This window comes from Carassius carassius, chromosome 22 (genome assembly GCF_963082965.1).
Source record: "Carassius carassius chromosome 22, fCarCar2.1, whole genome shotgun sequence".
NCBI classification, from domain to species: Eukaryota; Metazoa; Chordata; class Actinopteri; order Cypriniformes; family Cyprinidae; genus Carassius; species Carassius carassius.
Genome location: NC_081776.1, coordinates 26,767,562 through 26,839,650, shown reverse-complemented (window position 1 = coordinate 26,839,650; position 72,089 = coordinate 26,767,562). Strand labels below are relative to the sequence as shown.

General features: G+C 38.1%; 2 protein-coding genes and 2 long non-coding RNA genes across 4 annotated transcripts; all 4 read left to right on the top strand.

Moving 5' to 3' along the window:
• The first annotated feature begins 4,459 nt into the window (after window positions 1-4,459).
• Window positions 4,460-5,821, top strand: LOC132099264 (complement C1q-like protein 2). Its single transcript, XM_059505701.1, has 3 exons — window positions 4,460-4,529; window positions 5,319-5,456; window positions 5,535-5,821. Exons 1-3 carry the CDS (start codon window positions 4,460-4,462, stop codon window positions 5,819-5,821), a joined length of 495 nt encoding a protein of 164 aa, XP_059361684.1.
• A 25,807-nt stretch (window positions 5,822-31,628) lies between these two features.
• LOC132098487 (uncharacterized) lies at window positions 31,629-34,365 on the top strand. The gene is made up of 3 exons (XR_009422937.1): window positions 31,629-31,896; window positions 33,389-33,551; window positions 34,344-34,365. It is a non-coding gene; the product is annotated as an uncharacterized LOC132098487 (long non-coding RNA).
• A 1,224-nt stretch (window positions 34,366-35,589) lies between these two features.
• On the top strand, window positions 35,590-38,117 carry LOC132099181 (uncharacterized). The gene is made up of 3 exons (XM_059505628.1): window positions 35,590-36,498; window positions 36,623-36,754; window positions 36,940-38,117. Exons 1-3 carry the CDS (start codon window positions 35,622-35,624, stop codon window positions 37,245-37,247), a joined length of 1,317 nt encoding a protein of 438 aa, XP_059361611.1. The 5' UTR covers window positions 35,590-35,621; the 3' UTR covers window positions 37,248-38,117.
• Window positions 38,118-40,939: 2,822 nt separating this feature from the next.
• On the top strand, window positions 40,940-41,484 carry LOC132099182 (uncharacterized). The gene is made up of 2 exons (XR_009423051.1): window positions 40,940-41,179; window positions 41,247-41,484. It is a non-coding gene; the product is annotated as an uncharacterized LOC132099182 (long non-coding RNA).
• Window positions 41,485-72,089: the final 30,605 nt, after the last annotated feature.

Here is a 72,089-nt window from a genome sequence, read left to right as displayed (position 1 = left end):
AATAATAAACAATGTATCATTACCTATCATGAAGTTGTATTGGCCAAAAATGTTTGGCAAAAGAAACATATAGAGTGAGTGAGTATATATATATATATATATATATATATATATATATATATATATATAGGATGCGCAATATATCGGGAGACATGGTTTTTACCACTTAAGTTTTGTATATCGTTTTTTTGCTTTGTAAAAAGCCTTTCTTTAAAGTGAATTTCGTTTTGTATAAATTGTATCTTAATTTTAACAAATGTTTTCATCAACCAAATCGCATGTATTTAATAACTAATCAAATATCGCATCAGCAGACCACCGCATCATTCATAGACCGCAAAACAATCAGCGGATTTGTGATGCGGTTGACAAGAGGATGAAATAATACCCCATCCGTGCATCAATATCAACAACAATATTGAACACTACACAAATAGTTTTTTTTTTTTACTTTAGGCTATTCATTTTCCATAGCAACACATAGCAACACATACATTGAACTATTCACATTATACCACTATTATTAGCCGACCTGACATGTCCACCTCCTCGGCAACTTTCCTCCACGCAGCAGACTTCCTATTCGTATCTCTATAACCCTCATCCGAGAGATCATAAAGAATTCTACATTCTGAAACAGCCAGAATCAGCCTTTCCAACCTTTCCGCCATTTTTGTTCTACTCGGTTCCGAGGCTTCCGACACTTTTCACCGTTGTGTACGACGTCCACTGGGGGCGTATTGCGTATTACGGAGCTGATTTCAACTGCCAGTGTGAAGGCGGCGTTAGACCTTCGTATGGTTCGTTCGTGAACAAATCTATTAGGTGAACGAATCGTTCTCGTTTACGTAATCCACTGACCACAGACAGTAAAAGACTAATTTCTCATTCAATGAAGTTCCTCCCACAGCAGCGCGCGAGCGCGGCGCTATTAGCAGTGCATGTGGAGCTCGTGAACAGCTCTGTGAACTGTTTCATCCTGTCAAAAAGAGTTACTCAAGATGTGACGGAGCATGTGACTTGTTGAATGTAGTGAACGAATACGATCTTCTCATAGGTGAAAGAGTTGAATGAACTGATTCATCTCGTTCGTGAAAATGAGAGTATACAGGGTCAGTGAGCCAAGCATGTAAATCTTGATCAGCAATCAGCAGATACAAAGCGCAGCATTGGTGCACATACGCTTGTTTTCATATTTGGAATACAGAACATAACTCCACGTTTAATCCCCGATAAAACCTTGTGCTTTGTTAATCTGTACAATTTATTTAAGACTATTTATTTAATGCGATCATGCACACGCTTTAATAAAGGCAAATCAGTTTTTGTCACAAGTAAAAACGTTCGTTGACTTAAGACATAACACATAAGACACTTTTTTTCGCCAACTGCTGGCGTATTTGTGTAATATGAAGAAATGGTCATCAAACGAATCAGTGAATGAATCATTTCGGTGAATGAACTGAAAATCAACAAATCTCTTGAAAGAATCCATTTCCACCACTAAATTTCATGCAACATAAATGGATTTTTACAAATTTTGTTTTTAGTGACCCACCCCGCAATAAAGTGCCAATTTCTTAACCCGCCCCCAACCCGACTCGCGGGTTATGAAACGACCCGCGCATCACTAGTGTGCAGGCCAATCGGGATGGTGTGTGTATGATATAAAAAGAAAAGGTCTCGCGGACGCAGTGGTATGACGTTAACACCGACTGGTCTGCGGCTGCGCGCAGTGCAATGTGCCATTCACCATCACAACACGGCATGCACGGTCGCGACTTGCGCGAAAGATGACAGCAGTACCGCCGCTCCCTATACTCAGTCTGCGTAGCGCACCAAATCCCAGAGGGGGCACCATCCCAGTTGCTCAACAAAAAAAAACATGCACCATTCTCCCATCCGCGCTCGCACCTCATGTTTGCAGCTGAACGTTCATAATTGATGGATGGACATCTATGCCCGGGTAAAGGACATCAGCCATCCGGCACAGCGAAAAAAAAAAAAAAGGCATTAAGTTGGCTTGACGTTGGATGTTCGGGAGTCTCAAATTTAGGGACCGTCTCTAAAGTTACATGCGATATTGGTACACTTTTCTAACGTCAGTAGCATTTGAGAATGAATTACAGTCATAAAAACAACTGTAATTGTTCATCTAGGTGTCAGCTATAATGCACAATTGAATTGAATGTTTGATATTTATTAAAATAAACTAAATCATATGTAAATTATGCTACTTTTTCACATGGGCTCAAACGCAAATTTGAAGCTCAATAGCATTTGAGGAGAAAGACTTGCAGTCATAAAACAATTGTAATGTGTTCATTTAGGTGTCAGCTACAATGCACACCTTACACATTAATATATATGAAAATAAATTATAAATCATTTTGGTAAAACGAGGCCCGTTTATCACTTTCAGGCACATTCCTGTGAATTTTTATTTTTTTTTCAGGTTCCCTTACGAAAATTACCCATTGTTTTAACAATAACACTACAAATCATTGTTCTTGTAGCCTTGGTAACTGCAAATATATACACATATATAAAATTAAGATTCTTTTTAAAAATCACATACACTTTAAAAATAAGCAGTATCGATATCGGAATAATTAAAATTAACAAAAAGTATCGGTATTGTATCGCATGGAAAAAAATGTGGTATCACCCATCCCTACTGCTGAATTTGGTGTTCCATTGAAAATGCCTTTATATGTTCGCCGTGCACGCCTATTAACTCGAGGTTATTAGCTGTAGGTTGATTAAACTAACTTGGCACAGGTGTTTTGGAACCGAGTTTTGTTTGTTGTGTTTTGAAAATGGTAAAAAAAATTCTTGTGATCTTTGTGAAGAACATTAATATATTGTAGCAGGGCGGGAAGAGATTAATATAGGACCCTAGGAATACTAAAACCCTAAGGTTATCAATGCGGACTACGCCACCCTTTTAAAGTGAGGGGAACTAACAAATTAACAGATTTTTTAGACACACAGGTTCGTTACCAGGTAGGGCAGAGACTAGAAGGTATTAATGCACACATTTATTAGGTTTACAATTTTCAGAACACAAGACTAAAAATACAGCTCAATAGAGCTAAACAACTAAGACTCAATACAATACACACAAAACAAAATTACTAAAACTTACACGTGGCCAGGTAGGCTAGCTGTAAAGTGATTTATTCTTAACACCACACACACACACGAGGCAAGTGATCACAAGGGCCAATCCAATCTCAGTGCTCCAAACACCACTAAGGCTCTAGTACAGCCAGCCTCCTGACACCGGGCCTAACACACAGAACACCAATTATATAAAACATACACAATGCTTAAAAGCAACGAACAATTATCACATATAGCAAGCAAACAAAGCAACAAAACAGCAACGCAGTCTTAATGTCGCTCCAAAGGAAAGGCTCGTCCCAACCACCATAAGATGGAGCACTCCCAACAGACATTGTTCATCCTGCTAAAAACAAACTATTAAAAACTTACTTAAAATCAAGTCACTTATTTGGAAAATAAATGAATCATACATACCGACAATTGGTCAGAAAGACAAGTTAAATGGTTGATCACAGAATGAATCTTAGCAGTTTACTCAATGACTTGACAATCATATTCAGGTGAATAAACCAGGTGGAGGGTAATGACAGCCAACACACCATCGTGAAGTTGCGAACAAGATCCAATTCCAACTACAATAAGTAAATAACATCATTTGATATGCACAAGTTCACGTCACATTTACCAAACAACTAAAAACATACCTTTTAGGCGGAAGCCCACACGCCCCAAAGGGCGGAGCTAGCAGTGAGGCATACCAGGTGGCCTACTCCCAGCCCTTATATTACACATACCTGGTTCTGATTGGCTGTCATTTTAAATGCAGGGGAGGGAACTTAAACAATCTGCCACATATGATATATTAATATATATATATTATATGATATATTAATGATATATTAAAGATTTGGTTGGCTGTATGAACTGCTGTGATAAAATTAGGGATTTTTGTACACAGTGTTTTGAAAACAAATTATGCTTTTGGTTTATGATTTGTATGAAATTAAGGAGAATTTACTATCTATTTAGGACAATTACAAAGTGTACTGATCACTGTGTTAACTGTTTTAAGAGCTGTTACCTGAGTTTGAAGAAATGTACCAAATTGATTGAGAAAAACTAATATCTTTTATTTCAGTTGATTTAAAGGTTGTGGCTGGCATTCAGCTGTAGTTCCGGTGTTTCTCTTTTCTCAGGTGATTGTGCTTGTTAACAGCAGGTGTTCATCACTAATGCTCAATCAGCACTTCATTAATCACTTAATTATCTCATTAACTTTAACCCTGCTTCAGTGTTACTCTAACACTCTGTAGATGGGGACAATATATATGTACAAAAATGTTGTAGCACTTTCACCAAACATATAAGTCTCTTTGAAGTACTAGAGAATATGACAACCCTGTACCAAAGGATGGAATCTATGGAGAATGAAATGAAACAACTAAAAACAAAGAACAAAGGTAACATAACAGGATCCTGTATGTGACCGTGTCAGTTTAAAATGATCCGTAATAATTTGTATAGTTCTAAATATATTTATAACCCCATATTGCTCTGCTGAATGGTTCTAAAATAAAGTTCAACTGCATATCACTACTTGACATCGGTTAAGAATGTGAATCCATATTTCTTCAGCTTACATTAACTGTCCACATATGCACTAAATGTTTCTTATTTTAGAACAAACAGAAGAACTCCAGATTTTGAATGAAACCATAGTTGAGACCTTAAGCAAAATGGATAAACTGATGAAGCAGAAACAAGGTAACAAATTAGTTTTTAAACCCACTTTAAAAATTAAGGCTTTTACAACTTTAATAAACAAATCCTGACCCATTTAACTTGACAAATATTTACAATGTTGAATTTAACGATGTATAGCGCCACAATATTGCAGTTTGTACAGTGCAAGTTACACTCAGTCTAGTAACTTCTATTCAGCATGAATGCTTTAAACTTCTCAAATGTGAGGGTAAAGGCCTTCTTATTCTATTCTAATGCTGTTTTTTTTTTAACTAATCATCCAAAATCCTGAAAACCATACATTTAAGTATTACATTTCAATACTAGAATGCACTTCTGCAAAATGAAGATGTAGATAAATTTTTTTCAAAAGAAATAAAAGCAGCTTAAAGAGACTTTTTTTTTTTTTTCTAACCCAAAACCTTTTAACTAAGTTTATCTTCCTAATGTTAATGTGAGATCATTTGTATTTTATCCATTTAATTCCTTTTATGTTTGTGTTTTAGCTCCTAAAGTGGCTTTCTCCGCCTCTCTGTTGAGCTCTTTCGGACCTCAATGCGTTGGACCCTTTCATAAAGGTCTACACACCCTGATTTATGAAAATGTCTTCCTTAATACTGGAGATGCCTATGATCCAAACACCGGTGAATCCATTCATAAAGTTTGAATGTATCTGTGGGTTTTTCTATAATGCTCTTGAATTTAACCACTGTCCATTACAGGAATCTTTACAGCACCTGTGAGGGGAGTGTATGCTTTCAGGGTCTTCTCCAAGGCCTTTGGAAGTCCAGAGAGAGATGTTACTGCAGGCCTGTTCAAAAATGACCAACACATCATTTCTACACATGGAGTCCAAGCAAGTGGTTTTATGAGCTCTTCAAATGGAGTCTCGCTGCTGCTAGAAGAAGGGGATAAAATGAAGGTGAATCTCTATCCTGGACAATGGATTTTTGATGATGGAGAACATCATCACAGCACATTCAGTGGACATCTGCTTTTCCCCATGTGAGCTTGCAAACCAAATAAAAAATTATAATAATTGTATTTGATGTACTGTATAGCAAGTGGCTGTCAGATTCCCATAATAAAATTAATGCAAATATTCTTAATATCATGGCTTTGTCAGTATTATCATTAGTTCATAATGCATGTAAAATTAAAATGCACAGAATGCAACATTACAGCTGATGGTAAAGATTACACATGAGTAGTGACTGTCCTTTTAACCGATAATCAGGAAGTTTTTGTTTGCATAATCACAAACATTACCAATGATGTTTGGCCTACTATTAGGCCTAGTCATAATAAATTAATATCAGAGGTCTGGTGCAATTCCCAATTATAGCAATAGCCTAGTTATGATAATAGGCCTACTGATGATAATAAAAACCACAATAAAGCATGTAACCTCATATAATTGACTGCAATGAACCAGCTTTGGGGGGGGGGGCAGCTTCCAAAAGGTTGAGAACCCCTGCATTAGCAGAATGCTAGCGTGTTATGGGCAACAATAACTTAACCTGTAAGAAATCGAAAGGACATAAGTACTCGTTCATTCAACTTTCGACCTATAACCCATGTTGAACTTGCAAAACCTACAATCAGATCTGAGATTTCTCAAAGGCAATTGGGTGAAAGGGACAAATTTAGCCATCTAGCCCCATAGACTCCCATTCATTTTGCACTCATGGCGATTGCCCCTAGTGGAACTCTGGTGGTACTGCAACCAAAATTAGGTGCTCTGGTGATGTGACGTCATAAGGCTGCACGCACTCCCACGTCTGTGTTTGGGCTGAAGAAAGGTGTGTGTTTTTTTTTTGTTTTTTTTAATAGTTTAAAGTGCGAAGCAGAAAACAAGGACTGAATCTCAAAATCCAGTCATGAAAATGAAACTTAAATTTTAATATGGACAGTCATGGAATTTGTCAAAGTTAGCATAAATGAATCAAATCAAATCTCCATATGGACCAGTATCTGTAAATGTTAAGCCGCAAAAGTTGTTTGAAATATGAATCCGTGTTCTGCGCGTCTCTGTGTGAATTAATGAATGGCAGAGACGTGCGGGTTTGTTTACTACATAGACTGAAGCGCATGACTCTTGCATTCATTTCAGCATCTGAGCTTCAGAGTTCTCTCTCCATCAAGCGATCTGAACTTTTCAGTTCATCTCAATGGACGCACAGCGCACCTGTATTTGATGCTCTGTAAACTCTGTGTGAAGGCACACGACTCATCGTCGCTTTACTGATAGCGCTGTTTCTCACACATGCAAAGAGAGAGAGAGCGAGAGTCTTACCACGCTGAATCGACACGCTATATGTAAACTTTTCTTGGTTGTCTTCTCCTGTCAAAATAATGTAGTTCATTTAGAATTATTCATATTCATTTTTGATCAAGCAGAAGACATACCGGTTTCTCCGGTAGTGGTCGGAGCTAATGCGCAAATGGCAATTTCATTGGCTGGCGCTGATCTCTTACCGTCCCTGCTTTGATTTCAGCAAATCAGTTTGACCGAACGCAGACAACGTGATTAATATTCATGAACCCATCAGCTCATCAATTCATAGTGCATTGTATATACATTAGTATGATAGTAGAATTAGTAGTAGTATTATCTTTTAATAATAATTAATATGATCTATTACTATTTTTTTACAGAAAACCCTCAATGACCAAAAATATCTTAAGCATCACCACCAGTCTTAAGTTCAGTTAAAATGACAAATATGCATTCATTAGGCCTAAAAGTAAATTTTTACATAAAGGCATTGTGCTAGAAATATTACATTATTTAGTAAAATGTATGTGATACTGCTACTACTGTTGAAAAAAATTATAAAACTTTATTTTTTAAAGAAATAAATAACAATATTTCTTCCATGTTTTAATTTTAATAGCAAATCCCCTTTATTTACCAAAAATAAAATGTGTTTAAATTTCATAAATTAAAAGACAAATTAAATTTGGGTAAAACTGTTTTTCATAATTATATAACTTGTAGAAAAACTTTAAACACGATTGTAAATAAGTATAAATAATGGCATTGGTTTTATTTTTAGTGCTAAAAAGTATTTTTGTTTAATTGGCATATTTTTGTGTTTTGCTTTGGTACCGAAATTGGTACCGAGAACCGTGGATTTTCACTGGTATCGGTACCGGATACTGAAATTTTGGTACCGTGACAACACTACTACACATCAATCAATACTAAATATACATCTTAATACAAATGTAAACCAATTTGTGTCCTTTTATTAACCCTTAAACAGGCAAGAGTGGAAAATAAGCAAAAAAATTTTCATGTCATTTTTTTTTTATATCATCTAAGCTTAAGTAAAACATATACAAAATAATTTTCTAAATATTTGATATATTTTGGATTTTATGAGTTGTGACTCCCAGTTCACGTTGCCTGATTAGGTTATAAAAAAGGACCAAGTCATTAATCTGTTAACTGTTACTGGCCTACTTGCCACTGCATGCTTACAACAATTATATCCTATACTTTACCTGATGTAATTTTGACAAATTATATATCATTCAAAAGCTTACGAACTCAAGATTCAGCCTGTGAAAACCATTTTGAAATCGGTCCTTGCTTTACCATAAAATTGGTACTCTGTTACCCTCCATTTTTTTAATAGGCATTAAAGTGCACTATCCAAACTTAAATTGTTGTAATTTATGAACACTTTGGAATATAAACCTAAGGTTGGTCTCTTTTTAAAGAAGATTTTGGCAAAAGTGGATTTTTTTTTCAAAATATTGAAGTATCAAAAAGTTATAGAAGTTTAAATGTACTGTAAATAATATGCACTATATCAATTTTATTTTATTTATTATAAATATTTTACATAACAGGTTTTCTTCTAAAATTGGTATAAAATTAAAGCCTTGTGTCTAAATAAGTTATGTTACAAATTTGAAGTTGATTTGAAAAAAAATTGAGGTTCCTGTGAGATTTTTATTAGGGTGTCATACCACACACAGCCACTTGGAGTCATCAAAACTATTTTAAATTTTGCTTAATGATTTTTTCTCTATGATTTCTCTGTGAATTTTACTTCTATCTCAAAATAACCACCAAATATGAAATCCTGAGACTCAGACCTTTTCAATGATATGTTTGTTGCCAAGATTATAAAAAGTTTTGGTTCTAGAAGACCGTAATGCATTTTGTAATATACAGTAGGTGGCCATCCGCGGTGGTAACTGTAATTCAGTCTCGTGTTAAAATCATTCGCGAAACTACTGCCAGGTGGCGCAAAGGGACGGATTGCGAAATGAATGTAACTGTAAAATGAGATAAAAGAAGGAAGTAAAACAACAATAACATTATGATATAACATTGTAACATTTCAAAAAAAAAAAACATTTTTTTTTACAATTTGTTAATTTTTAAAATGTAGCATAGTCTTAGGCTACAGTCTACTAAGCAAAAATTAAAAGAAGACCTTAACACAAAGGATCATATGCATGCTATTTTTATTAAACAGTAAATAAATGTAAGGCCTATATATATATATATATATAAGCTTAATGTTTTAATTTCATTTTCATTTCGGTTCATTCTTGGTTTAAAAAAATCTTCAGGTTCCATATGCAGAGCGAAATGGGAACGGTCCAGCATTTAGCAATAATTAGTATTAACTCTGTTATTATTCTTGATTTTTCAAACTACCATCATTTTTTAGTTATGCCTTATGTGTGACCAAAAATTAAGTATTATTTGTTTCAGCTGTTTGAGCGTGCTGGTGCCTCGTGCACATATTCACTGGAAACAGCAGTCGTTCACCAGACATTCGGTGTGAGCACTTTGACATATTGTTAATTATGATTTTTTTTTTTCATCGATACTGAAATGCACACAGCCTATTTACCTCATGAATAATAGTTAAGCCTCAAATGGGCAACATCACAAATATGGAAACGTTTGATTTCTCCCGATTGAGAAAGCCAAACCTTACCTTATGCTTAGCTTTAAATTATTATTTTTTTTGTTTTTTTTATTACTAAGCCTATATTATTATATACATATATATTATATATATTATTATTATAATATATTATTATAATTATATATTTTTAATTATTGTTTTGTTCTGATAAATTTGTTAAATTTAAAGGATTTGTTGTAAAATATTTCCTTATAGCCTATTTTTTTCCTCTCACAAACTCTGATTTATTTTTTAGCGTGTTTAAAAAAAACATGCAGCAAACGAAAATAGGTGATTGATCCGTTAAAATGAAACCTATACACGACTCATATTTTTTTTCTTCTGACAAACTTAATTTAATTTTTAGCGTGTTTAAAAAATAAAAAATAAAGAAAACATTCAGCAAATGAAAATAGGCAATTAATCCGTTAAAATGTGTTACTCTTGGTTAACAGTAATTATAATTATTTTACTTCAGAACAGAGCCTGGGACTAATCTAGGTTATCCATGGTTTTTTTTTTTTCATTGCATCTGAAAATGACTTTGTTCATTACATTCACTTCACGCGATCTGGCGCAGATCAGCCTCCCGCAAAACTCAGCTGTGGACGATTTAAAAATGTTTGAAATAAAGCAGTGGTTCTCAACCCGAAGCCCGTGAAGAATTCAAATGCGGCCCGAACCACATGCTGAATAAAAAAAAATTTTTTTTAAATAATTTTCTTAAATTTTATTATTTACATCAATTAAAAAAACAAATTATGCTACTAATGAAATATAAGCTATATCCTAATGTTTTTATGTGATTTTTTTTCTTCATATATTATTTTCAGACATGAGCACTGGCATAAGCATTTAACGAACACATACAAGCGCGCACTTTGGCAGAATTCAATTCAAATAGTCATCAACAGCCATTAGGTAAATTGCCTTTAAGGTAAAATTGCGCATCAGAATGGACACATTTGTTTTTTAAGGGAGAAAAAAAAAGAAATTAAAAAAATGCCAGCGAATGAACACGTACAAACTGTGAATAGTCGCAGTATCAGTATTGAAGGAGAAGTGCTGGATTTTCGTTATCCGTCAGTAAAAGAATATAAAGACAGCGATGTGCAATAATTCTGGGCAATTGCAGAGCGGACCATCAGCCTGCGCATTCAGAAGTATAAATTGAAGAAGTCTGCGTCCGCGCTGGCCGTGTACGCGTCCGGATTGCTCATGCGGAAAGTATAACACAGGAGTTACAATCGCAACTTCTTTGTGTTATTCCTTTCAAGCTGAATCTCACAAAATTGGTCAGCTCCCGACAGCATCAGGTGTTTTATTTATGGGGAGTAGAATTGTTTATTTCAATGAATGTGATAGATTATATATCATAATAGTTAGGCTATAATATTATAAATCAGGTTGGTTTGTATTGCTGACGTAATATGTAAATTATATGCGTAGACTTGCACTTAGACCATAGTGCGGCCCGCTGGAATAAAAGGTTGAGAACCACTGATATAAAGGTTGCTGTCCCATTTTATACAGAAATTGTTCATTTAAAAAAATCGAATTATATTGTTAGTTCTAATTATATTGTTAACACAAGTTCATTTAGAACTTTTTTTACTTATAAACTCCTTGAGAATTTAAAGTTAGGTTAATAGTATTTAAATTCAAGTTTAAAAAAAGGTTTTAATTGCTTATATTATTTTTTATTAATTAATAATAGTTATCATGTTTGTTCTTGTAAAAAATATGTGTTTATTCTTTAGGAAAACAGGGGAAAAAATAAGGGACAATCCGAATATTTGTTTTGCTTTACCTATTTATTTAAACTACAATTATTCAAATAATAATAATAATAATAAAATAATGTCATTAAAAAAAATACCATTGGCCTGAGTAATTTTGACCATTATAGAATTGTGACTTTAAAGATTAGTCATTTAGGTGGTAAAAATACTGTGAAATTAATAATGGCATAACATTTTAGAAATTAACAATGGCATTTTAGAGCATAGCAACCGAAGGTTTATGAAACATTAGCCAATAAAGCATTTTTTTAAACAACGAAACTTTAAGTTGTGAACTAAAATATTATTTCAACCATACAGTGTGAATAAATAAAATAATTTTCATAACATTTCATTATTCATAAAATGCATAACGCTTCTGGTGTTTGGATTTGTAGGCTACTTCAATATAATGAGCTCCAAGTTTATGAATAGCCCTAGACTAGTTTCTCTCTCTCTCTGTTTAACAGCATTAGCTCAATGATATACGTCTTCCTTCCATTAGAATTTTCCTGCCTTTTCATAAATGTTGGGCTCATGCAGGGCCGGCGCGTGCCTATAGGCGAACTAGGCAGCCGCCTAGGGCGGAGAGAGAGAAGGCGAGAGAGAGAGAGAATTATTAATTTATTTGTTTGTTTCACATTAGGTATAAAAAAAAATAAAAGCTATAAATAAATAAAAAAACTTTTCGTTTCGAATAAAAATTCCCGCACGGCAGCGCCCTGTTATTAGGTCTATATGTATGCAAAATACTTTAATGTATATTCAAAAATGTCAAACCGAATAAATTTATCTGGTCATGAGTAATCGCCTCCGTGGAAGAGCGCTTTTCGCTGCTTAGAGACCATGGGCGCGTATTTGGATTTTTAGATGACATCGCATCTCTCAAAGAAAATGAGAATAGAATAGCCTTCAGGATTGCTTAGGACTGGAAAAGGCCCTGACTCATGGAGACTCGCGAGATGTTGATGGGCATGAATTGTTTGAAGAGCTGACTGCTTTGGGCAGACGCCTGGTTGCTGGATCTAAACCACTGGATGCGCTTAAATTCATCTGTGAAAAAGGGATGGAAAACAATTTTCCAAATGTTTTTGTAGCATTGAAAGTGCTTCTCACTCTCCCTGTCACTGTGAGCTATGGAGAACGCAGTTTCTCAAAGCTTAAACTGATAAAAATGATCTCCGAAGTACAAGTTAAACTCGAGGACGCAATCAAAGCGTTTGCCGCTGCGAAAGCCCGACGCGCACGCTTCTGAAATGAAGGTGTGTGAATGTGTGTATCAGTCAAGAAAACAATCGAATACTCCAGTTTTGTGAGCTAAAAAAATGTGTGCATATGTTTAGTTTTATTCTGTACACTATCTATTAGCCTATAAACTGATACCAAGATGGCGCCGCACATGGCTGCTTCAGTGCTTGGCTCTCCAGTGTTTGTACTGTTTTTGTTCGTTTTTCCTGTTTTTTGTTTAACAAACACGATCAGTTTCACCAGGGATGAACTGCTGAACATTCGGCAGAACACACCACATGATATTTTTCCGGATTTCTATTATACAGACGTTTTACTGAACATTGTTATCGGAGGAGCAGCGGCGCTGATCAAGCGCTTCAGGACGCGCAGACGGGGAAAGCGAGCGGGAGCGCTCGTCAGACTCAGGAAGCGCGGATTTCGAACGCCGTTGCCTAGCATCCATCTCGCAAATCTCCGCTCTCTACCCAACAAAACGGACGAATTCCTTCTACTCTCTCTGACAAATAAGGATTTCTCTCACTCTGCTGCTCTGTGTTTCACGGAAACCTGGCTGAATGACGCCATACCGGACAGCGCACTCCATCTGCCGGGCTTTCAGCTGTTCAGAGCGGACCGCGAAGCAGAATCAACGGGGAAATCGCGCGGCGGCGGGACATGCTTTTACATCAATGAACGGTGGTGTACAGATGTAACTGTGTTAAAGAAGATGTGCTGTCCTGATCTAGAAACGCAGTTTATCAACTGCAAGCCGTTCTATTCGCCGCAGGAGTTTCACTCGTTCATTCTGGTTAGTGTTTACATTCCACCTCAAGCGCATGTGAGCTCAGCTTTACAGAAACTCGCTGATCAGATCACAGACACAGAACAACAACACCCGGACTCTGTTTTAATCATTCTTGGGGACTTTAATAAAGCCAATCTCTCCCGTGAACTGCCATAATACAGACAGCATGTTACCTGTCCCACCAGAGACAGTAATATACTGGATCACTGTTACACCACAATAAAGGATGCATATCACTCTGTTCCACGAGCAGCTTTGGGACGTTCTGATCACTGTCTGGTTCATCTTATACCGACCTACAAGCAGAAACTTAAATCTGCTAAACCTGTAGTAAAGACTGTGAAGAGATGGACCAGCGAAACAGAGCAGGATTTACAATCTTGTTTTGACATCACAGACTGGAGCGTTTTTGAAGCTGCTACCACCGATCTGGACGAACTCACAGAGACTGTAACATCCTATATTAGTTTCTGTGAGGATATATGCATTCCTACCAGGACTTATTTAACATTCAACAATGATAAGCCATGGTTTACAGTAAAACTCAGACACCTTCGTCAGGCCAAAGAGGATGCCTACAGAAATGGGGACAGGGTCTTGTACAATCAGGCCAGGAACACACTAAACAAAGAGATTAGAGCGGCTAAAAAGACCTACGCTAAAAAGTTGGAAGACCAGTTTACTTCCAACGACTCTACTTCAGTTTGGAGAGGACTGAGAGCCATCACAAACTACAAGACACCATTCCCTTGCACTGAGGCTAATCAACGACTTGCTAACGACCTGAATGAGTTTTATTGTAGATTTGAAACCCCCAACACCCACTCTGACCATCTCCCTACACAACCATTAACACCTCCTGCAGTCCCCCTCTCCATACCTCCTGCTCTTCAAATCTGTGAAGATGATGTGCGCCAGAAAAACAAAAGAAGAAAAGCACCAGGCCCAGATGGCGTTACACCAGCCTGTCTGAAAATCTGTGCTGACCAGCTGGCCCCCATCTTTTCACAGATCTTCAACAGATCTCTGGAGTTGTGTGAAGTGCCTTCCTGCTTCAAACGCTCCACCATAATCCCCATTCCAAAGAAACCCAAGATAACAGGACTTAACGACTACAGACCTGTGGCTCTAACGTCTGTCGTCATGAAGTCGTTTGAAAAACTGGTTCTGGCTTATCTGAAGGACATCACTGGACCCTTACTGGACCCCCTGCAGTTTGCGTACCGAGCAAACAGGTCCGTGGATGATGCAATCAACATGGCATTGCACTTCATCCTGCAACATCTGGACAAAACAGGGACTTATGTGAGGATCCTGTTTGTGGACTTTAGTTCGGCTTTCAACACCATCATCCCAACAACCCTCCAGACCAAACTGACCCAGCTCTCTGTTCCTAGCTCTATCTGTCAGTGGATCACCAGCTTTCTGACAGATAGGCAACAGTTAGTGAGACTGGGGAAATTCATGTCAAACAGCTGCTCCACCAACACTGGTGCCCCTCAGGGATGTGTTCTTTCCCCTCTGCTCTTCTCCCTGTACACCAACGACTGCACCTCTAAAGACCCCTCTGTCAAGCTCCTGAAGTTTGCAGACGACACTACAGTCATCGGCCTCATCCAGGACGGTGACGAGTCTGCTTACAGACAGGAGGTTAAGCAGCTGGCTGTCTGGTGCAGTCTTAACAACCTGGAGCTGAACACGCTCAAAACAGTGGAGATGACTGTGGACTTTAGGAGAAACCCCCTGCACTTTCCCCACTCACCATCATGAACAGCACTGTGGCTGCAGTGGAGTCATTCAGATTCCTGGGAACCACCATCTCTCAGGACCTGAAGTGGGACAATCACATTGGCTCCATTGTGAAAAAAGCCCAACAAAGGTTGTACTTCCTTCGCCAGCTGAGGAAGTTTAACCTGCCACAGGAGCTGCTGAAACAGTTCTACTCAGCCGTCATTGAGTCAGTCCTGTGTACTTCAATTACTGTCTGGTTTGGTTCAGCTACAAAATCAGATATCAGAAGACTACAGAGAACTGTTCGGACTGCTGAAAGGATTATTGGTGCTCCCCTGCCCACCCTCCAAGAACTGTACACATCCAGAGTGAGGAAAAGGACTCAGAAAATCACTCTGGATCCCTCACATCCAAGTCACCCCATCTTTGAACTTTTGCCATCTGGCCGGCGCCTCAGAGCCGCAAATACAAGAACAGCAAGGCACAAGAATAGTTTCTTCCCCCAGGCAATCTACCTCATGAACAGTTAAATGTTTCCCACTTAAACTTATGCTTATGCAAAAATGTGCAATATCCTTATATTTATTTGTTACCCCTCCATCCTAGAACATTCCTGCATCTCACTCAATCCTATTCCATTATCATTTATAGCACAATTGTTTATACACTTATTTATTTGCCAATTTGTAATTCTCCTGTAATTTTTTTTTTTTTTTGTCTGTGTGTTGTTGTCTCTGTTTACTGGAAGCTTATGTCACTAAAACAAATTCCTTGTATGCGCAAGCATACTTGGCAATAAAGCTCTTTCTGATTCTGATTCTGATAAAACAGAATTTATACTTAGCTGTTGCATTGTGTAGGCTACCCTTTTCACCTTTTTGCAGAATGAAAAAATTAAAAATTCTGAAAACATGCTTGCACGTTTTTATTTTAGTGTAATTTCATAGATTTAAAAAAAAATTGCTTACATGCATCTTAAGGATCCCTAATTGTGAATGATAATTGTGAGATAAAAGTGTGAATTGCTCTTTCATATGGACAGTGTCTTATGAGGCTTTCACTTGCTGAACCAGTTTATATACGACTGTTGTTTTGATTATATTCACAGTGCTGGCTCTCTCCGACGAGAGAAATGCAACATTCACACATTACACTATTCCTTTGCGTCTAAAAACATTTCAAGCTTTCAGTAGATATATTTTTAATGTACCTATGTGAGACACCACGATATTATGTTAATTAAAAAATTATACATTCATTATCATGAAAAATTTAAGTGATGAGACGGCACCTCCCTGTCATTAATGCACATTAATCATTTTTGCACAAACACTTGAATATGAGCTTCTTATCACGAGTAAAATTCATGCCAACAGCCAACATATTTAGCTTGATCAGAAGGTTGACTGCAAGAGTCGAGCGGGATGTTAAGAGTTTGTCTGTTTCTTTTACTGATTATTTTCGTGTTAAAGCATGATTTAAACAGATTCACACTCAATCGCTTTCGCAATAATGCGTTCAAACAAATGTAATCTTAAAGTGCTACATTATCAGCATGCTATCTGATTTTGAAATCTTGAAGTTAATCGATCTGTTTAGATAAAAAAAACTGACAAAAATATACTGTTATTTTCATCACAAACAAAATTTTCACAGCAGAAAGCAGCAATTAAAGATTTAATGCTTACAATGTTATTAGTTTGGCATGTGATAGGCTATAGGAAAAAACGTTTACACAAAATAGCTTAAGCCACTTTTTTTTATTATTATTATTTTATATGCTATGTTATGTTTCTGGTATCAGTGAGCGTGGAGGGGAAGTTGTTGCTTCTCACAGACTCTGCTGCAAATGAGAGAGATGTTTCACCCGACGAAATGAAGACGACCGCGGGAACACAAGCACAGCACATCCGCCAAAAATCAACCTGCAGCAATGCTCGTTCATCGACTCGCCAAGCTTTACTTTTGTAGGTCGCATCATGGCAGTAAATAATTCGATACTATGACCATGCAGTCAATACAGATATTTAATAAAAACATTAAAACAAGCAGGGCTGTAAAATAAAACAATAAAAATCACACGCCAGGTCTACACCGGACACAAGTGGAACGATCCAACAAAAGACAACAGAACACAGTGATGGATACACTGGACACGATCCCCATCAGTGAACTGATGCTCGTTCTGTTTATGATGAAATGTTCTGACACTGTGTTCAGATGATTTGACACTATAGTGTGATGTCATCAAGTTTAGACACACTTTTCGCTGTGGGGCACAGATGACAACTCTCGCGTCCAGTGTAGACACAGACAGTGACTGCTCTATTTACAAATAAGTTCTATAAGAAAAAAAAAATAAAAATAAAAAATCTAAACCAGTGGCATAACGAGATGGAAATATAAACTAGAAAAAATATGAACAGGTCCTCCGTCCATGACACTGACTCACTGCGGAGCTGGCAGTTTTAATCTGAACAGCTCTTAAAGCTGAGTGGATGGTTAGATGCATGATGGGCTAGTATTAAAAAAAATAGCATCTTTCCAGCATTAAGGTAATAACAGTACTGTTTTTTTATCATCTTGTTGCAGTTATAAATTTGACTGCTAAATGAATGATAAAGAACTATATTAAAACTTGTTTTGTAAAATTTCTTCGTCATTTGAATATTGATTTAAAAATCGGTTTAAATCATAAATCATAACTCCGTGAATACTCAACGAAAATACATGAGAGAGATATCTATAGAAAGCTTGACATGTCTACTTTTAAACTAAACAAGTGCCGCCGAAAACAGATATTCTGTGATAAAGTAATCCTTATATTGACATTTTGCATAATAATCCATGTAGCCAACCCCCCTAAAATAGGCTACCACTTTTAATGCTCCAATGCAAAGTAAACCACAATTTCTTTTGAATAATATAACGCATAATATAATATAAATAATACTGCACACCTTTTAAATGTGTCAAATCTAAAATATGGTTTAATACCATGTAGATTAGAGAAAATATAATCACAGGTTCAGGCACAGCTTGACATTTATACTGCTTGAATTCGTTCTAAGAAATGCACATAACTTCATAAGTACCAAACTTTTGTCTGTGGATATTAAATATTAAATATTTTAACTACAGTGTTTTTCTTTCATTTTCCCTGACAGAAGCCATCAAATCTAACACATCAGTGAGGCAAAACTGACGTCTATTAGCGAAAATGTGCTTTGATGCGCTTGTTTGATAACTTGTGGTTGAAGCGCCACTCAGCGGTCAAAGGCTGCAAATGCACTTTATACCGCCGCACGTACCGCCGCGGCGGCGGTATAAAGTGCATTTGCAGCCTAAAAAGGGCCTTTTGTATGTCTACTTAGTGTACATACAGTTGGCATCTAGTCATAGCTGGGGGCTAGCGAGGGCAGAGTCGGCGTGGGGGAAAACACTGCGAACATCGTGTGTATTTGAATGACAAAAATGCACATATTGAGCGCTCATTCCCAGAGACGCATAGAACAATTGTAGTCTCTTTTAACTTTAATATTCATATACACTGGTCCATATTGATATTTGATTCATTTTACAGCCCAAATGTAGATGTATTCATTCAAAAATAGCCAAATTCCGTGACGTTCTGCTTTATACAGCAAGTTCTATTTTTGACTGGATCCCACGATTCAATCGTTTTGCAAACACAGATGGGGTGAATTTATGAATGAAAGTGTAAAAGTTCTGACACAAAACTAAGTTTTTATGTGTCCTCACTCTTTTTTAAGTGGGTATACGGAAATCCTTGGCCTTTTCTAGTGGTATCACATAGACTACAACTCTTAGCAGACACGTTTTCATACAAGTTTAGGTTCGACACTAGGCTAACGTTACATAGTTTTGCTTCAGGTAGAATGATAAGGCTAATTATATATGCATGCCACTTTCTGAAACAACCTTAAGACAGTTTTGATAGCGTTAATAATGAACACAATGTTAACGTAGCCTGCCTGTGATGAAATGCCGACCAACACACATAACGTACACATGCTTAGTCTTGGGATTCCACTACTTTTCTTGATCATCCTCACAACGTATTGCTTGTAGCCATTTTGTCATCCTTTCCAGTTCTGTATGTTTATAAGGAAGGATGTAGAACTTCAATTCATAATTTGTTAGTTTATTGGAGGTACAGAAAACGACACAACTCTTCGGCATGATTGTCCCGTGTATTTCAATTGGCGCCAAGGCAATGTTTTCCCTCACAGGCTAAATTCACAACACATGACGGGCGTTCCCGGGGGCGTTCCCAGACCAACCGTCTGTATCTATGACACTTGACCCTGCCCACTAAGGGGGAGGTGACCGCCATTAGATTTTAAAGCTCCATTTTCATGGTAAAGCAATGTCCGATTCCAAAATGGTTTTCACTGGATGAATCTTGGGCTTCTAAGCTTTCAAATGATGTTTGATTTATGATGATTACTAAAAGATTTTATAAAGAAAAAGACAACAACAAAAAAGAGGGGCAAGCGTCCGACAGGTGGGACAGTGACAGTTATGGGGTTTTAACCCCTTTACGTGCAAACATCGCAGACGGCCCCAGTTTATTATTGTTTCACTTTCACAGCACGTTAAACATCTCTCTTTTACTTGATCTGGACAAACTGTGCATCAATTGAAAGTTTAAAGACTCTAGCTTCGATATTTGACCAATATTTTGATAAAAACTTTATTGAAGTGACAGTTATTTAGTAATTTATGTCAGGAGTGCATAATAATAAATCCGTATTATGCCACATTTTGAATAGAAATTCACCACTCATTCATATTCAGTCACGTCTGCAGCGGTTTATTTGTGTTCACATAGACTCACTGAACAGCGTCAATAAGGATTTATAGACCAAAGATGCATATCTGTGGAGATATATGGATATATTTACTGATGTTTACTTCATATTTCTTCAGACAGAATCATCATTTCTTTTCATTTTCCACTGATTTACGCGATCTGATGATAAACAGCCTCTCCCAGCGATCTCTGTGTGTGTGTGTGCAGAGCTGGGAGCTCGTGTGTGTGTCAGTCAGACTCCGATTGGTCCTTCTGGTTTTCAATCTTAGAGTGTCATAACCGGACACCGCCACATCGTGTCACATGCTTCCTGTACACTTCCTGGTAGTTATCTGACCAAAACAACACCGAAACACCTCTGTACACACGAAATATCCGAATAATAAACCCGCGATTACGATAGTAAAGCTTGGTATGAGATTTTCTTGAGATCTGGGGAGTTTTTATAAAAAAAATCGAAAATGTACATCTGAAATGCTAACTTGTGCAGCGATGTAAAAGGCTATAAATAGCATATTTTTACAACAGTAAACGACCAAATTCCACCCCTGATCGCTAAAGGAAGTTATAATAAACACTCAATTGGGGTTTAAAGTGAGTTTTGAGTAAAAGTGTACTAATAATTTCATAAATTGTCTGATGTAGCTTGATGCTAACGTTAGCGCTAATGCTACTAATAGCAGGTGCATTTCTTCTTCATAATGCATTTTTGGCACAATAATTCACGTAAAGTCGTAAGAACATGTTTTGTTGTATTTTTATAGTAAGACTTTTGATAAATAAGGGCTAAATGCAAACAGACTGAAGTGAGATCACTGCTTTGTGTCTTTGTAAAGCCTGAAAAACCACAACAAAGGTATGGAAGGCATTTTCTGCCAAATTTAAATAAATAAATGAAATGATTAAAATTAAAACCAGATTAACGATTTCATTACAGAAAAGTGTACGCAAAATATGTGACAAAATTGAGAATGAAATTAAATAATTTCATTTTCACTGTGACACCTGTCAAATTGAAAAATAAAATGCAATTGGTTATTTCACATTTCATTTTCAATACAGTCTCGAGGCAAGACTGCCAATATTAAAATGAAAAGCCAAACGTGAAAAAGAAACCACACATACAGTTTTTACAAAGCTCTTTATTAACTCTTTATTTTAGATATCTCAATTATTTACATTTACACTTTGTTACTGTATTTTAAAGAGACTGCTGAAAACTGTAATGTTTATGTGCCACATTCTTTGTTATAACCAACCTGTACAGGTCGTCAGCCTTTCAAGAGAAAGATGTGGGAGAAAGAGGAGATCCTTGCTGTTGAGAAGCACATGATGTCCTTCATCACTTCATGCCGTGTTCCGGGAAAAAGTGACTGTGATAAGTGCCTTGAACTGGAGAAAGTAGCACTTAAAAAGAGAAATTGGCTGGCCATTAAGTTCTACATTAAGAATCGAATCACAGCTCTCAAGAACAAAGTTTAAAATGTTTCTGTTGGCACTTATGCTTGTTATGTCACGTTTAAATTAAAACGTGTTGTTCATTTAAGACGTTGTTGAATGTTGGAATTAGATAAGTGGTACCCAGCACTAAGAAACGTTAGAGGGTTAGTTTACCCAAAAATGGAAATCCTGTCAGTAATTACTCTCCCTCATGTTGTTCCAACCCTGTAAGACCTTCGTTCATCTTCGGAACACAAATGAAGATATTTTTGATTAAATCTGAGAGCTGGATCACTCCTCCGTAGGCTTCTAAGGGATTGAAACTTGCCAGCCCATAAAAGTTATCTCCAGTATAAATAAAGGTGACATTAAAGACATCGTTAATATAGTCCAAGTGACTACAGTGGCCCAATCTTAAGTTTATCAAGCGACAAGAATACTTTTTGTGCGCAAAAACCCCCAGACTTTATTCCACTATTCATTTCCTTCTCTCTGGGGCTCGAGTGAGTTCATGTAGTGTAACATCGTAGCGCTTCTGTGTTATACATCACACGTAGGCTCACTATTGGCCGACGCTGGTCATGTGTGTGATGTATTACACAGAAGCGCTAACCCTTTAAGATGTTGCTTGTAAAAAGAGCCTGTGAGTGTTTAATGGAGTAAAGATGACTCAATATTCCAGCTGTTGAAATTAAAATTTTGCAGTCAATCTATTGTTGTTACTATTCGTTGTTACTATTTGTTGGGATTTGTGTCCTGTAAAATGGTGACCTTAATTGTGACCTTTGTGTTACAAGGCTTCATATTGCACTATTGCTAATCAAAAACGAGCTCAGACATCCTGAGAAAGGGACTTATTTTCTGACAAAGGGAGTATGGAAACAGTTTACTTCGGTTGCACTTAGAAACTACACAACAGCATGTTGACTAATAATAATACTCTACCGGCCAACCTTTTCAACCTTACCAGTATATAATATAATTAGGTTGTACAATTACATAACACTAATTTTGCCAGAAATTATGCTCCAGCAGATATCTTCGCACATGACAGTTATAATTGGCTCTCAAAGTAAGTTTAACCTGAATGTGTGTCAAGTGGTACCCAGAAGACTGAAAAACCAGATAGTGTGTATATGTGGACCCCATTAATAACGAAATACCTGACAAGTCCCCAGGAAGCAGTTCCTAGTCAGGTCACTGAACTCTACTTGGTCTGAATCATCATTTGATGTGACATCTATGTTTATGACCCCTCCAGTATGCTTCGTAGGGCGCAGCCTTCTAAATGAGACACAGCTTGTAACTGCTCATTTATACACATTAACGCCTAAATGGGCGGAGCCGGCGCCGGAAAATGCGGGCTGCCTTCTGATTGGTTAATCACGCTCGCGCGCAGCGGGGTCTCTCCGAGAGCGGCGCGCTACAGATGGACGAATGATGCAGCAACTGTCAGTGAGGTGAGTAAATCAAGTATTAAGATTTATATATTGATTCATAAAACATCGTTTTGTTTATATGGGTTATTTTCAGTGTATTGTTTTCCGTTGGCAGTCTTAAAAAGATATAAGCAGTCATAATCCGTGTACGATATAAAAGCACGAAGACAGGCCTCGATTTAATGTGTGTGAAAGATTAGAAATATCAAAAGTGTGTCGGATAACTTATGAAAGATTGTCAATATTAAAAGTTTGTCTGAAGTTTTGGAAGAACTACGACATTAATGAGGAAATAAACTCTTTATAAAGCCTCATATGCCTTGAATAGAAATGAACACGACGACAGTGAAAAGAATGAAGCAGAACTAGTTAAATAAAGATAATTAATGTGTTTGAACAGATAATATATGATAACAGACATAACACGCAGGGCCGGCCCGCGGCATAGGCGGTATAGGCAAATGCTAAGGGCGCCACTCATCCATAGGGGCGCCAGAATGAGTGAACGAGTGAATTTTTTTTTTTTTTATAATAGGCTACTATTTAAAAACCATTAATTTGAAATACTACCAAATAAAGCAAAAAAAAAAAAGTCCTGCTCTTCAATCCTCCCCCATCCATTGGGTGATTGAAGTGCGTCAGAAACAGAGAGCGCGCACGATCAGTTGTTGGTAATTTGTTGTGTAGCGTGCCCGACGCCGCATCCAATGTAGACAGCACTGCTTTTGTTAACACACAGCTCGTAGAAACGGGCCTGGCAGCTCGCGCCAGTTCTAGACACGGTGAAAGTTTCCTGATTGTGACGGAAGGCCGAATTTACATGACACATTATAAATGAGCATAGTCTGCGATAGATACAGTGCCAAAAAGAAGAGAAGAGGATAAAGACAGAGGTAAAGAGATGTAGTGAAAGAACAATTTATTGCATAGGAGTAAGATACTATAATTTCATGGCAGTTATTTTTACCTTAAACTTAATGTTAGCAGTTGTTCTGAGTTCTGAGTCCCCAGACTGTGATTTTGTACAATCATGTCAGTTTTAAGACGCATTTTTTATTATCACTTTTTTATTAATGTTTTACTCTACAGTTGTGCAGTTTTGGGGGGATACAGTACAGTCCAAAAGTTTGGAAACATTATTATTTTTAATGTTTTTGAAAGATGTTTCTTCTGCTCATCAAGCCTGCATTTATTTGATCAAAAACACAGAATTTTTTTTTATATTGTGATATATTATTACAATTTAAAATAATTTGTTTTTAATTTATTATACTTTAAATTATCATTTATTTCTGTGATGCAAAGCTGAATTTTCAGCATCATTACTCCATTCTTCAGTGTCACATGTGACATCCGGTCTATCACATGATCCTTTAGAAATCATTCTAATATGATTATTTATTATGAGTGTTGGAAACAGTTCTGCTGTAGTGTGTGTGTGTGTATATATATACAACCTGAATTCCGGAAAAGTTGGGACGTTTTTTAAATTTTAATAAAATGAAAACTAAAAGACTTTCAAATCACATGAGCCAATATTTTATTCACAATAGAACATAGATAACATAGCAAATGTTTAAACTGAGAAAGTTTACAATTTTATGCACAAAATGAGCTCATTTCAATTTTGATTTCTGCTACAGGTCTCAAAATAGTTGGGACGGGGCATGTTTAACATGGTTTAGCATCTCCTTTTCTTTTCAAAACAGTTTGAAGACGTCTGGGCATTGAGGCTATGAGTTGCTGGAGTTTTGCTGTTGGAATTTGGTCCCATTCTTGCCTTATATAGATTTCCAGCTGCTGAAGAGTTCGTGGTCGTCTTTGACGTATTTTTCGTTTAATGATGCGCCAAATGTTCTCTATAGGTGAAAGATCTGGACTGCAGGCAGGCCAGGTTAGCACCCGGACTCTTCTACGACGAAGCCATGCTGTTGTTATAGCTGCAGTATGTGGTTTTGCATTGTCCTGCTGAAATAAACAAGGCCTTCCCTGAAATAGACGTTGTTTGGAGGGAAGCATATGTTGCTCTAAAACCTTTATATACCTTTCAGCATTCACAGAGCCTTCCAAAACATGCAAGCTGCCCATACCGTATGCACTTATGCACCCCCATACCATCAGAGATGCTGGCTTTTGAACTGAACGGTGATAACATGCTGGAAGGTCTCCCTCCTCTTTAGCCCGGAGGACACGGCGTCCGTGATTTCCAACAAGAATGTCAAATTTGGACTCGTCTGACCATAAAACACTATTCCACTTTGAAATAGTCCATTTTAAATGAGCCTTGGCCCACAGGACACGACGGCGCTTCTGGACCATGTTCACATATGGCTTCCTTTTTGCATGATAGAGCTTTAGTTGGCATCTGCTGATGGCACGGCGGATTGTGTTTACCGACAGTGGTTTCTGAAAGTATTCCTGGGCCCATTTAGTAATGTCATTGACACAATCATGCCGATGAGTGATGCAGTGTCGTCTGAGAGCCCGAAGACCACGGGCATCCAATAAAGGTCTCCGGCCTTGTCCCTTACGCACAGAGATTTCTCCAGTTTCTCTGAATCTTTTGATGATGTTATGCACTGTAGATGATGAGATTTGCAAAGCCTTTGCAATTTGACGTTGAGGAACATTGTTTTTAAAGTTTTCCACAATTTTTTTATGCAGTCTTTCACAGATTGGAGAGCCTCTGCCCATCTTTACTTCTGAGAGACTCTGCTTCTCTAAGACAAAGCTTTTATAGCTAATCATGTTACAGACCTGATATCAATTAACTTAATTAATCACTAGATGTTCTCCCAGCTGAATCTTTTCAAAACTGCTTGCTTTTTTAGCCATTTGTTGCCCCCGTGCCAACTTTTTTGAGATCTGTAGCAGGCATTATATTTTAAATGAGCTAATTAAGAGGATAAAAGTGTAACATTTCTAAGTTTAAACATTTGCTACGTTATCTATGTTCTATTGTGAATAAAATATTGGCTCATGTGATTTGAAATTCCTTTAGTTTTCATTTTATTAAAATTTAAAAAACGTCCCAACTTTTCCGGAATTCGGGTTGTACATTACAAAGGTGAGTAATCATTTTTTAGCTTTGGTTTGTACAGCTGAATTCAGTTACACCCACCAGACCATAACTAATGTCATGCCGCTTCCTTTATCACTCCAATTCAAAGATAATTATCAATAGTCGTGAGGATGGGAGAACGAAATACACTGCCATTTCTATAATTTCCATTTATTTTCCAAACTAAACCCCAGGGTATAGGCAAGGGGTTCTGCTAGAACAGCAATTTATTAAAAACAATTCATAACAAAGTCACATACCTTTAAAAGAGTTAATGTATTGCACTTCTAACTCTGCTGTCTTGTCAAGGGCCTTCACAGCATGTTCTATGGCATCCTGTGTTGGTGGTTTCCTTCTTCGTGTGGCCATTGGAAATCCTACATTAAAAAAACAGTGCAGTTTTAGACCAATAGCCCATAAATCTTACACTTAAAATTATTTATATTATCTTAACATTAGACAACCAAATCTTGATCACTGGAGTGTAATTTTAAGAGGTAAAAAGTACTAGGTGAGCTATAATCTGTCAAATATAACTCTTCTGAATGATATCAAGAATTATAGTTTTTACTAGTTGAAATTAGATTGTTGATATCAAAAACTAACATTTTAAATAGTGAAAATTGAATTGTGGATATCAAGAATTGTTACTAGTGGAAATGTAATTTCTGATATCAAAAATTGCAATTATTATAGTAGAAATCTAATTCCTGATATCAATAACTAAATATCATAACTAATATCAAAAAATATAATTTTAACAAGTAAAAATTGAATTGCTGATATCAAGAATTAGTATCCTGGAAATGAATAAAATTAGTAACGTTACGGCTTGCCATAGGTCCGTGCATGCTCGTGAACTGCCAGGTGTCTCTAGTTTCAGTCAATTTGTATATGAATAGAGAACAATTCTGAAACATGGCTAAAACGGCTGGTTACTGGATAAATTTAGTAAAAAGGTTTAACGTCAATCTACTCAAAATAAGATTAAAAACAACTTTTAACCAGGCAGGTGCCTGCTGCTGCTAAAAAGAGTTAACGTTAGTTAGTCAATTGGCTTAATGTTAATTAGGGAAGAGAAAACATGCAGTATGCTAGGTTAACTCTGTTGCTTTTTAACATTTTTAAAACACAACTGCTGATGTTATTTGTAAGAAACGTGACGTTTATTTTGATGAGCACTAAGGTAATGTTACCTAAACTTTAGCACTGACTCAAGTTTAAATGTGAGCTTTTACCTGGTAAAAAAAAAGTTTCATGCTTTTAACCGTTTTCATGTTGTACTTAAATCATATCAAATTGGCTCCGTACACTGGAATAAATCATTAAGTCACATAGGCATAACTTACCTTTTTAAATTGAAACCAGTCTTGCCTGCTGACACCGAAAAGGCCTTCGAGTTCGAGTGCTGATAATCCTTTCTCTCCTCGTGTCGTGTGGAGCAGGGATGGGGGATGGGCGTATCGATACTGACGTCAAGTATCGATAATATCGATACTCAAATAAAACTAGACCTATCGATACTACAGTGATTTTTAACCTGTGATTTTGTTTATTTTAAAAGAAATTTAATGCGTACAATATACAATCCTGCTCATCTGACACTGATCTGAACACACGCAAATGCTGCAAGTCAGAACCAATCAATTACAGAGAGCCTTCAAACACTGCCGACAATGCGTTCAAACAGGGCTGTTTCCCAAAAGTCTCATAAGAAACGCAGCCCAGAACAATGCTTAACATAAGACTAAATTATTATTTATTACTAATTAGCTATATAAATAATAATTATTATATTATTAATAACTAAATTATTATTATTATAATTATTATTATATGATTATTATGGAAAATCTACATTTTAAAATACATCTTTCAATGAAAAATGAAAATATATATAATGTTATCATTATTCAGCACTTAATAAAAAAATAGCCTGTGTTATCAATGCATTGGTTAAGTTTCCCTAAAATGAGCTTAGCTTTAGCAATTAATTAAGTCATAATTAGCCTACATGAAAGATGGCTGATTGCACATGCGCATTTAGTCCAGTGTGTTTGAAATTGAAAAGTGTGTGTTAAGGCTATACCATCCTCTGGCCCTAGGGGCCAGTACTGAGTTACCCCGTCCTAAGCACAAACCGTTGGTTTTTGTGCATTGTGCAGGGATGTGATTTTTCCGGATTAATCCGGAATTCCGGATTTTCCGACCTGAAAATGTGACCTACGTGAATCATGCAGATCTGTAAAAAAAATAAAAGGGGGAGGAGGGAGGGGGGGGTTGGCCTTCATCTCACAGCCGTCACCATGGTAACCCGGGACGGAACCACAATTGTGACAAGAACATCGCCGGATTGGATGATCTGGGTATGTATTATTGCTTGTGTCTATATATAACCTATAAGTTACTAATTTGAGTTTGTTGTCGATTGATTAGATGATCGATTTTGATTGATTTTCCACTATGGCAGGATGTTTAAGCTGCATTTAACATTAACTTAGCAGCTACCGTTACTTGTATTTGCTAGCACTAGCTATAGGGATTCAACAGCGCGCTTTTCGGCGCCCCCCGATTTTTTCATGTCAGTTTGGGTGACAAAGTCATCTGAAGCCATTCCATAGCTTAATGTGAGGGACATAAGTCTATTTACATCATTAAAGTCTACAGAAACTCGTAATATATTTCAAATGTTTATTTCTTTTAATTTTGATGATTATAACTGACAACTACGGAAAATCCCAAATTAGAATATTGTGAAAAGGTTCAATATTGAAGACACCTTGTGTCACATTCTAATCAGCTAATTAACTCAAAACACCTGCAAAGGCCTTTAAATGGTCTCTCAGTAGTTCTGTAGGCTACACAATCATGGAGAAGACTGCTGACTTGACAGTTGTCCAAAAGACGACCATTGACACCTTGCACAAGGAGGGCAAGACACAAAAGGTCATTGCTAAAGAGGCTGGCTGTTCACAGAGCTCTGTGTCCAAGCACATTAATAGAGAGGCGAAGGGAAGGAAAAGATGTGGTAGAAAAAGGGTACAAGCAATAGAGCTGGTAAGTCCCGCCCCTTCCGTAAAACCCTGCTGGACCTCAAAGTTGAAAAACCGTCAATGCAAGTGAATGGGAGAAAATAATTATTTTCTGGTCCCGTTTGAATTGTGCCACGAATGTGAACATATGTTGTCTGTGAATTTTTTATTTTATATTTTTAAACACAACACAGGTTTGGACATGAGGGTTAGTATGATAATTATGTGTGTTTTTGGTGAACAATTCCAGTAAGATCAACAGGATCTTACACCTTACATTTATTTTTTCCAGTCATTTCAAGAAAGAAAGTCGCCATGCTGGGAAATAAAAGACGTAGGAAACCTCTGCAGGACGCTGAGCATCACATTACCTGTAAAACTGACAAGCCTGGGCTTTGAGAGCAGTTCATCAGCAAATATAAAGGCAAGTATAAATGACTAAGCAGTTTAGTAACTAATAACTAGGGCTGGGGGATATGGCAAAAACAATTATCATGATAATTGTTTTATATTAGTCGATATCGATAATTATCACGATAAATGTCAAATCTTTATTTCTTTCAAGTTTAAAGGCAGATTTTTGCTCCTAAGTGAAAGTTGTAGAAACTAGAGCATTAATTGTGGTTTTAAACTACTCTTTATTGTCAGAACATATCATGACAAACACTTGCCAAACAGGTGAACATTTCACAAATCTGAGGTAGAAAATTCAAACATTTGTCATTTTTCCTTAACAAAATAAATATATTTATTGGAAAATGTATTTCTTAGTTCCTGCATGTGCTAATGGGGGATATTGTTTCAAGTCTTGAAACAGGTTTGTGTTGCCTGACTTTGATGGCACGGATCTTCAGCACAGTTTACAGTGCAGGCAGCAATATTAATATTAGATATATTTTGTCTCGAAATGCATATTTGACAATGATTTGCAGTAGTATTAGATTCAGTTAGGAGCAGATTTACTATGTAAAATTTATGTTCATTAACAAAAACAGTAACATCTTTTAAAACGACCTCAATTTTATTTGGTAAAATGTAATATTCTGACTGTTTGAGTTTTATTAAAATTAACCATTGGTCATCCAGTATCATGCATTTAGATCATGATAACCACAAAACCAAATACTGTAACTATTTCATTAGTCCTTTAATACATTGTCTACATTAATAACATAAAACAATTCAATATGTATATCCCACATTTCATGGTGCAGTTAATATTATTAGGCTAACGTTACAGTAAATGGTGGGAATTTGTAGACAAAGAAGCCTTCTGACTGACCACAGTGTTTCTCCTGTTTGTCAGCGCGGTTTAAATGGCCTTTAAACTGGTTTAAATCACTGAGACGTGTGTTCTTCGCTGAATTCAAGCACTTCTCACTGGATCTGATGACCGAGACCGATCAGAGTAAACGCATCTGCTCTAGTGAGCTCGCGAGTCATGCTGCGCTGCCGTTTGGACTTTGAGCCGAGCGGATAAACGGTCCGTGTGGCGCGCGGGTCAAATGAGTTTGGTTCCGCTTTTGGCGCATAAACATTATCGAACATTTATCGAACTCTGGATATCGTTTAATCGAGAAATTATATTGTGATAATTATCATTATCATTTTATCGCCCCAGCCCTAGTAATAATGTTAATCTACAAAACTGAGAATTTAATGTAAGGCAAGTCATATGGTTGTTAGGCCACAAGTTAAACAGTACTTTATAAATATATATATTTTTTATTGTGCAGTCCAGATTCCTGAATAGAGTTCTGCTGGCATGAGCCCTAACTTTACGTACACACCGCCGCCGACTTGAGCTGCAAAGAAGCTCTGGCCGCCCTGTCAAGGACGCTTGTCAAAAAGTACGGGGAAGCTTGTTGACGCTTTGGCCGCTCTGACGTAGCATGGAGAAGAGAAGTGTCACAACATAAAATGTAATAAACAGAAAAAACAAGCAATACACTGAAGAAACCTTTTATAATGACAGCATTATTATAACCGTTGTGGTCACATTTGGTTGGGAAAAAAAGAATAATAAGCTATTATTATTATATTAATATTATATTTACATTAATGTAATTGGTCAAATTGGTGTTACTGTGAGCAAATTAATTGCATTCCCGCTTAAAACGAGCGCTCGTAAATATTTCAAATAAAAGTTGAGCTCATTCTCAAATGTGTATCCCTGTCGGATAATGGCGAAGTTGTTGTGTTTGGTGCTGCTTGAGAAGACGTCGGACTCGGAGATTTCGGGTTCATGACACCCTCCAGGGCCGTTATCAATTCAGAGAGTATCACCGGCTGGTGCAGCAGCTGCGGCTCGATGACGAGAGGTACGTCCAGCGGAACTTCAGGCTGGACACAGTTTGATAGCGTGTTGATAGAACTAATGTTTTGGTAGGAACGAAAGTTTACATCGTATGTTTCTCCGGAATCAGCCAGCGCGAAGGACGTCTATATTCCGATTGGTTGCTGGCGCTTTGCTGCTGCTTGCCGCTGAACATAGCTCATTACCATAAAGTTGAGCTACTAGAGAGAAGGAAATGAATAGTGGAATAAAGTCATAATTTTTATTTATTTTTTGCGCACAAAAAGTATTCTCGTGGCTTGATAAACTTAAGATTGAGCCACTGTAGTCACTTGGTCTATATTAACGATCTCTTTAATAACTTTTCTGGGCCTACAAGTTTCAGTCCCTTGGAAGCGTATGGAGGAGTGATCCAGCTCTCAGATTTCATCAAAAATATCTTAATTTGTGTTCCGAAGATGAACGAAGGTCTTACGGGTTTGGAACAACATGAGGGTGAGTAATTACTGACAGAAGTTTCATTTTTGGGTGAACTATCCCTTTAATCTGTGTTCTGTGGCTTATTGAAGTGAGCATGTGTGATGTGTGACAGGAAAGTGTCCTTATTGTGGATTTAAGCACATCCAGAGAGAGCAAGCGTTTTCTCTACCCAAGAAACTCTTAAAATGTGTTCTCATCTCATGCAGAGGTGGTACAGTCAAAATCCTGCATCCGATACTGGATGGGAGGAGAATATGAGTCTGTAAGTTTCCCACTGATATTCTGGAATACTCTTGGGCTTTATTTAACATCACAACTGACATGACATATGAAATACACAAAGTCAGATACACATATGGTTTGGTTTTGACGTCATTAACCTGATTTACTTATAAAGTCTAGTGGTTTACGTGGTTATTGGTTTGCATGTAAACCAGGACAATGGATTATTTCAATAAGGTTATCAGATCATTTTTGTTATCGGTGTGCATGTAGACATGATCAATGGGTTTTGGTTAAAATCCTGAAATAAGGTCCATGGTTAGTAGGGCTGGGGTAAACGATTATTAATTAAACGATTAGTCTGGCAATTATTTTATCGATTAGTCGACATGTGGCATAAGAGCATGCGTGAGCATGAGAGCAGCGTAGCTTGTCGGACATAGTGAGAGTAGTAAAGGGGGTGGTAACTAAGTAAGTAACGCCATGAGTGTACGAGGTGCTGACTTTTTACCCAACCGTCAATCACAGTGGAGGAGCGGCGGGACTAATACCACACTGGCCAACTGTCACAACATTCTTTCTGCACAACATCAACCAGCACAACATCAACCAGCAAAGCTAATCGAACAAAATGGATGAAAAATTTATATTGCTGGTCTCCGAACATATTATCTGTGAAATCAGTTACAAGTAAACTATGCCGTGGATATTCTGTATCATAGCAATGAAGCGTCTCAACTGAATAAAACGCTGTGCTGCCAAAATGCTCAAGCGCCCACAGCTAGGCGTTTTCAGCAGAGTGCCTAGCATTTTCAGCTGGCTAAAACGCTTTGGTGGACACACGGCCTTAGGGATGTACACGGCACACAATCAGTCAAACATACATTACAAGAATGTAGAAACATTATATATATTACACAAGGATATGGATTTTCTATAGGGTTCTAAAATCCTATAAGGTTTTTGTGGAGGGAACTAGGTGAGGTGAACTACCGGGTTGGCCTGCAAAAATACGTCATCACTGCGGCACTCTGTTCTAAACAATATATAGCCATGATAATATTGTTTGTGTTAAGAAAATGTATGTAATTTTAACTGTATAATTTTAAGACTTAAAAGTATGAAAAGCAAAGCATGCTTTGAGATTAGCCTGGCTGACTATTTTCCTTCAGTAATTTCCCTTCTACATCATATATTGTACATCATATGGTAGAGAACTTTTAGTAATAATCAAAATAATATTTGACATTAAAGAAATTGAAGCTAATGTATTTCTCCTCTTCAGGGCGTGGAGTTTTCACCACTGGAGCTTTTTTCAGAGGTGATTTTGTTCTTGAATACAGAGGTGAACTTCTGAGTTCACAGGAGAGTCTGGACCGAACTGAACACTACACTGAAGCTGAGAACACGTTCCTGTTTGATTTTCAGTGGCATGGCAAAAATTGGTGGTGAGTACAGAACTGTTGGATTGATGTAGTAGGTATGCTAAAATATCTGGAACTGTAAGATACGTAGTTCTGTTCGCTCGTTTCTTTTGGTCCGGATACGCTTAGTGTTCAGATTGGCATTTCTATCGTTGAACCTAAGTTATGCTTGACCAGTCTGTCCTTTTTAGGGTCACATCTTCCTGTTTTTGGTTGATTTACATGTCTCTGGTCCATGTTATGTTCCTATTTCATTTGGAAGCCAACTGAGACCCTTCTTTTCAGCGTCTCGGTCCGCTTGTTTGGTCGCACCAGGTTTCAAATGGCAGCTTTCACATTTATTCAAATGAACCACATTCTAAACAGTCTAAAAAAAACATGCCAGATGTGAACACACCCTAATACTTCAAATTCACCATGAACTGACATAGAGTACGGAGTGTAGTTTCTTTGAGTCATCAAAAAAAATTCCCCCTGTATTCCCTAAAGAGAACAACATGGTAACTTTTAGATGCTTTTATCTGAGAGCTGAGAGGATGTTGCAGTACACTATCATATAGATCAGTGGTTCTGAGACCCTCCTCTGCAGATTCTGTATGTCTCCTTCACCTGATGCACTCAGATGAGTTCATAGAGCCATGTTCTGATGATGAACTCCTCATCTCAATCAGGTGGATTAAAACACGAGACATACAGCATATGCAGAGCGGTGGGTTCCCAGGACTGGGGTTCAGAACCAGTTGTAAAAATAACTCTACATGTCTAGCATATATACTAAGATTATAAGTATTGAGTGTTCATTTTATGTTTTTATAGCATGGATGCATCTAAAGAAGACGCTCTATTTTTTGCATAATTATGGCTTTGCTTGCCAGTATCGGCAAATGATGAAACGTAATGTTACATGATCCACTGCCATACCCACTATGCCCAAATACTACCTGTTCTATTAGATTCTGGCAGTGGTGTACTCGTGTGATCACTAAAATATATAATTGAAAAAAAAACCAAACCATTTTGTACTATTTGAGTAAGTGTTAAATTCTCTCATTCAGTATTCAGGAAGTGCCGTCTGTGATACAGACTACAGCGATGTTGACTACATACCAAAAATCAGCTCAGATGATTCGGATGGTAGTTCTTCTGGACATGACATGGTCAAAAGTGCTTTGATACATCCAACATCTCCCAAAGAGGCAGGTAGTTTATCTGATCAATGTATGACCGCACCATCACCTAAAAAGATGAAATGCCAATCTAAAGAGACAAAGACTTTTATTCAGTCAATGCCATCACCAAAGCAGGAACACAAGACGTACAACAAAAAGCAGTATTGCCTTTATTGCTCTAAGCCATATTAAAAAATAGCCAGACACCTTGAATTTGTCCATCGCAACGAAGTGGGGGTTGTAAAGGCAGTAGCATTTCCAAAACATTCCAAAGAAAGACGAGTCCAGTTAAACCTCCTTAGAAAAAGGGGCAACTTTGCTCACAACACCGATGTGGTGAGACAAGGACATGGGGAGATGATTGCCTGTTACCGTCCAAAAAATAGACAAAGAGCCAATGAATTTATTCACTGCATTTACTGCCAAGGGCTTTATAACAAGCGTAGCCTTTGGAAACATATCAAAAACTGTCCCCTGAAACCAAAAAATGAGGATGCCCAGGGCAGGAAAAGAGTTCGATCCCTGTGTGCTATAAAAACACCAGTCGGCTTAGAAGTGAGCAAAGGATTCAAGAAAGTACTCTCCTTTATGAACTATGATGAAGTTTCGCGTGTAGTTCATACTGACAGATGCATCATGCAGCTGGGGGAGCACATGTTCAACAGGATGGGGTCTGATGTGACCAAACATGACTACATCAGACAGAAGATGAGAGAAGTAGGCAGACTTCTTCTTGAAGCAAGGAAGATTACCCCACTGAGAACAATGGTAGACTTCATCATACCAACTAACTTCAAACATGTCATAGCAGCTGTTAAATTTGTATCTGGCTATGATGAAGAGAAAAACTCCTACCGCATTCCTTCTTTAGCTCTCAAACTTGGGATCTTTAAACAAGATATCTAGCATTGTTGAGAGCAATGCCATGATGTATGGAGATCATGAGCGTGCTGAGTGTGCCCGAGACTTCAGGAAAATACACCAGGCAAGGTGGAATGAGTACATTTCTGCTGGTGCTATAACTACATTGAAAGAAGCCAAGTGGAACACACCACAGATCATTCCTTTCACTCAGGATGTCAAAGTCCTGCACACACATCTTGAAAAGAAACACAATGAGCTCCTAAGTAAGCTCAGATCTTGCCCTTCTGCTGACAGCTACGCTGCTCTAGCCAAGGTCACGCTGTCCCAGGTCATCCTGTTCAACCGAAGGAGAGAAGGTGAGGTATCCTGGATGCTTTTGTCAGCTTTTAAAAGCAGGGATTCTTCTGAGCTACACGAAGACATTGCCATCTGTCTGTCTGAGTTTGAGAGGAAGCTGTGTCTGCACTTCTCAAGAGTTGAGATCCGTGGTAAACGAGGGAGAAAGGTTCCTGTGCTCCTCAAGCCTTCCATGGTTTCTGCCATGGAGCTGCTTGTTGAAACGCGTGAGCTTTGTTGTGTTCCAGCAGAGAATCCCTTTATGTTTGCTAGATGTGGGGCAATGTCTGCCTACAGAGGAGGAGAGTGCATCAACAAAGCTGCTTGCGAATGTGGCATAAAGAACCCTGAAGCACTGTCATCAACTAGGCTCAGGAAACGCATAGCAACCATGTCTAAAATTCTTAACCTTAATGAGAATGAAGCAGACCAACTGGCTGATTTCCTTGGTCACGATATCAGAATCCACAGACAGTATTATCGGTTACCAGAGGGAACACTGCAGCTGGCAAAAATGAGTAAAGTCCTAATGGCCATGGAGAAAGGAACACTGTCTGACTACAAAGGAAAGAAACTTGATGACATTGAAATCGACCCAAATGGTATGAGTATACTTGCTCTGTGTGTATCTGTGCTGTACATATTTGCAAAACAATGTATATATTCATGTCACAGATACTAGGTATAAGCAATAAAGTGTTCATTTTTTGTTAATTAATTATTAAGAGCAACTTGAGGCCCAAGGTGATTCCATGTCAAGTGATGAGGAGGATTCCAGTGACCTATCTCAGACAACAGCACCAGTACAGACTGATCAACCTGTTCAATCTGATCAAGCTGTTTCACAGGTGGATCAAGGTAAGAAAAATCTCTACATTGCACAAACAACAATAATCAAATAAACATGAATTAGCTCCATGCAGCAATATCCAGACAAATTCAAAAAAATGTATGCATTAGGACAGTCTTGATTTGCTCTTTACTCACCGATTTAGTTGTAATGAGAATGTGTAATGAGAATTTACTTTTTAATTATTTCATAGGTTCTTCAAATGCTCCAAAAAAGAAATGGGAGGACAGTGAGGTAAAAGCAGTAGAGAGACACATGATGAGTTTCATCAAGACATGCAAAGTTCCTGGTAAGCAAGACTGTGAAAGATGCATTCACGCAGAGCCAGAAGCTTTGAAGCAGCGAACATGGACTGGTGTGAAAAATTATGTGCGGAACAAGATCATGACTCTTAAAGAAAGGGTGGTTTGTAGGGAGGCACAAACACTTCAACACTTTGCACATTATGCTCTTTTTGTAGGAAATGGAGCTAAATTAAAAGAAATGAGGATAAAGGTGTAGAAATATTTTGTGGATGGAATGAAACGGAATATAAAGTGAAAAGTTAGAGTATAAGAAGGCTAATGAAGAAGTAGAGGATAGTAAGAGTCAATTTTCTTTGTTCAGTTACAATGAAGTTGGATGAAATGTAATGTTAAACTTTTTGATATTTCTGTCATAGAGGGAGGGGAGAATGTAAAGATGATAAAAAAAGGGAAGAGTGAATAGCTGTGCTGGACATGGGCTGTGGCTGGATGTAACCGATTGGTGAGAGTTGCCGTGTGCTGACGAGAGAAGCTGAAAACTGAGATGTGATGTCAGACACTTTCTGCTTCCTGTAGTGATGCAGAGCCAGAAGCTTTGAAGCAGAGAACATGGACTGTTGTGAAAAATTACGTGCGGAACAGGATCACGACTCTTAAAAGAAAGGGTGGTTTGTAGGGAGACACAAACACTTCAACACTTTGCACATTATGCTCTTTTCGTAAGAAATGGAGCTAAATTAAAAGAAATGAAGATAAAGGTGTAGACATTAAAATTAAGAGACGCTCGCGCTGTTTGCATACTTTACCACAGCTGAAGTAGAAAAAACCCATTATTTTCCAAATACACAGATATTTCAGAGACATTTTCATTCAATACATGCGCTGCTTAATACAGTGTCTGTTTGTACAAGAATAAAGTTCAACATAAGCCTAAATACCAACGTAAAGAGGGAGGAGAGAATGTAAAGGGGACGTAAAGTAGGAGAGCATGTAAAGGGGACGTAAAGAGGGAGGAGAGAATGTAAAGGGGACGTAAAGAGGGAGGAGAGAATGTAAAAGGGACGTAAAGAGGGAGGAGAGAATGTAAAGGGGACGTAAAGAGGGAGGAGAGAATGTAAAGGGGGACGTAAAGGACGTAAAGTAGGAGGGCATGTAAAGGGGACGTAAAGAGGGAGGAGAGAATGTAAAGGGGACGTAAAGAGGGAGGAGAGAATGTAAAGGGGACGTAAAGAGGGAGGAGAGCATGTAAAGGGGGACGTAAAGGACGTAAAGTAGGAGAGTATGTAAAGGGGACGGAGATAATGTAAAGGGGACGTAAAGAGGGAGGAGAGAATGTAAAGGGGACGTAAAGAGGGAGGAGAGCATGTAAAGGGGGACGTAAAGGACGTAAAGTAGGAGAGTATGTAAAGGGGACGTAAAGAGGGAGGAGATAATTTAACGGGGACGTAAAGAGGGAGGAGAGAATGTAAAGAGGACGTAAAGAGGGAGGAGAGAATGTGATGGGGGCGTAAAGAAGGAGGAGAGAATGTAAAGGGGGTGTAAAGAGGGAGGAGAGAATGTAAAGGGGACGTAAAGAGGGAGGAGAGAATGTAAAGGGGGCGTAAAGAGGGAGGAGATAATTTAACGGGGACGTAAAGAGGGAGGAGAGAATGTAAAGGGGACGTAAAGAGGGAGGAGAGAATGTAAAGGGCACGTAAAGAGGGAGGAGATAATTTAATGGGGACGTAAAGAGGGAGGAGAGAAAGTAAAGAGGACATAAAGAGGGAGGAGAGAATGTGATGGGGGCGTAAAGAGGGAGGAGAGAATGTAAAGGGGGTGTAAAGAGGGAGGAGAGAATGTAAAGGGGACGTAAAGAGGGAGGAGAGAATGTAAAGGGGGCGTAAAGAGGGAGGAGAGAATGTAAAGGGGACGTAAAGAGGGAGGAGAGAATGTAAAGGCGACGTAAAGCGGGAGGAGAGAATGTAAAGGGGGCGTAAAGAGGGAGGAGAGAATGTAAAGGGGACGTAAAGAGGGAGGAGAGAATGTAAAGGGGACGTAAAGAGGGAGGAGAGAATGTAAAGGGGGCGTAAAGAAGGAGGAGAGAATGTAAAGAGGACGTAAAGAGGGAGGAGAGAATGTAAAGGGGGCGTAAAGATGGAGGAGAGAATGTAAAGTGGACGTAAAGAGGGAGGAGAGAATGTAAAGGGGACGTAAAGAGGGAGGAGAGAATGTAAAGGGGACGTAAAGAGAGAGGAGAGAATGTAAAGGGGACGTAAACAGGGAGGAGAGAATGTAAAGGCGACGTAAAGCGGGAGGAGAGAATGTAAAGGGGGCGTAAAGCGGGAGGAGAGAATGTAAAGGGGACGTAAAGAGGGAGGAGAGAATGTAAAGGGGACTTAAAGAGGTAGGAGAGAATGTAAAGGGGGCGTAAAGAGGGAGGAGAGAATGTAAAGGGGACGTAAAGAGGGAGGAGAGAATGTAAAGGGGACGTAAAGAGGGAGGAGAGAATGTAAAGGGGGCGTAAAGAGGGAGGAGAGAATGTAAAGGGGACGTAAAGAGGGAGGAGAGAATGTAAAGGGGACGTAAAGAGGGAGGAGAGAATGTAAAGGGGACGTAAAGAGGGAGGAGAGAATGTAAAGGAGACGTAAAGAGGGAGGAGAGAATGTAAAGGGGACGTAAAGAGGGAGGAGAGAATGTAAAGGGGACGTAAACAGGGAGGAGAGAATGTAAAGGCGACGTAAAGCGGGAGGAGAGAATGTAAAGGGGGCGTAAAGCGGGAGGAGAGAATGTAAAGGGGACGTAAAGAGGGAGGAGAGAATGTAAAGGGGACTTAAAGAGGTAGGAGAGAATGTAAAGGGGGCGTAAAGAGGGAGGAGAGAATGTAAAGGGGACGTAAAGAGGGAGGAGAGAATGTAAAGGGGACGTAAAGGGGGAGGAGAGAATGTAAAGGGGGCGTAAAGAGGGAGGAGAGAATGTAAAGGGGACGTAAAGAGGGAGGAGAGAATGTAAAGGGGACGTAAAGAGGGAGGAGAGAATGTAAAGGGGACGTAAAGAGGGAGGAGAGAATGTAAAGGGGACGTAAACAGGGAGGAGAGAATGTAAAGGCGACGTAAAGCGGGAGGAGAGAATGTAAAGGGGGCGTAAAGCGGGAGGAGAGAATGTAAAGGGGACGTAAAGAGGGAGGAGAGAATGTAAAGGGGACTTAAAGAGGTAGGAGAGAATGTAAAGGGGGCGTAAAGAGGGAGGAGAGAATGTAAAGGGGACGTAAAGAGGGAGGAGAGAATGTAAAGGGGACGTAAAGGGGGAGGAGAGAATGTAAAGGGGGCGTAAAGAGGGAGGAGAGAATGTAAAGGGGACGTAAAGAGGGAGGAGAGAATGTAAAGGGGACGTAAAGAGGGAGGAGAGAATGTAAAAGGGAGGTAAAGAGGGAGGGGAGGAGAGCATTAGGCTTGTTGGACTTCATGCAGCGCTGCACAGAACGATCAGCGTCTAACTTGAGCAGTTCTTGACGGTTAGAACTTGTGTCCGACTTCAGACAGCGACGCCCGTGACTGTGCCATAAGGCAACAGAATACAACTAGAGTGATTGGAGAGCAGGAGGACTCAGCCAGAGCAGATTCTCTAGAGCGACTCACAAGCTCTGATGATGACACAGCTAATCCACGATTGGCAGAGTACACCGCTTGACAACGATCACGTGTGTTTCATGTTTCTTCTCAGACCTTCAGTTCCACTAAGGATCACATCTGTTCTTTATAACAGTAAAAGCTCTTTTCATGTAGTTGCGATAAATGTTTATCAAAATAAAACAATGTAGACCCCACTTCACTGGTATTTAGGCTTACTTTGAACTTTATTCTTGTACAAACAGTAGTGCATGTATTGAATGAAAATGTCTCTGAAATATCTGTATTTGGAAAATAATGCGTTTATTCCACTTCAGCTGTGGTAAAGTATGCAAACTCACTACAGGAAGCAGAAAGTGTCTGACATCACATCTCAGTTTTCAGCTTCTCTCGTCTGCACACGGCAACTCTCACCAATCGGTTACATCCAGCCACAGCCCATGTCCAGCACAGCTAATATAAGGGATGAATAGAGGGAGTAAAAGTAAAGAGGATGAAAAGAGGGAGGAGTAAAGAGGGTAAAAAGAGTGAGGAGTAGAGTTAAAGAGGATAAAGAGAGGGAGGAGTAAAGAGGGTAAAAAGAGTGAGGAATAGAGTTAAAGAGGATAAAGAGAGGGAGGAGTAAAGAGGGTAAAAAGAGGGAGGAGTAGAGTTAAAGAGGGAGGAGAGAATATAAAGGAGGAAGTAGAGAGATTTTGAAGAAGGGTGGATGGAGGAAGTACAGAGGATAGTTGGGCACTGAGAATCATTCCCACCTCCAAGTTAATTGATTTTTCATTGTTGTTCTTTAAAAAAGATTTTTTTTTTTAAGTTCTGTCATTAACTGCAATGTGCACTTTCAACACAATGTGTCCAAGACTGTTAATATTAAAGAGTCATTTAATCGGAGTGTGTGTCACCTGAGTCCCCATAGAGTCGTTCAATTGGAGTGTGTGTGTGTGTCACTTGAGTCCCCAAAGAGTCATTTAATCGGAGTGTGTGTCACTCGAGTCCCCAAAGAGTCATTTAATCGGAGTGTGTGTCACTCGAGTCCCCAAAGAGTCATTTAATCGGAGAGTGTGTATCACTAGAGTCCCCAAAGGGTCATTTAATCGGAGAGTGTGTGTCACTCGAGTCCCCAAAGAGTCATTTAATCGGAGTGTGTGTGTCACTCGAGTCCCCAAAGGGTCATTTAATCGGAGTGTGTGTCACTCGAGTCCCCAAAGAGTCATTTAATCGGAGTGTGTGTGTCACTCGAGTCCCCAAAGAGTCATTTAATCGGAGTGTGTGTGTCACTCGAGTCCCCAAAGAGTCATTTAATCGGAGTGTGTGTGTCACTCGAGTCCCCAAAGAGTCATTTAATCGGAGTGTGTGTGTCACTCGAGTCCCCAAAGGGTCATTTAAGCGGAGTGTGTGTGTCACTCGAGTCCCCAAAGAGTCATTTAATCGGAGAGTGTGTATCACTATTTTTATTTGTATAGAGTTTTTTTGACAATTACTACCCTTTACAGAAGAACATGCCTAATGTCTTAAAACCCAAGTGTGTAGCCAAAGATGACTCTGGTGAGGAAAACTCCTTGTTTTTGATGTTTTTGTGATAATGATTAGTTTACAGTCGATGCTAAATTAACTATGGGAGGGATGCAGATTCGGTCAGTGAAAGGTTCTCTGCCATGAAGTGAAGTCCGTTTTATTTCTATAGCGCATGATACAATACAGATGGTTTCAAAGGAGCTTCACACACATAAAATAACTTGCAAATGTCAACAATTATGAAATGACTAATGTAGAGCTGTTTTGCAGTTGAAATTAAAGACAATAGTGTTATTATTCAGCTCAATTCTGTTCATCTTTTGCTTCTGATAGTCAATCAGTCAAATCAATAATATTTCTGAATGTTAATTGTCATTCCCCAACTGAGCAGCCAAAGGCACTTGATCTCAAGCTACAAATCAGACAAAACATGTAGGCTACCCATTTACAGTGATCTTGCTGAAAAGAAGAAACCCAGTTTACTCTCTCACACCTGTATCTTTGCACTAGCTTGATTTCACTGTCCAGTATTGGAACTTTGAATTGTAATATTCTACTTCTGTCTTCTTAGGATAAATAATATATACCATCTCAACAATGTCCTGAAAGTATACCTTAACCAGAGTTTGTGTATCACCATGGTCCTCAAAAAAGTATGACTTGATCAGAGTTTGTGTTTAATGTCCCCAAAATGGACATATAAAATAATGTCCCTAAAGTGAAGGTAAAATGTCAGGTCTTTAAGGAAGGCTTTTATTGATAAAATCAAGTGATATTTGTGATGACAGCTTCTCCAGAAGTGCAGTCATATCTTTCTTTAGTCTCTAGACCCTTCAGAAAGGGGTGTCCCTAAAGGTAGGGTTTCCAGTCATACGTCCTCACATTGTGGTTAAGTAGGTATGTGTGTGTGTGTGTGTGTGTGTGAGTGAGAGAGAGAGAGTGTGTGTGTGTGTGTGTGTGTGTGTGTGAGAGAGTGTGTGTGTGTGTGTGTGTGTGTGTGTGAGTATGTGTGTGTGTGAGTGAGAGAGAGTGTGTGTGTGTGTGTGTGTGAGAGCGTGTGTGATCGTGTGTCTGTGTGTGCGTGTGTGTGTGTGTGTGTGTGTGTGTGTGTGATCGTGGTGTTTAGTTTTTAAATCAAAGATAATGTGCTGAAATGTGTCTTTGCTCGTGTTATAAATCATGTTATTGTTTGACTTCTCAGGATTTTGTGAAGAATATTTCTGGTTCTGATCATTTCTGGATTGGTTTGACTGATATTGAAGTGGAGGGCAGATGGAAATGGGTTGATGGCAGCACACTGACCTCTGGGTGAGAAATCACTGAACTGAACTGAACTGATTATTATCTAATAAATGATTGTCTCAGTCAGTATCATATCACACAGAAAGCAGCTCTGAAGATCTAATGCTGATCTGTTGAAGCAGGTTCTGGGCGCCCAAAGAGCCAGACAGCTATCAGGGAACAGAGGAAGACTGTGCTAATACTCTTTCATCAGGATGCTTTGATACTCAATGTAATACTAGTATTAAATGGATCTGTGAGAAGAGTATCCTTAAATGATACATTATAATAACAATGTACATATATGCATTATGAACAAATAAATGTCAGCAATTTTACCTGTTTATTTTTTTGAATGGCACATTAATTAGGTGATTCTGTAAAAACAAATAAAAAAATAAATAGAAAAAAAAAACATTGTAATATAAAAATTTACATAATTTTTTTTTAATCACTTTTTGAATTTTTAGATCTGAACTAAAATCTGAATGTGAAAAACAACAGTGATGTTTCTACAGACTGAAATAAAATCAGTAATACACTGATATAATAGAAATATTCATACAAAGAGCATTGATCCAATATTCTTAACCAAAATGATCATGATTTTAGGTGTATTACTCAGTACATCAGTAAAGTTTGATTTGAAATGTGACTCTTGCAGCTTTTTTGTAATTACAGTATGACAATAAACCTACTTGAGGATGATTTACTTGTTTTCAAAAACTGGTATATTTCCTGAACCATGTGAAGATGAATATAAATGGAAAGTTGCAGAAGCAAATCACATAAACCGCTTCTAATGTTTGACTGAGAATATGAACAATATTCTGACTGTAGAAATCAGGATATGGTCTAACAAGTATTCTTCTTTATAAACACTTTCTAGCATCAGTATGATCGGTACATCACCAAACATAAGGAGACTCATTCGTTATCACTATATGAAACAATTACATGTTATTTATTTTAAACATTTTTATGACAGTTTGTTTTATGCTAGTGAAAGAAAAAATTGCTAACACAGCAAGCCCAGATTATACCCCAAACTGACTGACATTTCCTTTAAAGTCCAGCCTCGTTAAAGTGAGTGAATAATGGACTGAAGGAAGAGCATCAGATGCAGTCGCTGCTAAAAACTGTTCAGCCGTCTGAACTTCTGATGTAACGACCTGAAGCGAATCAAACATCGAAGGGTTTCAACACCAGATGAACAAGCCCCTGACGTCTTTACACATAAACAGACAAACTGTGCTAATGATTGTGTTTTCACATCTTTATTAATGGTCATTGTGTTTTTGAGGAAATGTTTTAGTACAATACCTGAGGGAAGGGAAGGAGTTATTGTGATATAATATATTCACTTGAACCTTGTTTACCACACCAAGCATTGTTGAAGATCAAGTTCCTTTCTGCATAAATACTGACCACACAAACACAGATGAGGAGCACAATAGTCCACTCCAGGAGAGAAACTAGTGTTCTTGAGGACACCGAAACCACAAGAAAATTACAACCTGCAAAATGCACCAAGAAAATGGAAAAAGTATATTATATAATAGTATATAAATATTGACGTTATTCTAACACTTGTGTATATTTTTTATTCATTGTGTTTTAGTTGTCGTTTGACCTCAGTCTGTTTAAATACTCATTCTGTTCACCTGTTATTTAGTTCATTATCTCAGTTTCCGTGTATTTATGACCTTCAGGTTTTGTGTAAGTCAGTCTGTGTGTGTGTGTGTGTGTGTGTGAAGGGGAGGATTTTATGAAGGTATTTTTGAGTCAAAATGACTGAACACATGTGACAGTGTGATTTGTAGTTGTAGAGAAAAGCCACACGTGTATCAGTAAGTTTGAAGTCACAGAGAGAAATGTTTAAGAGTTGCAAACCTGTAGACTTTTTTTTCTCTCCCACAAACACAACACAACAGTTACACCTTCTCAAATTCTTCATTGCAGGTGCACAAATCCTATTCTACAAATCACAAATTAAGAAACTTGTACGCTCACATTATTGATTCAATTGCTGCAGTGAATATGGTGCAAATGTATATTTTACATACCACGAAAATCAAGCTGCGTATAAAACTACTTTAATGTACAACATGTAGGTTTACACTTTTTTTTACATTAATTATAGCATTCGAGTTACTGAGAGAGACTTTTAGTAATTAAATTTTGTGTGATAGAGATAAACTCTATATGTGTCAGGTAGGACCCGGGACATAGATGTAAAGGTGAATTCAGAACTGTGTTTATTAGAATAATGTTTCAGGTCCTCAGCGTTTTCAGTTCCTTAGTGCACGGTGAAGCTTGGATCTTCTAGTGCAGGCTTGTATGGAATTCACATGGAGCGGGGAATCACACAGGTGAGTTTGATTTGAACACAGATGTCAAAGCCACAGTCAAGGATTGCTCATTAAAGTTCTCTTGCTTCTTATAAGCCAAAGACAGTACCAGCTCGGGGTAATCACAGGAGAATACAGCGACCGTCGAATCACTTGACGTTGCAAGGTGATCCACGGTCCTGGGAACAGCAGAACAAGAACACAGGTTAGCGTAACACTAAGGCGAGTAAACGTTACATCTGGCTTGCAGGAGCTTGGAGACAACTTTGAGGAGGTCGTTCCTGTTGGCAGCTTGACGGGGAACTGAGGTGCAGGTGAGTGCTTTTATAGTGCCCTTGATTGGTTCTGTGATGCGTGGCAGGTGTGGCTGGTTAGTAATCAGGTGACTGTGAGCGTTGGTGATTGGTGGGGACCGGGCTTGCCACATCCATGACAATATCTGTTTTAATGAAAGTAGCACATTAATACCTGTCAGTGAGTAAACATCATGTCCTCATAGCTGATGTTAGAAGCCGGAAAAATGGGTGCCGAAATTTTTCTCAGTGTTTGTGAATTATACCTATATTTAAAAAAGGCAGGACTTAATTTCGTGTTAAAATGCATTGTAGTTTGTTTGTTGGCCAAAAGAACTGGCCCCCTGACTGAGCCTGGGTTCTCCCAAGGTTTTTTCTCCATTCTGTCACTGATGGAGTTTTTCCGCCTTTCTTCGCCTTTGTGTCCATTACCTTTTGGATTGCTTAGTTGGGGACATTTAATTTTATATTTATAAATATTATTACAACATTATTTTCCTGTTATCTATGTAAAGCTGCTTTGAAACAATCTGTATTGTAAAAAGCGCTATATAAATAAAGGTGACTTGTAATTGTAATGCGTGTTCTTGAGATTGTAATGGGGTATAATATCACAGATTTTTATTTTGTAACGCGTTAACTGCGTTACAGCAAAAAGCAATAAATTAGGCCTACTGTATTTGCGTTACTTTTGTAACGCGTTACTCCCAACACTGGCAGGTGGTCATTATGTCATGGTTAATCGGTGTTTTTACTATTATTAATATTATTAGACCGCATAACAATATACTGTAGGCCTACTTGATTCTTAGCATATGACTTCGCCTACCTGGCGTCGGAATTCGTGGTATGGCTGATGAATCTCTCTGAGGATTTTCCCAACTCGACATTCTCCTGCACGGACTCCCATTGAAGACAGATAGCCAGTCATGAACTTGCGGCCATAAGACGGGCCTGTCTGTTAAGAAAAATACAGCTATTAGTTACAACATTTGAAAGACGGGCAGGACATAAAATGTGAAAACCTAACGTTAAATAAAAATCTTACTTCATATATTGATCCAACCACAGCCCTCTCCAGTTCTGTGTCTGATACATGTCTTTTTCGCTTAAGGTTGTGCTGAACACAGAATCTTCTCACACTCATTTCAGAACATAAAAACTGCTAAAAACTGCTAGGGCAGAGCATATCAACAAACTCATTGAAAATAACCAAAACAATCCAAGGTTTTTATTTAGCACAGTGGCTAAATTAACAAATTACCAGACGCCACCTGATTCAAATATTCCACCAACGTTAAATAGTAATGACTTTATGAATTTCTTCACTGATAAAATAGATAACATTAGAAATATAATAGCGAATGTAGATTCTACAGCGTCTAACACTTCAGTTTCATCCATCGCACCCAAAGATAAACTGCAGTGCTTTACAAATATAGGACAGGAAGCGCTAAATAAACTTATCACTGTATCTAAACCAACAACATGTTTATTAGATCCTGTACCCACTAAATTACTGAAAGAGTTGTTACCTGTAACCGAAGAACCACTTCTCAATATCATTAACTCGTCGTTATCTTTAGGTCACGTCCCAAAACCATTCAAGCTGGCGGTTATCAAGCCTCTTATTAAGAAACCAAAACTAGATCCTAGTGTACTGGCAAATTATAGGCCTATTTCAAATCTTCCATTTATGTCTAAAATTTTAGAAAAAGTTGTGTCTGCTCAATTGAGCACATTCCTGCATAAAAATGATCTGTATGAAGAATTTCAGTCAGGTTTCAGGCCCCACCATAGCACAGAAACTGCACTTGTTAAAATTACAAATGACCTGCTTCTTGCGTCAGATCAAGGCTGCATCTCATTTCTAGTCTTACTTGATCTTAGTGCTGCGTTCGACACCATAGATCATGACATACTCATAGATCGATTACAAAACTATACAGGTATTCAAGGGCAGGCTCTAAGATGGTTTAGATCCTACCTGTCCGATCGCTACCATTTTGTTTACTTAAATGGGGTGTCATCTCATTTATCATCAGTAAAATATGGAGTGCCACAAGGATCCGTCCTAGGTCCCCTTCTATTTTCAATATACATGTTGCCCCTTAGTAATATTATTAGAAAATACGGAATTAGCTTCCACTGTTATGCTGATGATACTCAGCTATATATCTCAACGAGACCAGATGAAACTTCCCAATTATCTAAGCTAACAGAGTGTGTTAAAAATGTAAAAGATTGGATGACAAATAATTTTCTCCAATTAAATTCGGATAAGACAGAGATATTAATTATTGGACCAAAAAACACCACACAGAATCTTGTAGATTACAATCTGCAACTAGACGGATGTACTGTTACTTCCTCTACAGTCAGAAATCTGGGTGTTATATTAGACAGCAAATTGTCTTTTGAAAATCATATTTCCAATGTTACAAAAACTGCATTCTTCCATCTTAGAAACATTGCCAAGCTACGAAACATGTTATCTGTTTCTGATGCAGAAAAGCTAGTTCATGCATTCATGACCTCTAGACTGGACTATTGTAATGCACTTCTAGGTGGTTGTCCTGCATCTTCAATAAACAAGCTACAGGTAGTCCAAAATGCAGCAGCTAGAGTCCTTACCAGGTCAAGAAAATATGATCATATTACCCCAATTTTACAGTCTCTGCACTGGCTACCTATTAAGTTCCGTATCAGTTACAAATTATCATTACTTACCTATAAGGCCCTAAATGGTTTAGCTCCTGTGTACCTAACTAGCCTTCTACCACGCTACAACCCATCACGCACCCTAAGGTCACAAAACGCTGGACTTTTGGTAGTTCCTAGGATAGCAAAGTCCACTAAAGGAGGTAGAGCTTTTTCACATTTGGCTCCCAAACTCTGGAATAGCCTTCCTGATAATGTTCGGGGTTCAGACACACTCTCTCTGTTTAAATCTAGATTAAAAACGCATCTCTTTCGCCAAGCATTCGAATAATGTATCTCTTAAATTGTGAGTGTAGTTGCATCTGCATTTTTATTCTTTAGCTTGTGTTAAACTAATTTTACTTTGTTGGATCAGCAGCTATGCTAATGATGTCTCTATTTTGTTTCTATGTTTTGCCACGGGATTTACATCCCGTGGTAACTAGGATTTACACAAGCTCCAGCCTGGATCCAGAACACCTGAGAAGAGATGATGCTGACCCTCAGAGGACCCCAGATGATCCTAACCTTGAATCAACAAACAGAACTAACAATTATTGCTACATGTGTGACTGCATCATATAATTACTATTAATTAATAATATTGATAGTTCATCATCTAGCTGACTACGTCTTGTATTATTATTATTATTATTATTTTTATTTTTCTAAAATCCTGTCAAACGTGCACAAACTACTAGCTACTACTAAATATTGTAGAAAAATAATTTTCTGTAAAGTTGCTTTGTAACGATTTGTATTGTAAAAAGCACTATACAAATAAACTTGAGTTGAGTTGAGTTGAGTTGAGAACATCGCTGGATACCCATCTTCTGCAGCGTAGTGGAAATCTCTTTATGTGTCTTGTTGGCAGTTTCAAATAAGTCTTTTATTAAATCAGCATATGATTCCAGTGCAGCCATGGTGTCAATACGAAATTACTCAAAAAAATACTGGGTCAATCACTGAGGTTTTTCAGGCTTCTTTTAACTCTTTGCAAAATTGCGGCAAACTTCCAAGTGCAACACACACACACACACACACACATACGAAGATAACTTCCGGTTCACGCAAATGGAACAAATTAAACATCAAAATCGGTCGTGCCCCCTTTATTTCATGTCCTATTTTTGATCTGAGCATTAAATCAAAAGTATGAAAAATGACCCGTTATTTGTTTTATGGTATCACATTTATAAACAAATAACAAAATAACAAACCGTTTTTTCATTTTCCGATTTTGGAATCTCAATTGAATATGAAAAGAACGCATGATACCGGATTTCCCTGACAATATAATTTTAATGAAAGTAGCACATTAATATAAAAAAATGATGATTAAAACTGACTGGAAGAATCCGTGTATCATTCGTTCTTTTCATATTCAATTAAGAAATCAAAATCGGAAAATCGAAAAAGGACTTATTTTTTCCTTATTCGTTTCATATACAATATTTAAAAAAACAAATAATGACTGTTTTTTTGTATTTTCGATTACATGCTCAAATTGAAAATGGGAAATACGAAAAACGCCTCCAACACGAATCTGATTTTGATATTTAGTTATCCAACTTGGCATGACCCGGAAGTTTTTCTTCACTCGTATACAGGCTACCTTAATTACTATGGCCGCTCTAGACCAATACATTAATTTGGTTAAAAGCTTATTCGAAAGTGGCAAGACTCATGCAGAGATTTCCACCCATCTGCAACAAATGGGTGTCCAGCGATGCTCTGAAATGAGCGTTAGACGAATCTGTTTTAAACACAACCTTCGTCGAAAAAGACATGTATCGGACACAGAACTGGAAGCAGCTATGATTGGATCTATTTATGAGGTAAATACGTATTTCATCTTCTGTATATTATTATTATTATTTATATTCGTATTGTTCGACCAGTGTTTTTGGAACAAGACAGTGCATTCACAGCTAAGTTGGTCCTTCATGGAACAGGCAGCTTTGCATTCGAAACAAACTTTAATTTAGATGTTTTTTCTTTTGATTGTATGTACTTTTAGAAATTATTTTGTAATAAACGCTTAAAGTGAACTATTAAAACATATGTTGACTTATGTTTAAGGTAAGTATATAGTTTTTTTGTTCATTTTTATTTCCTGCCGCTGTTTTTCAAGCAGTAAGTTATAGGCAGGCTATCGACAATGTCAAAAATTTTATTTACAGTTAAATATCCCATTGTTGTACTGTTTAAATATCTTGCTTCTCAGTTTGGTTGTCATGGATAAAATAATCTTATCACTTAAACATTATCTCATGGTTATAATTTCTTAACAGACAGGGCCATCGTATGGCCGCAAATTCATGACTGGCTATCTATCTTCAGTGGGAGTGCGTGCAGGAGAAAGTCGAGTCGGAAAATTGCTGAGAGAAATTCATCAGCCATACCATGAATTGCGACGGCAAGTAAGTTTTGCTACACTTGTGCTCCCACTCTGTATTAAACAATAATAATAATAAACATGATAAAGTGACATCACAATCACCCTCATCTAGACAGAAACAAATCTTGATTACTTGTTCCATAAATCATGGTCATGAGATCCAAGTATATGCATCTAGTTTTGTTTCCTTTCGTTACTTCCTTCAACATACAAACTGTGGCACAAGTCCTAAAACATTTTGTTATCAGAAGCATTCCAAAAACATGTAAATGTTAACCCTGCAAAAAAAGAATGTTAGTGAAATATGATTACTTCAAATTTCCTTTGCAGTATTTGCGGTGGAACTTAATTAAATATAACCAGCATTTATAAGAATTATCTTGTAGCAAAAAAAAAACATTCTGTAAATGCATGAGCTATGGGTTCAAAATGTAAGCCTGCAATAACCAAATGTTTCCCCCTTGTTTAGGGTGCACGTAATCTTAACCCAGTCCCATATCATGCCGAATATATGGGCCACAAACTACACCTTGATCAAAATGAAAAGCTCGTGATGTTCGGTGTAACACACGTTTTGGCAGTTGATGGCTACAGCAGCAAAATTATTGCCAATGCTACAATGCCAGTGAAAAACAACCTCGTAATATATGAGGAAGTTTACAGGTGAGCATGTTCAGAGGACGTAACAAGCAGTGAATGGTAACATTTCAATATGGGGACCAATTCTCACTTTTAACTAGTTAAAAGGCATAGTTAATAGTGACTAAAAGTTAGATGTGTTTGCCATACTGAAGTGTTACCCAGTGAATATGCTTTGCTGTCAAAAATCTCCTCAGAATTGTCATGTGCACATACAACAAATTTACATCTTTTTATTTCAGATCTGCTGTAGTTAACTATGGCATGTGGGACCAGCTCAGGGTTGACCATGGTAGGGAATTTTACTTGTCCCTATACATGCAAGAGAAGCTGTCAAGACACAGACACAACCTCAGCAGACAACCATACCTCCAAACAACTTCAACAATGGTGAATTGCAATTCTGATAACAACTATTAGACTACTACAACCAATATAAAAATATGTAATTAATAATACATATGTGCATTTCAAACTGACACTTTATTTTCCTTATTAGCATACATTCTTCATTGTGTTTTATATAATATGAAATATTGTTTTTCAGAATCTTAGAGTTGAAAGGATTTGGCCAGAAGTGAACAATCGGGTGAACTACCCACTGAAACAGGCCCTGGTGCACCTGCTAGACCAAGAAGTCATCAACATGGAGGACAGTTTAACTAAATTCTGCACTTCAAACCTGGCATGTCAGTTAAGCCAAATTGGACTAAATCGAGTAGTGCAGGCATGGAATGCTCATAGGATCCCAGGTATGCTCTGAGGACTTTAAAATATTTTTCTGAATAGGCACTTTAAAATCACTGCCATTCACTTTGATAGCTGTTTACCATGCTTAATTGTTTTAGGTCGTGGAATACCAAATGAACTTGCAGCAAGTGGATGTCCATCAAAAATTTCTGATGAGCTGCTGCCTAATGCCTCTGTTGTGGCAAATATGTACGAGCAGGAGTTGGGATCGTCACTGACATGGATGTCTACCTTTGGAACGGACCCCTTTTCCACTGAGGAGGACAGATGTCACGCAGAGCAGGAATTTGTTGAAAAGTATCCAGACATCTCTCTACTTTACAATCAAGCAGTGAACAGTGAATATAGCCTTTTTCAGGATGCATTGCTTTACCTCATAAATGTAACCCAAAGATATGCATGAAAAGTGACATCAATTCTCTCTCTCTCTTTTTTTTAAGCAGTTAAGTCTTAATTTGGCAGTATTAATTAGGCATGTAGTAAGCCTACTGTGAAGTCTATAAAATCAGCCTGGGTATACAAATAATGGATTCAATTTATGTATGCATGTATTTAGCTGCCACCATGCTCAAATATCAGTTGAATAAACAGACAAGTACATTTTTTGCCAAGAACTTTGTTGTATTTAAAATTATTTGTTTAAACTCTTCAATACAATGACATTACTATATTAAACATTTTGCTTCAGTTTGTATTTTGCAAAAAAAAAAAAAAAAGAATTGTGTAAAATTGTATTGAATGTTACAATACAATACACAGATTTGATGCAAAACAAAATTAAATAACCAAATGCAATGATGCACATCTAACTGCACTAGAACTGGATATCTTGAGATCTATATTTTTTCAATACAACGACATAACTATATTAAACATTTTGCTTCAGTTTGTATTTTGCAACAAAAAACAGTTGTGTAAAATTGTATTGAATAATACAATACACAGATTGGATGCAAAACAAAATCAAATAACCAAATGCAGTGATGCACATCTAACTGTGCACTAGAACTGGATATCTTGAGAAGATGGACAAAAGAACAAAAACAACAGTAAAACGCAATTGTGCAATGTTTGATAATACTAGTAATATATAGTATTAATCCAAGAGTATGTTTCTGAGTGCAGCCAATGCATCAGAGAGACCCATGAGTCTTTGTATGTTGTTGGCAGAATCATCAGCATGGCATTTTGGGCAGGATGTAGAATTTGTTTGCCATTCCTCAATGCAAATCCTGCAGCCAATAAGGCTTTGGCAGCATGATGAAACCATGGGTTCATTCATTGGACCTGCAAATTTGATACAGTTACAGTATTTGAAAACTATTTGATACATTTGTGGAACACTGTTGTCTTTATGAAAAGTGGTAAATCAGTTGTATTCATCAAGTTTAGATTAGCACAAACAAATTATATATATATAGTATATACACACAAATATTGGTAGGCAGGTTTAGTCACTGCTTGATGATTTTACACAATTTAATATTTTAAAATATTATTTTGAAGAATATAAAATTAAATTATACAAACCTTTGCAGATTATACACGCAAAAGCATCTCTGACAGCTGTGGTTTCTGCATCTGTAAGGGATACTGTCGTCCTCCGATTGGAATTGGCAAATTCCACAAGCCCTTTCATCATTGTGGACACTGCTTGCAGTCCCTGGGCTGCTGCAACAACCTCTTCAACATTTTCCACAACCTCTTGGAGGCCAGTATCTTCTCGTCGACTGGAAAACATTTAAATCATACAACAATCATTTTCAACAGACAGTGAAAGTAAGCAGATACAATCATTTTAACCTATTAAAAGTCTCAAGGGCTTCATGCAGTCTAACTGTAATTCTATGTATTAACCTGTGATTTTAAATAACATGTTAAGCAAAAGTAATTTTTGTAATAAATAGAGTAATCAAGGTCCCAGTCCATCAACCCATCTGAATTTAGTGGCCCCAACTGAGCCCAAGTGATGCTGTGCATCTGCACTAAGACCTGAACTCTCAAATATACTTTTAAGAAAATACTGAATATCTAGCCAATTTAGGTGAAAATCCATACAAATGTGATTGAAATTGTAATGAATTGAATTAATAATGAAATGCAGCATTTTCTGTACCTCAGTCTCCTCCTTTTACTTTCTCGAAGCTGCAGAAATTCTTCTTGAGGCACAGCAAATACTTTCCGTGCATTCTGCTTCCAGTATGCTGATCCTGTATAGTAAATAATTTATAAAACAAAAGATTTGGAATAATTTATTACATGATTATGAAGCATTTTAAACAAAGTATGATGTACATGTTCTGTTCTTGAGGCAGTGAAAATCCTGCTATAATAAGAAATACAAAATGTTAACTATACCTCGGGTTCCTTCAGAATCCATGATTTCCTTTCCTTGGCCAACAGTCAGGATAAGTGAGTCTTCTTGTCCAAGAGCCTCTTTAACTTTACTCACAATACCCGAAACTGAAGACTCAAACTCAGAAAAACGCACCGTTAACGTTTTGCTTGTCTCCAACTTGCCATCATGAAGTTCAGCAATGAAAATATTCCTAAATAATTATAAAAACAAATGCATTTTTTCACATTTGATATTAGAATCCTCTTCCTGTACATTATGTCCTGGTTTCACAGGCAGGGCTTATATTAAGCCAGGATTAGGCCTTAGTTCAATTAGGGCATTTAAGTAGCTTTTTTAAATGTTTTTTTAAAAAACAATACTGCTGTGCATCTTGAGACAAAACAACGGCACTGACACATTTTAAGATATCTTAGCGCAAGTTGCTTTCAGTTAAAACATCTCAAACAAACATTTTAGTCTGGTACTAGACTTAAACCTTGTCTATGAAACCAGGGGTATATATTTAGTTACATATAACTAATGCACTGGAAAAAAAGCATTAATATTATGCTTAAATTATGTACTAGGTGTAACATATTCAGTTGTTTCAAGTTTTTTCAAGGAGCAATTGTTTAATTTGATTACCTTTGAAAAGTTTTTGGCGTAGTTGCTCTTGGAACTGCAGAAGAACCAGTTGCAGAACCCGCTGCTGCACTGACTGGCCGGTGGAATGAAAAGCAAGTAGGGTTGGGCGTTACAGGTGTATCCACGCTGATGCTCTCACCGTGCACCTCATAATGCCCTCTTACTGTGAGGTCAAGAACACTGAAGTGGCCATCAGGTGCAGGAAACAGAGCCACATTGTTGTCATCAGTAATGTACACACTGGGGGCATGGACCTTTAAAATATTTATTTTCAACATAAACAAGTTCAGGATATTTACCAGACCACTGGAATTTAAGGTGTAATTTAACAATGCAGCGTGAATTGGCATTGTATTTGAGTCTTCAGTAACTTTACCTGAAAGATTCTGCCAATCTTGTCAGTTGTCAGGTCGTTTTCTTTCAAAGTGATTCGCTTGTTCTCTCTAAAGAACACAAAACTCTCCATTGTGATCGATTGAATATAAATTTTCTCTGTCGATTGTCACTTGTCAGACAGTGATGATCGTGCGCGCTCTCTCATTAATGTTGCCAGGTATACGGTTTTCCGCTTGAATGTTCCTCCTTCCCTCCTGGAAGTGGAGCGCTTTTTACCATACAAAAACGCTAATTTTACCCTTCGGAAAGTTAGTACAATTTTTTTTCTTATTATTATTTTAGAAGGGGAACACCTCTGGAATTCAGTTGGGATAATGATGGCCGTTTTGTGGCTAGTTTGATCAGCAATTGGGAGGGTTTTGTTATGCCGACTTGGCAACCCTGTTTCACAGCTAACGTTACATCCGGGTCATGCCAAGTTGGATAACTAAATATCAAAATCAGATTCGTGTTGGAGGCGTTTTTCGTATTTCCCATTTTCAATTTGAGCATGTAATCGAAAATACAAAAAAACAGTCATTATTTGTTTTTTTAAATATTGTATATGAAACGAATAAGGAAAAAACAAGTCCTTTTTCGATTTTCCGATTTTGATTTCTTAATTGAATATGAAAAGAACGAATGATACACGGATTTGGAAGGTCCGTGTACGTTTTGATAGTTTGTTTTCCAATTTGACATGAAATAAGCAGAAACGAGAAAACGGCCCATTTATTCGGTTTTTCGTTTTTTTGAAAAAAAACCCCCCGAAAAAAATAGATTTCGGCTTGATTTTTTCGTTTTTTAGTTCAGAGGCATAAAACGAATAAATGACTTCAAAATTCGTTTCCATGTGGGCGGTCCTGAGACGCCCCCTTCCGCCGATTGGTCAAGCAAATCTGAGCATGTGATGTCATCAGTAGTCGCCCAGGTCTGTTCAACAAAATAATAGTCCTCTAACGTTACTATGGCTACCGATTCTTAAACTGTGCAGGGCAGGTCCTGTTGGGCTTTCTTGTGTGCAACTTTACGCGTTTCATAGAAATCTTTACATCAGAAATATTAAATATTAGTCTGCCACCAGCCCGTTTTATTTAGCTGTGCGGAGTTAAATCTGTGTGGTGAAGCTGCGCTAGACAGCGCCGAGCGGGAGAGGATCACTGACCAGTGTTCAGTCAGAACTTGGGTACCGATGATGGTCAAATACATTTTTACTGAAAATGACCCACGAGTATGATTGACAGGATGATAGCGGAGACAATTAAAAGCGCACTATAACTTCTGTTAACAAAAACATAAATATAAGTGACTTTGTCTTTGTTTTAATCAAATAATTGTGAACCACAAACCGAGCCTTCGTTTTAAAGGGCGATTTCCAAATATATTTTATTTATTTGTAATAATATGGGTATTTTATGTCACCCGTCTTATTAGTTTTTTATTATTATTATTATTATTGTACTTTTTTACTGTTGTTTTTTAATTAACAATATATCATAACAACTTAAAAAGATCAAAATCTACAGAAGAGATTAACAAATAACATTGGTGTTGTCATAAGTTAACTAATTAACGGGAAAAGTTACTCACCTGCACAACCCTATTCTTAATGTTGGCTACATGTTACAGATTTAATGTTGAGCACATAATATTAAAGGCTTCTTAAATACCATTTCACTCGGTTGAAGAGTCAAGAAGGATGTGTTAATTTACTGTAGATTTCAATCTGTCATTAGTTGGTGACCCGGTGTAATTATAATAGCATAAATAAAAACAAATACACGTAATAGGCTATGTATGCAAATAGGCAAAACACATCTGCTTTTCCTCTAGATCACTTTACAGTGTGATGGAAATAAACTTTTCTTTAAGCGTGTTGTATATCACCACAGCTTTATTGGCACCCTTCTATATGTGTTGTATACTGTAATAGACAATTGTCCTGCAAAATGAGGTTTCGTAAAAACAAAACAAAAAAACATTGCGAGCAAATGTCGAATTGTGTTTTGAAATTTAAATCAACAACGTAAGAGGCTTCAGGCTGTCTGATGAACTCTGTATGAACAAACACCCAGCTTTGCAGTATAGGTGGCACAGAAACAGCATCTGACCTGGCATTTAGATGTACTTTACACACTGTCTATTGCAGCTCAAAGGAGGCACTGTGAATTTACATAGCAATCTCATTCTAAGAGGCTATTAAAAGTGACAACATGAAACACTACTTTCAATATATAAAAAAAACACCAGCAGTTGGTGGCAAGTCACCCTGATAATGATTAAATACCCATTTACACATTTAGGCTCACAATAAGCAGATTACATAATTATACCATGAAAAAAATTAAATAAATATATGTGTGTGTGTGTGTGTGTGTGTGTGTAAAAGCAGCTAGTCCAGTCCTGGCTGTATAATCAAACAATAAAAACGAGAAACAATGCATGCCATCAAGAAAATTTTTTATTCCACAGGAACTTGATCCAGTTCACTTGTTAAAGGATAAATTCTGTCATCATATACTCGCCCTCATGTTTTTTCAATCCTTTAAGAATTTCTTCTGCTGAATAGATAATAAAATATAATATTATATATAATATAGTATATATTTTCCTACTATGGAAGTCAATGAGACCAGAAACTGTCTGGTTACTGACATTCTTCTGCTGAATAGAAAGGAAGAGATTTAGGAGAAAGAAATTCATAAAGGATTGAAAAAACATGAGGGCGAGTATATGATGACAAGAATTCATTTTTAAGTGGAGTATCCTTCAATTCAGAAGACAGTAAGGAATTGTATTTGAAAAGTATTGAGCATGAACTCGAACAAGATCAATTAGTATTTTCAAAGCATTTTGGAACTCTTCTTGGTGGAAGTTAAAAACACATTCAAAAAGAGATGCAATGTCAGGACACTACATAGAGAACTGCCTCTCCACAGCAACCTGGTCCTCTGGAGACTGAAATGGATTATGCACAAAAGTTGAAACTCATTGAAAAGTTAAACAATATTTTTAATTGCATCCAGGGCACTGGAGAGACCAGCAACTTCAGTCATGTGGTACTCTTCGGAGCGGCATTTAGGGCACTGGGCAGATGTTGCCTCCCATTGGTTGACGCACAGCTTGCACCCCACAATGCTCCTGCAGCATGATGTAAACACTGGGTTTTCCATAACTCCTGGAAGAAAGCGAAATGGTGCAAAACATTAGCAACAGACACCAAAACAGCTCACCACAAGTTCAGTCGTGGTTAGAAAGTAGAAAACAGTGCTAGATTTTTTAGAAAACAGATCTGCACAGTTTAGCTCCAACCAGCTCCTACTCTCACCTGCAAGAAAGTTTCTAGTAATCCTGAAGACCTTGATTAGCTGGATCAGGTGTGTTTGATTAGGGTTGGAGCAAAACTGTGCAGAGCTGTGGCCTTCCAGGAATTGAGTTTGAGATCACTGGTCTAAAGGGTTTCATCAAATATTGGCCTGGCAGCAGAAAACAGCATTTTTAGTAGTTTTTGTGGATCGTTTAGACAATGGTGTCATCTGTACGCGGAAGAAAACTTCAGTTTAAGCATATCATTGACTACGTTTACATGCTGTTAAAATTCGGGTTATGGTGGGGTTAAGGTCACTATTCAGGTTTCTGAAAGATTCGGGATAACCCGTTTACATATGTGAGCAGAGAGTTACTCAATTACTGTGTAATCAGTCGCCAATCCCGATGTAAACGACGCACGGTTAGCGTCTGGACGTACGGACAACAAGACGCAATATGCGTCATTTCCGATTCTTCTTCCTGTATCCAAAGACAACAACAGCAGCAGCAGGCGGATAAAGAATAGTTTGGTCTTTGTTTGCGCTTTGGCGCTGGCACTGATCCACCAGCAGCACTTGACACTACTGTGCCTCTATACTGCACGCGGGGTTTTTTTATGCCCCGTCTCTACTCAAAAGACCAAGATTCCTTGCGAATAGAACATGCGCAGAACACACATTTTGATGGGGATATGCCGAAACGCGTTTACAAGACCAAATATTCGGGTTAGAAAAGGGGTACCCCAGGTATAATATCCCGGTTTTTAAAAAACGGGATATGAGCATATCCGGGTCTTTGCCGGTGTTTACATGGCCGTGCGCGACCGGGTTATTGCTAATATTCCGGTTTTGAACGGGTTATTGGCTGCATGTAAACGTAGTCATTGTGGTGTAAATGTAACTCAAAAGATCAGTTTAAATACACCCAATACGTCGATCCAATTACAAATACTGAAGCACATGTTAGGAGGTTGTCGGGGGTAGATTTAGATCAGATTAGAGAAGCATTCTAATTTAGGGTGTAAAGAATTTCCAGACACAAAATGCACATAAGGATCCACCATATAATGCAAGTTATTAGATAAGAATTATAACATTGTGCAGATTTACTGAGAAACTTTATATAAAAGACAAACAAAGGCTGGTGTGTGGTGCCAAATCGATTCGAAGTTTCCTTTAGGGCCGTCCCAAGGGTTCTTGGCATAGCTCGCTCTGCACTGGAGACAATGCTGTGGATTTGCTGGGACACAGCCTTCAGTCCATGGGGGGCCTCCAATAATTCTACTACTTGTAGTTTCAGGTCTTGCAGTGCAGAGGTGTCCGCATGTCTTCGGCTATTAGGAAAACAACTTTTTTTAATTAATGAATCACATATATTCTTGTGACAGTTAAGTGTCAAATTTGTCATCAAATGTGCAACTGTATGAAACATATGGTTTACAACAGGCAAAACTACTGATACCACAAGTAATAAGTGTAAAGAAATGCATTCCTCATGATTTAAGTGGTCTTGTTTAACCGCAATTTAGTAAATTATGATTCCGGTTGTTGGGATTACGTCAAAGGACATACAGATAGGGGTGGGCAAAAATCATGAATTTATTTTTTTTTTCCAGGAAAAAAAATTCTCATGTTGGTTTTTATTATTTTTCAAAGGAATGAGCAGTACAGCAAATCCAATTTCCCCCTTTTCAAATTATTTGGAAGAATGTTCATAATCAAATATTTGCTGGTTCCCACTGACTTCCATAATGGGAAAAAAAAAAACTATGGAAGTAAATGGAAACCAGCAACTTTGTCAAATATAATAGTCCAAATTTGTGAAAATAATCTTTTTGGTTCAGCATAACAAATATATTAATATGGATTCAGAACAACATGTGAGAGTGAATTTCTCATTTTTAGTTGAACTATCACTTAAAGGTCAAGCAGCAGGACATTTACTGCTTCCCCTTTAAGACTCGCACAGAATATCAGAGTTTTATTTTATCCCAACCATTTACTTTACTATTACTAGACAAACCAACCGTGTTTGTGTATTTGGCAGTATTAGATGTGAAAGGGAGGTCCAGTAATCAAGTGCTATTTGACAGTCTTTAAGTGTGCACGCTTTGTGTAAACATTTCAGAATAACATGCGGAAAGGCTTTAAAACTAATGCAAATAAACTGTAGTGACTGCAAATGAGTGCAGTGTTACATGCGTAACACCGCTGTGGTAAAGGGTTATTTCAACCACAAATGAAACCTCTGTCAGTAATTACTCACCCTCATGTTGTTCCAAACCTGTAAGACTTTTGTTCATCTTCGAAACACAAATTAAGATATTTTTTATTAAATCTGAGCACTGGATCACTCCTCCATAGGCTTCTATGTAATTAAAACTGGCCGGCCCAGAAAGTTAGTAAAAAGTAAAAAGTAACTTCAGTGGCTCAACCTTAAGTTATCAAGCAACGAATAATTTGTGCAAAAAGAAACAAAACCAAATAATTACTATTCAACTATTCATTTTCTTCAGTGTAGGCCTGATGAGAGTTCACGAGAGCCACGACGCATGTCGAACTGAGAAGATGACGTCCTGACATAGCCGTAAGTGCTACAGTTCCCAGTTTTCGCACATGCGCCGTGGCTCTTGAGAACTCTCAACAGGCCCACATGTACTGACACAAACTCTGTAAAATTGACTCTCACAGCGACTTATTTTATGTGATCATACACAATACAGATCACTACAATCTACGATACATCATTGTATTTTTTTTAATTGTGATAGTGTGACATTGTTACATCCCTAAATGTTACAATTTGATGCATGCGATAAACATGCAATATACCACACTTCATAATATCATTACCTCATTTGAGCCCTCCTCAGCTGCCACTGCCTGAATGCAGCCCTTTCCACAGCATGAAATTTCCTTGAATTCTGCCTCCAATAACATGAACCTGTATTGACAATACTGATTAAAGTCTGGATCACCACAATTGTAGAAAGGTAATGAAAAACCAAACTTATATTTACCAGTTGTGCCTTCTGACTCCAAGACCTCATTACCTTGAGCATCAGTAATAACATAAGGGTCACTGTTACCCATTGCCAGTTTAATTTTGTCCAGCATGCTGGGTACATTTGCTTCTGACTCTATGAAGCGCACCACCACAACTCTGCTGGATGCAAGTCGGCCCTCTCAGATTTCTGACAGGTGTATGGATCTATAAAACATTTTTTTTTTTAAACATTACTTCTTAAGCATTCAGACTGATGGATAAATAACATTATAACGATGACATTATGAATTAGGGCTAAAAAGCACCATTGATCAGGCACTCACAAAGGTGCCACTACCACCCAGTGGCTTTAGGAAAACAGTGGACAATATGGTACATTTAAAAGGGCCACAGACAACACGCCCTTCAACGAAATCTAACTAAACTAATTTAGTAATGTGCACTGTGCAAAGGCCTTTAGATGAGACTGACCAAATATCATGTTGATCTGATTAAAAGTCTGGGAGGCATTCGTTGATGATGCCTTGAAATGGCAAAAAATTCATTTCAAATTCAAAATTGCTGACATGATACATGAGCCTACCAAATATAGTGTACATAAAAAGTATTGCGTGTGGTGGTTTTTTTTTTATTATCTTTGTAGGTATGGAGCAATTTGTATATTCATTTGGGTGGAACTTACATTGTTTCATAATAAAGAAAAATAAATTTACCTTTGATATGATCTCGCAGTACTCGCTCTCGGTGGCGGGGTAAAGTTAAAAGCTTGTGGTGGTGTGCTGGACGGCGCTTGCATAAATGCAAAACTGTGTTGAGGCATTGCTAGAGCTGGCCTTTCACCCCCGTGGACCTCGTAATGCCCCCTGTCATCCAAATCAACACTGCAGAAATCGCCATTCTCCAGTGGAGACGAAGCTACATTGGCCGAGTCTGTTAAATAGAGATTTGCCGTATCCACCTATAAAATGTAAACGAAACATGCATGGTCAAATTAAGTAGGCCTCAAACGTCCCACGTGGCGTGGCGCATTTATCATTAATAGCCTCGGATATCATTAACAACCAATTAAACTCATTGGCTTATTGAACACACCTGGAAAATCCTTGCGATTTTCTCGGCCCGCATGTCCTCCAGTTTCAAAGATACTCTTTTATTACCTTTAAACAAAAGACAATTCATCTTTGCAAGTAACTAATCAACCCTCTTTGGCAGATCCAATCTGGCAATGAATGGCGATGGCACTTGTCCAAATGGAAGGGAGGGGCGGATGGATATGTACAGGGGCGAAAATCTCATCTAAATGTTGGGAGGGGACAATAAACATAACATTTCGCACGAGCAAGTTTTGAAGGGGACACCAATAAAACAGGCAAAATTGTACTTAAGGATATGTGTACAGAGAGGAAAGCCTTACTATTGCATGGAGACCGTTCCATTATCCTTCTTCTCAAAGTTTCTTTCTGGTTCAATGAAAAAGCTGACTAAATTGACCAAAACATTCTTCAAAACATTTTTTTTTGCAGTGTTTTTGAAGTTGTTTACACAATCAAGTCACCAAAATACAATGGAATTTGAACTTAACTTCAACTTTTATTTATTTATATACCACATTTAATAGCAATGTGGTTGCTTCACAGTTATAATTAAAACATGCATATATAAAAACATTTGCCATGCCTAGCAAAATGAAGGCTACACACTCTTAGACATACACCCTCACACAACTGTATAGTGAGATCGGTATAGATGTGAAAGAGAGGGGGGAAAACGTAATAATTTATTACGTCAATGACTGATTTGTTCAATTCACTCAATTAGGAAACACCTCCTCAGTGTGTTTCTCAAAGTGCTGTTACTGCTGTAGCTTAGTTTTCAACTTTTTTCGTTGGTGAAAACAGGCAATATGGTGCCTAAACTGCACTTAATATTAACTTCTTGTTTATTCAATTTTTATAAAAATCTAAATCACATTTGTTATGCTAATATCTGGAGAACAACTGCACTCTTAGTATGATATTAAATGAGATTAAATATATTAAAATAGAGGAGGCAAAGTAATTGTATTGGTCTGGGGATCCCTGCCGATTGTTATTATTATTTCCTTAACCACTTTAAAATGCCTTTTTGGCAGCTTTTATTCAGAAACCGTAAAGAAAATATATTCAATATCACTACTCATTATAAATAGTTGGTAAATTATCAGCCCAGCCGCTCCGGGAGACGTTCAAACCATAGACTGTATAAAAACAGGTTCAAACTAATAGCACGTAATTTACGTCTCTATGATGGTTGGTTGATAAAGGGAGGCTAGCCTCCTCTATGATGTTACTTTTCTCAGCACTCCTCAGCGCTGAAAGTGAACACTCGATGCTGATTGGTTCCCCTGGCCTCCCCCTCCCCTTCTCTTTCACTTAGCGGTTGTAATTACATCAGCAGATTCGCCACATTCGCGATAGAAAAGCGGAGCTTTCATGTAATGGTATTACAACTGTGAAATTACAAACAAAATTATATACATTCTGAGGCATGAACTGAAATGAATAGTGAATTTTATTAACCTTAAATTTTCCTCATTTTCACCTCACAATTTGGGGGAAACTGTGCCTCCCCCTGCCTCACCCGACGAGCCGCCACTGAAACTGACTAAATCATAGTGAATGCGGGAAAATCGAAATGCGCACCCGGACTAATCTAATCTAACGTACAAGACTTTTATATGCGTACACTATGGGTGTGTGTAAAATGTTATTAAACAAACTAGGTAAACGCCTGTATAAAACAAGGGTAAACGTTATAATCGCTAACAGCGCAGACTACATCGGTGACAAAAGTAAATTGGTACACAATTATATTTTTTGGACACGATTTATTAATGACTCAGCATCATCTATATTAAAGAGAAAATAATCACGTCATCCGCTATTTAATGTGTATAAAGTAAACTAGACTTATGGAGTTCCACAACAACTGAAACACGTTGTTTTCTCTCACCGGACCGGACTGTGTGTGTGTGTGTGTGTCTGTAGTGGTGAGGTAAACGGGGAGCAGGCACTGGACCAAAGCAATGTGAGGCAAAGCAGGGGGAAATCGAGATGTTTAAAACTTTTTTTGTTGTTGCGCCGTTTGCATTTGTATTGTTTTACTACTTACACAATTAGTTTAACTATATATCATTATATTATTTACAATACACATATTTCAATTATATTTCAAATTATATTTTTAGGCGATTTCCGCCTATGGATATGTATATGGACCATACATGGATACTTCCGATAATGACAAGTGCCGACAATAGGCCTACTAATGTGAAGGTCTTTTTTAAAAGAATTGGTTATTTATTTTCATAGCTGCCAACTCTCACGCATTCAGCGTGAGACTCACGCAATTCACCCAATTCTCACGCCACACCCCCATATTCTCACGCAGACTCGTGCAGCAGTGAGGAAAAAAACTGCGCCGCATGATCTTGCAAAGCAACTTGCAGAGACCAGACAGACAGTTTAGTTAGTTTTTTTGTGACAATTGTGAGGGAAATACACAATTTATTCCCATAAACTGTGTAGTCAGCCGTTCTCCCTCCCATCTGAACCGTGTGAATTGTGAACGCAGGCAGGTCAGTGAGTTACAGGGCATTTCTTGTCTCTGTCCAGTTTAAGCTAGTAACTAATAGGCCTATGCTGTTATATACTGTAGTTTATATAGAATAAAGTTAGCATTAGCAGAGTTGTTTGTTGCAGCAGCACTGAGCAGTTATTTTACATAACTTAAAAAACAGTATCTGGACATGCCTAGTAACGTTAGGACTGTCAAAAATAAAAAAAAGACTTTCGAATATTAGTCGAATTTTAAATAAAATTCTCCACATTTTTAGGTGTTCGTTAAGGAGGCTGCTTTAAGGCCCTGCCCGGCTATACTTCACATTCCAAACTTTCCAAAGGTGGATGAGCTCGACACGCAGTACCACTTCTGTCTCATCATTCACCTCGTGCGTGCGCTGTTGTACGTCTCATAAATTGCCTGCACGCGGGTGGGGTGTGCAGCTGTACGCGAGCCCTCTTGATGATGAAAATGACATATTGCAGGCGGTGCGTGAATGCGGACTGCCAAAGTATATTTTGGCCTTTATCAGTGCAGCTCGAGATGCGATGACAATGTAAGTTTCATTGCATTATAATTTTCTTGTTAGCCTTTCCAGTTAAAGCCAGTAGATGCAGTGCTGCAGCAATGTTCTTTCAAAATATTGCGGAAAAAAGTAAAACAATGTGGAGAAGACGTTGTTTACATCAAAACCTAAATCAAGCTGTTCACAAAGAACGCATTTCGCAAGAGAGCCGGATGTTTAGAAAGCCATGTAAAATTAATATTAACTTTTTAAAAACTTATCTCGAGAATTTCTAATGCATTTATTAAACGTGCATTAGTAATATTTTGCTCGATGCGCCCTGTTTTGGTATCAGTATAGAAGCAAAAAGCTTCTCTTCACCCTAACTGAAATTATGCATTTTAAATTTGAATATAATTAGAATTTTGATAATATACAAGTAAAAAATTCGAATTTAGTTTTTCAGCCATTTTGAACAGCCCTAATGTAGTAAATGTTAATTATTGTTCTCTAAGAACAGAATGTCAAGTCAACGACATCCCATATTAAAATGATTTTATTTATATCAATCACAACTCCTCAATCATGTCCAGATATTTGATATTTGGTGGTGTCAGTATGGATAAATTAGAATTTTCTGTTATAGGATGTTATTTAAAGTGTCAGGGACAGGCAAGAAAAGAACGCATGTGTCAGCCGTCCACACTACTGCTAATGCAAGGATTTTGTGTTTGTATTTTTTTCCATACCAAGCCACGCCCCTCCATAAACCCCTCCCCCATGTTACGGCCAGCTTGTAACCGCAACAAAGATGGGACAGCCACACCACTGAATTAATATTTATTACAAGATCTAGGGGTTTACACAATACAAAATGCAGACAACGATCGATCCCAAAGCGAGGCAACCCGAGGCCAACCGGAGATGATGTCAACTCTCCGTGCCTCCCTCATTGCATGAAACCACGATATTTATCTCCACCTCCTAATGGGAGTCAGGTGTCCTGTATCTCTGCGACCGCCTGCAACACAAGGAAAAAACAAAACCAAATACCAAGAAAGGAACACACCCATACCCGTAACACCTCCCCCCTTAAGAGAGAGGATCCTTACAAGAGGACCTCTAAAATGTGAAAATTAGGTATTCATTAAGTTACAAAAGGTCTAAACATAACCACTAAACCTAAATAGGTCACAGTCGCCTTGGCCAACTCACACTTAGCCAAGTTGACTGTGAACCTAGTCTCTACCAAACGCTCAAACAGTGTTCGAATGCGTAAAAGATGCTGCTCCCACGTGTCATTATATACCACGACATCATCCAAGTTATTAAGAGTCTCAGAATTTTTAAGCCGGGGCTGCAGCATACAATCTTCAGGTACTTTAACATCCTCAACCACTTCCACAGACGAAGCTACAGCCACCGCTACATGAGCCTTCTCGGACACCAACGAACGGGAATAAAAGGATTTTAACAAGTTAACATGGCACAACTGTGTGCGTCTTTTGCGCCCAGGTGTTGAGATCAAGTAATTTTGGTCACCAACTTGACGTACCACAGTATATGGACCTGAAAACTTGGCACAGAAAGGAGAAGCAGGAAGAGGCAACAAAGCCAACACCTGATCCCCTGGACAAAACACACGAGTCTCTGTATGTCGATCAAACAACCGCTTCATCTTCTTTTGTTTGTTAAACAAATGGTCTTTTGCCATTTGACCAGCTAAGAGTAAACGTCGTCTAAAACAGTCAACATATTGTAACAAACTCTGAGGTGGGTCAGGCCCTTTTTTCAGTCCATCATGAAGAACAGCCAATGGTCCACGCACTTTATGACCAAAGACCAACGCATTTGGACTAAAACCTAGACAATCCTGAACCACCTCCCGAGCTGCCAACAACAACCAGGGCAAACCATCCTCCCAATCACGCTTCAATTCCACACAATAGGCCCGAAGCAAAGACTTCAATGTCTGGTGGAAGCGTTCCAGAGCCCCCTGACTCTGTGGATGGTAAGCACTAGAATGATTGCACTTCACACCAAGCTGCCGCAAAACTTCCTGAAACATATGAGAAGTAAAATTTGATCCTTGGTCGCTTTGAACAACCCTAGGAATCCCAAACACAGAAATAAACTGTGTCAACGCCTTAACAATTGAACGAGTAGTGATTGACCGAAGAGCATAGGCAGCAGGGTATCTAGTACTCTGGCACATGACTGTAAGCAAATAAGCATTACCTGATTTAGAAGGGGGTAATGGACCCACACAATCAACAATCAAATGCTGAAATGGTGGTTCAATCGCTGGTATTGGATACAGCGGTGCTGGTTTTAGACCCTGGTTCGGCTTCCCTGTAAGCTGACAGGTTTCACAAGTTTTAATATACTCCCAAACATCTCTTTTCATACGAGGCCAATAAAAGTAGCGCAACAGATGATTATAAGTTTTGTTAACTCCAAAATGACCCGCAGCGTCGTCATGTGCAGTACGTAAAACGGGGTCTTGAAGAGATATTGCCACAACCACCTGAATACAGGCCTCACCCAAGGGTACTTCACTACCAGATAGCCATTTCCTTAACAGGATCTCATCCTCAATGAAAAAACCACTTGCTGCACTCGCTACCTCTTCAGTGGACAATGTGGCAGAAAACATTTTCTTCAAGGTGGCATCCTCCTGTTGCGCCACCACCAAATCCTGCTGAGAAACAGAAGGTAAAAGATACGAAAAACCAGGAATCATTCTCTTTTCACAATCAGATTTGAACTCTAAATCCTGATTTTCACACATATTCTTACTCATTGCCCGCGTAACAGCACAAGTCACAAACACTTCAGAAAACTGTTGATCAACATCAGCTTGTGCTGGTAAGGAAGGAGAATCTGTAACAATAGGAGGAGGTGGTACATCCCTCCAGACACGCCCCCCAGCCAAATTATTACCCAGAATAACCGAGATGCTCTCCACTGGCAGAGAAGTTCTCACGCCTACAGTAACCTGACCATTGACCAAGTCTGACTCAAGTACAATTGAGTGCAATGGAACAGGCAGAACTTGTAACCCAATTCCTTTTATTAACACCTCATTTCCAGTACTGGAACTCTCAGAAAAAGACAAAACAGACTCTAAAATAAAAGTCTCAGAAGCTCCAGTGTCTCTAAGGATTTTAACGGGAACTTTTTCATCACTTCCAACCAGAGACACAAAGCCATCAGTAATGAAAGGAGCATAACTCAACTTTTCTTCATTACCTGACACCAAACTTTCTCGAATACCGGCTACATCAACATCAGGAACAGCCAATTTAATAACTGAAGACACAGCAAGAGCAGATTTTGGGTCAGATTTAGAACGGTTCACTTTTGCTTTAAGAGCTGGGCAATCTTTTTTCCAGTGTCCTTTATTCAAACAATAAGCACACTGATCACTTCTATCAACCAAACTTCCCTGCTTTTTCTCAAGTTTCACATTAACAGGCAAAAAAGAATGAGTCTCCATAGGAGCACTTTCCACAGAGCCATGTAAACGACGCCAATGATTTTTTTAAACATCTCTATGAGTCAACACGTATTCATCACCAAGGACAGCTGCTGCCTCTACATTCTGAGTACTATGCTCGGTTATGAAAATAGCCACATTTTCAGGTAAAGTGTTTTTAAACTGATCCAACAATAATAATTCATAGAGTGTTTCACAGGCAGATGATTTTGATTCAGAGCACCAACGATCAAACTGAATCCTTAACTCTCTTGCAAACTCCGTGAAAGACTGCTGCGTACCTTTTCGTAAAGTCCGAAACCATTGCCTGTAAGCTTCCGGAACTAACTCATATGCCTTCAGCACCACGTCCTTTACCCTACTATAAACTTGACTGTCGCGAACACTAAGTGTCGAGTAGGCTTTTTGAGCTTTACCACAAAATACACACTGTAAAAGTAGCGTTCGCTCACAATCTTCCCATCCCATTAGATCAGCCAACCGTTCAAAAAGAGTAAAGAAAGTATCCAAGTCGTCCTCATCAAATTTCGGCATGAGGTTAAGAGAACGAGAAGCATCAAAACCTTTTGGAGCTGGACTAACTGAGGCCTGCAGATTCCCTGAATGACATCCCAACTTACCTTCTCTAATCAGAGCAAACCTTTGAGATTCAATATCCAGCTTACGCAGCTCAACTTCTTGACTTATTCTATTCTTCATTTCCAAGAGCAACAACGCCTTCTGCTCTTCAAACGACAGAGATGAAAGTGTACACACAGGAACATCCTTTTCTCCTTGATCACCCCTGATTCAGATACAACAAGAATGCCCAAATCAATAAGGGCAGTTTTAACAACAAATACCACTCCCTCTTTTAAACTCTTTTCTTTAGTGGTAAGGCTGATTTCATACTTTTCTGCTACTTCCAATAACTGGTTCTTAGAAAGCTTATAAAAGTTCTCCTCAGTGGGATGCTCAAAAAACTCATCTAATAATGTAGTCATCTTAAAAAGCACAATCAACCTCTAGAACATAATTTTAAACGTCAGCTCTTTTCAAACTTCTCACATTTAATGACTTTCCCCTCTACCTACATAAAACACTACCTCAACCCTAAGCTTTGTGCTTCCACCAAGAGCTAAGTGACTTTAAGCACTCGAATACCATCAGTACAGACTACTCTCGGATAAACCAGAGAGAGACTGGTACAGCGGCAGTGCCCTCAGCCCAGCGTCAGCACAAAAACAACAAACTAAAATAATAAAGGGTCAAAGCAAGCGTTGCTTCAGCCTAACAAGGGAAGAAATCTCGCTATAAATCTCACGCAACTTTAACGGAGACTACCAAACAACGTACATACACCACCCAAAGTTATCATAAACAACCTTCATACATGTACATCGACAACCGGTCTCAACTGCCTTCATCAGTCAAACAAACAAATGCCAAACAAGAGTAAAACATATGTCTACCTCCGCAGCATTTCAATATCGCATTACAAACATAGGTTAGGTGAAAATCAAACTCACCTACCTCACTTTCCTCTCATGTAAATGAGTGGCAAACAATTGCGATGAACAATCGACAAAGAGCAGTGACTAACCAACTTACACATCGATCTGTCCGCACACTCTCCTGCAAACAGCTGAACTGCTGAAAATACCAACAGGTGCTTCTAATTACCAAACACGTCTCTCGGGCGAGCCCCCAATTTGTTACGGCCAGCTCGTAACCGCAACAAAGATGGGACAGCCACACCACTGAATTAATATAATTAATATTTATTACAAGATCTAGGGGTTTACACAATACAAAATGCAGACAACGATCGATCCCAAAGCGAGGCAACCCGAGGCCAACCGTAGATGATGTCACCTCTCCGTGCCTCCCTCATTCTTCTTCTTCTTCTTCTTCTTTTTGATTTTTAACGGCGGCTTGCAACCAACTTAAATAGGTGCATTACCGCCACCTTCTGCTCCGGAGTGTGGACCAGAGTTTTACAATCTATTCACCAAACCCGTTTCTTTAATAAAATCGAAGAAAACTTTACTATTTATTTCACTTGCCCATTTTATTAAAACCTTAAAATTTATTTCCTGCTTTACCTTCTTTCTTAATTCTTCTATCATTATTCCTCTTTCTTGCTCATATCTTCTACAATCAAGAAATACATGAGTTACTGTTTCTTCAACCTTACAGATTTCACATAACCCGTTTGGGTGTTTCCCTATTATTTTAAGTGTGCTATTTAAATTTGAGTGCCCTAATAATATTCTGCTGAAAATAATCTCTTCTTTCCTTGACTTACCT

What these genes read in the sequence shown, in the direction of transcription:
- LOC132099264 (XM_059505701.1), top strand. Translation starts at nt 4,460, where the DNA reads ATGACAACCCTGTACCAAAGGATGGAATCTATGGAGAATGAAATGAAA. An exon ending in ACTAAAAACAAAGAACAAAG is followed by an intron (nt 4,530 to 5,318) that starts GTAACATAACAG and finishes TTTGTGTTTTAG; the next exon opens with CTCCTAAAGTGGCTTTCTCC. An exon ending in TGCCTATGATCCAAACACCG is followed by an intron (nt 5,457 to 5,534) that starts GTGAATCCATTC and finishes TGTCCATTACAG; the next exon opens with GAATCTTTACAGCACCTGTG.
- LOC132099181 (XM_059505628.1), top strand. Translation starts at nt 35,622, where the DNA reads ATGATGTATGGAGATCATGAGCGTGCTGAGTGTGCCCGAGACTTCAGG. An exon ending in CATTGAAATCGACCCAAATG is followed by an intron (nt 36,499 to 36,622) that starts GTATGAGTATAC and finishes TTAATTATTAAG; the next exon opens with AGCAACTTGAGGCCCAAGGT. An exon ending in TGTTTCACAGGTGGATCAAG is followed by an intron (nt 36,755 to 36,939) that starts GTAAGAAAAATC and finishes ATTATTTCATAG; the next exon opens with GTTCTTCAAATGCTCCAAAA.